Here is a 56,742-nt window from a genome sequence, read left to right on the forward strand (position 1 = left end):
AGAAAAATCATCAACAAAAGATATGTAGTAATTTTTCCCGCCTCTACTTGTGGTATTTTTTAAATTAGTTAAATCAGAATGAATCAGTTCAAGCAATTATGTACTTCTAGATGTGATAGGTTTAAAATATTTCTTGATAAATTTTGTTTCTACACAAACAGGATATTTACTAATTTCATGTGGTTCATGTGCATTAATTAATTTTAATTCATTTAGTTTCTTAACTGATGCAATATTCACATGACCTAGTCTAAAGACTCAACTATGTAAGCAGAATTATAAGTACGTGCATTCATCATATTTGCAACAAGAACAGTATTCAATACAAAAAGACCATCAACCAGATACCTCTTACCAACAAAGTCTCCATTTTTGGTGAGGACAAACTTGTCAGCTTCTAGTACAACTTTAAGCCCAGCCCAATTCAATAGACTTCTAAACACCAGGTTCCTATAAGGAAGGTACATACAATACATTACTTAAAGTTTTTTCATATGTTAATTTTAAAAGAACTTTCCCTTTTCCAAGTACTCTTGTCGTGGCAGAGTTACCCATGAATGCACACTCTTCGTCAGTAGTGTCTTCATAGTCATGGAAGAGTTTTTGGTTTGAGCAGAAGTGTTTTGAAGCTCCAGTGTTAAGTATCCAGTCAATTGGTTTTCCACCAGATTAGTTTCCTCAACAACAGCTATTATGTCATCTTGTTCAGCAAGATTATCTTTGGGGTGGGTCACTAATTTGGCCTTCCTTTCCTTTGATTGCATTGGTAGGATTTGCGCCCATAATTCCCGCAGACATAGCAAATTAATTTCTTCTTTTTAATCTTCCCACCAGTAATTTTGTGATGTCCTTTCTTTTTAGAGGAATTATTCTTTCTAGACTACTTCTTGGGATTTTTGAACCTGTCTTTGTTAACAGTAGAAAATTCAACCAAATTAGTATTAACCAAATTCAGATTTTCAGAAGTTAGCTTATCTTTTAACTTGTTGGCTTCTTTCGTGCACATGTGACTGATCAACTTTTGGAGTGTCATATCCTTCTTTTTGTGTTTCAGATGGTTTCTATAATCGCTCAATGATGGGGAAAATTTCTCAAGTAGTACATTTTCTTAGAGAACCTCACACATCTTCATGCCCTCAGACAAAACGTTGGCCACCAAATTTTCATATTCATGAATATGCTCCACTACAAGTTTTTTGTCCGTCATTTGAAATTGTAGCCATTTACTGACGACATACTTCTTGTAGCCTGCATCATCTCTTCCACATCGGGACTCCAACATATTCCAAATTACCTTTGTTGACTTTTTGACCATGAACAGATCAAACATCGAATCTGTTATATGGTTCAGCAAATGGTCATAGACTGTTTTGTTGTCTTTCTCGTATTTATCAAGATCGATTGGATGACTACTTCGGTTGGTAAAAAACATCAATGGGTTCTTTGGAGGATTCTGGATCAGAGACATTAATCACCTTCTTAGTATCAACCGATGCTTCTGTGGTGAGGAGATAATCAACCTCTAGCTGCTCAAAGAAGATCAATAATTTTTTAAACCAACGGCAATAGTTCGCTCCATCGAGTGGTTCAAGCTTGGACAAATCGGGAAGGACCTTAACATTATTGATCAACAACTGGGAATAATTGCTTTCAAATTATAGAAAAAATACAGCAAAGAATTGTTGCGTCGTGGAGGAACCACTACCCTAAAAGCAATTAGGCGTGACCTCGGTGCTAATTGCTATGTCGGTTGCTTCCCAAGGTTAACACAGTCTCCAATCTCGGGCGTGCTCGTCAAAAAGTATACTATAATTGGAAAAAATGCTTAGAATAGATGAGAATAATATTGGTGAAAGGAACGCATACAGATCCGAAAATAGAACTCATTTAATATTAAAACATTTTACCCAAACCATAACTTGCCCACCCGATCGGATGACGATGGTGGTGGTGCGCACGTACGGTGAAAGGGTTATACTTCTACCACCAATACACTTTGGACTCACATCTAGCATACCTTAGTTTTTATACACTTTAGACATCGTTAAACTTTCTAATATGGATAAAGCTCTCCCACCCCTTAGCTTTTGTTATGGGCCTAGACCCAAAAGTTATTTCTAACACTATATACAAATTTTGTGATCCAAATAGTGTAAACTTGAAAATTTTAAATTAAAAATATATTTAATAGATAAAAAGGTTAATAAATATAGTATTTCAAGTTTTAAACTCAATCCGTTTTTCGTTAAATTAGAAATAAGTATTATAAATGACATGGTATTAAAAATATGCCTCACGTTTTTCGTTAATTTAGAGATTACATTTTTTTAAAACAATAAATTCGAGTGTTTTTAAATATCTATTCCCTATATTTATTTATTTCCGTAGATTTACTTTAAATTATCAAAGCAATTATCCTACATATTATATAATGGAAGGCCTAAGCTCGATAAGGGCAGAAATTCTCGACCTCATTGATGAACAGTTTTGAGGAGCAAATAGTCTTCATTTAAAAAAGACAATTTTCTCACTGCTCTTGCAAGAAGGCAATGCCATCTAGCAGAAATCAAAGACATTTTGTTTGGTAGGTGTTTGGTGAAATTTTAACTTTATTTTTTAAAAGAAAAAAACTAAAGGAATCGGTTGAATCTCACATTGATAGATTTTAAAAAGGGAGTCTCTTTTTTGTACTCCAATTTGGGCTATGGATTTTGGCTCCAAGGGGTATCCATGTTTTGGAATGAGTGAAGAAATAGACTTATGGTTTCGATGGACGGAACAAGTTCCACGAGTTCCACGACTTAGCCTATAACAAACTTTTGTCTTGTAGGTTTGGTTCTAGACGATTTGCTATTATTATGAAGATGTTGCCGTTTCCAATCGTAGGTGTATTTGAGAGAGACATAGTTTATGAGAAAAGCACAAGTTAATTTGGATGAACCAACCATCTAAATATTTTACTAAAATTAATTGCAAATATAAGATATTTTCATTTGGTGGCTCGATTTGTTCAAGTTTCAAGTACAGTTTATTTAAATGGTAAATCATGTTTTTTTTTTTCAAAAATAAAAAGTCAGATTTACCCTTTAAAAAATTTATACTGAGGGTTAAAGAGTAAATATTTGTATTTTTTAATCTCGATTTTTAAAAAAAAACAAAAAAAAAGAACAAAGAACAAAGCATTTTTATTAAATTCCTATATTATTAAAGCAGAGTAAATAAATCTGCTATTTCATTTATTAACCAAAAGAGGCCTATAAATAGGTAGAATTACAACAGTGACTAACCATTTAACTACCTGTATAACAAACTTATAACAAAATATAAACTAATTTCTAATACTCCCCCACAAGATGGTGTGGTTATATCAAAAATATCCATCTTGGATAGTAAGGAGAAAAACAAAGTGTTGGGCAAAGCCTTGGTGAAGATATCAGCAAGCTGCAAGTGAGACCGGATGGGAAGAAGTTTGACATTGCCACGAACAATGTAATCTCAGACAAAATGGCAATCAATTTCAATGTGCTTCGTCCGTTCATGAAAAACCGGATTTTCAGCAATATGGACAGCAACCTCATTATCACAATAGGTTAAAGAGGGATGAATAAGAGGTACCAAAAGCTCATGAAGAAGTTGTTCAACCCATAGCAATTCACTTGTAGTAGCAGCCAAAGCTCGGTATTCAGCTTCGGCAGAAGAACGGGATATCGTAGACTGCTTCTTAGCCTTCCAACTAATTATGGAATCATCCAAGAAGATGCAAAAACCGGTTATAGACTTCCTTGAATTGGGACAAGATCCCCAATCAGCATCAGAATACACCTTTAATTGAAATGTGTGGACAGATTGTAGCAGAATACCTTGGCCCAGAGAAGCTTTCAAATACTTAAGTAAGGACATGGCAGCATCAAGATGAGGTTGTCTAGGTTGAGCAACAAACTGACTGAGCTTATGGACAGCAAAAGCTATGTCAGGCCGAGAAATAGTCAAGTATAGCAGTCTTCCAACGAGTCTCTGATACAATGTTGCATCAGGAAGGAGGGTACCAACATCAAATTGGAGCTTTAAAGCCGGATCAAGAGGTAGAGGAGTCGGTTTGCAAGCCAACAAACCATGATCTTCTAGGAGCTGCAATGTATAATTTCGTTGTGATAAAAGAATACCCTGAGACGATCTTGCAATTTCAAGACCCAAGAAATACCAAAGAGACCCTAAGTCTTTGAGCTTGATGGTTTCATGCAGATGATCTTTGATCTCATGTAGTACAGGTAAGGAAGCACAGGTAATGACTATGTCATCAACACAAACAAGCAAAGCAACAAAGGATTGAGCAGAACCTCGAGTGAATAAGGAGTAATCGGACTTGGACTAAGAAAATCCTAAGTGAAGGAGTGTCTTTGAGAACTTGTCAAACCATTGGCGTGATGCTTGCTTAAGGCCATATATGGATTTATGCAAGCGACAAACAAGATGCTCCCCCTGTTTATGAACAACATTGTGCTTGTAACCCAAGGGTAGATCCATGTATACCTCTTCAACTAGATCACCATGTAAAAAAGCATTATTAACATCTAGTTGAAGTAGAGACCAACTTTTTGAGACCGCAAGAGTAAGAAGTACTTTGACAGTAACAAGCTTGGCAACAGGAGAAAATGTCTCAATGTAGTTGAGGTCTTCTTGCTGCGTGTATCCTTTGGCTACAAACCGTGCCTTGTAGTGGTCAATGGTCCCATCTGCACGATACTTGATTTTGTATATCCATTTGCATCCAATAGAGTGTTGGCCTTGAGGTAAGGGCATAACAGACCAAGTACAGTTGGTTTCCATTGCTAGAAGTTCATCGTGCATAGCTTGGCGCCAATGTTCATGAGGGACAGCCTGGTGATAAAACTGAGGCTCATATGCGGCTGAGATATTGAGGGCAAACATCTTGTAGATAGGATTCAGTATGTTATAAGATAAAACGGCTTGCAAAGGATACTTAGTAACTGTCTGCTGAGAATGATTGTGTAAAAGGAGGTTGCAATGATAGTCCCTGAGATATGAGGGTGGTTTAGTCGTCCTTGTAGAGCGGCAACAGTGAGAAGAATTGTCAAGTAAAGACAGATGGGGCTGATCAGTGACTGCAGCATCATCATCAGCAGGTGCAAAATGAGCAGTAGGTTGAGAAACGTCTGTGAAGTAGGCTGGTCAGAAAGCTCAGGAGTAGCAGAAGTGAATGATGAAGAGGCTTCACTGCTGGATAAATCACTTGAAAAATGGAAGTGATAATGGTAAAACTAGATCAGGAAAAGGATCAATTACCTCTGCTTAAGAATTGATTTAATGAAAAGGGAATATGTCTTCATGAAACACAACATCCCTTGAAATAAAGAATTGCTTCTTCTCAATGTCATATAAGCGATAGCTCTTGATGCCAGTAAGATATCCCAAAAAAATAGAGGCAATGGCCCGAGGTTGAAACTTGGTCCTGTGAGAAGGTAAAGTAGAGGCAAAACAAAGACAACCAAAAGTTCGTAGTGAATTATAGTCAGCATGTTCAGCAGTCAAACGATAGTAAGGTGTTTTCCAGGACAAGATATGAGATGGAATGTGGTTGATCAAATAAGATGCGGTCAATATGCACTCTCCCCAAAACAAGATAGGTAACCTAGCTTGAAATAATAGAGATCGTGCGACATTTAACAAATGTTGATGTTTTCTTTCTACTACCGAATTTTGTTGAGGCCGTTCAACACAAGAAAACTGATGGAGAACACCTTTGGCAGCAAAAAAATCAGTAAAGGCCAGTTCTGGTGTATTATCTGATCGAAAAGCTTTTATGGAAAAACCATATTGATTTTCAATCAACTGAAAGAAGCGAGGGACAATAGTAATAGCTTCACTTTTGTTTCGCATAAAAAAAACCCAAGTGTACCGAGAATAATCATCAACTAGTATTAAAAAGTAACGATATCCAGCATGAGTAGGTTCTTTGTAAAGGCCCCAAATGTCACAATGTATAAGATCAAAAGCATGAGCAGCAAGTCTATTATGGGTTTGAAAAAACAGTCGTTTTTGTTTTGCTAGAGGACAAATCATGCATTTAGTACAAGTACTATCCATGTCTACATGTAAAATGTCTTTTAGGAAACTAAGATGTTTATAGATGGATGTCCAAGCCGATTATGCCAAGTAGAAGCAGAGAAAGTAGTAGTGGAAGAACAAACAACTTTTATGGTACGTGAAAATGAATGTAAGGACTTATCAACTGATGCTTGCAACAAGTATAATCCATTCCATTTGTTAGCCTTGCCAATAGTCTTCAAAGAGTACTTGTCCGGAATGAAGCAGAAATCACTAAAAAAAGTGACCATGACGGGTGATAGGAAGTTAAAGAGCTTATGAAAATTAAGTTGAAACAGAAATCTGATATATATATAGCACATTCTGTAGCATGATATCTATACTGATTTGAATATCCCCAACAAATTCAACCAGAAGTTGAGACTGATTAGGCAAAGTAACAGTTGTCGGTTTCATTTGTCTTAGAGTAGTGAATAGGACCTTATTGACAGATATGAGCTGATGCACCAGAATCAAGTATCCACTGATCAGAAGATATATCAGAAAGGGAACAAATACCTGCAACGTGAGCTGTAGGAGTGATAGAATCTGTCTTATTGGACGTTGCTGCTATGGTGGCTGTTTTGGACTTATTGAGATGGGATTGGAGCATTGCCAATAAGCCTTGGCATTATTTAGATGTTAAAGAGGATAAAGAATCAGAATGATCTGCTCTTATTGATTCGGGAGGTTTGTAAAGCTTGTGCCCTGGTGGATATCCATGGAGTTTGTAACAACGATCAACAGTATGCCCTTGAATATTACAGTGGGTGTAGATTGGTCTATCCTTCTTCTTGTTTTGATTGGTGTTGTGAGAATAGCTTGGAGCAGTCTGGTGGGAAGCAGAAGAACCATTTTTCACAAGGAGGGCAGTAGCATTAGATGAAGATATCACATTGCCAAAGGACGAAGAATAAGCTTTCTGGTCAATCTCCTGTGCAACTAGAGAGAAGGCCCAATTGATTGATGGTTCTGGTTCCATTAGTAACAACTGAGATCTGATAGGAGCAGATGAATCGTTTAAACCCATGAGGAAAGCCATAACATACTCTGTTTAGAAGTAAGTCTGTAGGTTCTTGACACCACCACAAGTGCATTTTCCACAAGAACAAGATGGGCGATAGGAGATGGTCATTCACAACGTTTCCAGCTTGGCATAGTATGTGGTAACAGAATCTTGATTTTGGGATAAGTTGGAAATTTACCGGCGTAGTTGGAAGACTCTTGGTCGATTTTTACGCTGGTATCGTTCTTGCAGATCAGCCCAAATTTCTTTAGCAGAATCAGAGAAGTTAATGCTAGCAGAAATCTCTTTGGAGAGAGAGTTAAGAATCCACGCGGTGACAATGCCATTACATATGATCCAATAACTGAGTAACTCACCGAAGGTCGAGGGATTTCACCATTGATGAAGCCGAGTTTATTTCTTGACAGTGAGCCTGATCTTCATCGCCTGACTCCACGATTCGTAATTCGATTCCGTATGAAGATTAGAAACGAGCACAAGATTGGTGCTGTCTAAGGGATGAAGAAATAAGGGTTCTGATATTGTTCAAGAATGGAAGATGGGGAAGCTCGAACATTCTCCATGGAGTTGGAGTTTCCGAATGAGGTTAGGTCGTCGGATCTGGTCATGATCGTCGTTTCGGATGAAAAAGGAGAACGAAAAATCACGAGAAAAATCTCGCTCGACACTGTGGACGGAGGCGAGCGAGATCAGTGTTAGCGTCTGGAAGGTCGGGGAGCGAGATCGGCCCGAGAATAAAAAAAGACACGAGAAAAAGAGTGGCTGGAGGGAAAACGAAAAATCAAAGAGTTTTAATTTTGCTCTGATACCATATTAAAGCATAGTAAATAAATCTGCTATTTCATTTATTAACCAAAAGAGACCTATAAATAGGCATAATTACAACAGTCATTAACCATTTAACTACCTGTATAACAAACTTATAACAAAATATAAACTAATTTCTAATATATATTTTAGAAGTTAAAAAAAATCTAATAACAACACATATTTTGTAAGTGTGAAGTTTAAAATAAGTTTTTTTTTTAATAGTTGAATTAATTTAATTACACGGTAATTCTAATTTAACAAGCATATATTTTCGGTGAAACCTTCCCTTTCAGCCCGTGTGTTTTCTTAATTTCAAGATCAAGTATATTTCCACACACACAAAAAAAAAAAAAAAAAGGATCTTTCAATATATTGTGTTTATTCTTTACATTATTCCTTACTCACTTATATATTGAGTTTATTCTTTACATTTGTTAAATTTTTTTTCTTTCCATTACAGGGCGTGTTAGCTATTTTTTAATATATTGTGTTAGGGCTTAGACTCACTAATAGTTAATTATTTTAAATACAATGTATTAGTATTTTATTGACTTCTTTCGAAAAATAATCTCATGTTCTTAAAAATATTATGCTTTTCAATAGTTCATAAATGTTCTTGATTTTTTTTTTTTTTTTTTTTTGTTGAATGAGTAAAAAATGGTAGAATTTAAAAATATTCCATTTTTAATTGCTAGTGAAATCTTGGTTGTTATGATTTGAATTTTAGATTTTTTGAATTAGAGATATTTTGGTCAATTGTTAATTCATAATAAATAATTCTAAAAATTGTTTATCATTATCTTATCTTTTTTTTTTTAAAAAAAATGCTTTTTTCAAAATTAAACTTTTTTTTTTTTTGTTAGCCTTAGAACTTTGGTGTTAGCTAGACCTTGGTTTAATCAACTTTCGGTCCAATTTATTGCGACCTTAACTTACTTTTGTATGTAAGCCCAAATTCACCTATAACAATAGCAAATGGTTTTTTTTCCCCGCTTTTCTTAAGGAACTAAATGAACAACATTAAGCATAACTCAATCCTTGTCCAATCTTGAATTAAAAGGAGAACTTTTTTGTTTTTTTTGTTTTTTTTTTTAGGGACAAAAGGAGAACTAATTATACAACAATTATATCTTTTTCAAATTTATTTTGGGTAATTGGGTTGAACGTTAGCCCAAAACAAAGGTCCAAAAATATCATACTCAAAGCCCATTATACGGCCCAGCCCGGCCCATTACAATCGGACGGCGGACCATTGCCGTGAGCGAATTGGTCTAAGCCTCGCGTTATGAACACGCGGCGTTTTCGGACATTCCAGTGTCGTGGAGTGACTCGTCCGCCATCTCGCTTTCCTTATTTGATTTTTCTTCAACTTCCCCCAAATTTCTTAAATCCCTAGATCTCTCCATCTACGAAATCCCAATACTTTTTCCAATTCGAAATCCTTTCATTGCAATGGATTCCTCTCTGGTTGCTGGAACCCTTTCAATGGTCGCCAACAATGGCATCGGCTTCGCTAAATTCCTCAATCGCCTCGATTTCGTTTCCAATTACTGTATCTCTGCTACCGATTCAGTCACTGACCAGATCTCACCGTCCTCCGCCGCCGGAGCTCTTCAATTATCTGCCGCACTTTTCCCCATCGCAACTATTGCTCCACCGCCTGTCAAATCGGTTTCCTACCGATCGGCATCTCGGACGTTTCTCCGTAGAAAGCGGCGCACGAAGCGTAGATTGTATAGCGGTGATTCCGAGGGCCGCGAGGATGATGGATTCGCTGGCGGCGATTTTGATGGACCGTATGGTGGAGATGGCAGCAGTGGCGGTGGTAGAGGTTGGAATTTCGATAGATTTGGGGGAAATGATTGGGACGAATCATCGTCTTCTTCTTCCTCTTCAAATCCGGCGTATTATTTCGTTTACGAGGTGGTTTGTTGGATTGCGCTGTCAAATTGTGTTCATTTTGCGTTCAAGAAGGTTGTTAGATTTGCAACTGAAGCAATGGGGAATTCCGAAAGGGGGAAAATGTCCATGAGATTGATCTCCGTTTGTTGATTGGTACAAATTCTCTTCTCATCGATCATCCTATAGAATGTAAATCTGGCTATAAATCTCTTGAATTCAATTGAAAATTGCTATGTATATATTTTGTAAATAATTCACATTGTTTAATATTTGTAATTTGGTTCGAAATTACATAATGAAATCTGTCCCTTATCAATCTGATAATCTCATCTTATTCCTTATTTCCATTTGGGCATTTTGTTGAGATCTCTGTGGGCGGAAATCTTTTGCTTGTTTTTCTACCCATTGGGTTTGACTGCCTCAGAAAGTGTCTGGTTTCATCGTTTGTCACATTATGATTATTATTTATTGTTGTCAACTGACCATTTGCTTTTAATGCATGTATTAAACCTCTTGTAATTGGGTTGTTAGAATGGTTTAATCTGCTGGTTGGTTATTATAATCCGGTGGTTGTAATAGTCTGAATTGGAGTGTATACCAAGTCTATGTGGACTATATTAGTCTTGGTTACAAAATAGAAAATACTAGAGACAATAAATGTTTTCAAATGGTTTAACCGTAATTAAGTGTGTGTTGTAATCGTTGGAAATTTCAACTAGTATAATGAGAGGTCCAAATATTAATTGGGGATAAGAGCCTATTTCATTCAAAGTAGGTTGGGAAACACCCCTTCATTTGTCGTTCGCAGTGTGTTAAAAAAACCCTCTCGGATCAAGGGGTGCCCCTAGGCCGAAGGCGCAAGCAAGTATTAATGTGCTTTATGAAATCTCAAGGTTCAAAGCCCTGTCCTTGGGAATTTTTTATTATTTTTAAAAATAGTAATTAAAGATTTTCTTTCTTTATTAATTAAAAAATTTAAGTTTATTAAGTCTAAATGCAAAATTTCTTGTATTTGGGGTTGTCTTCTTCTTCTTCCATTTCAATTGTGCTTTCTCTCTTTTAATGTTATATTTTTATACATAGTGTGCCTCATAAAAAAAAAGTCCACACCTTTTTGTGTTGCCTTGCGCTAGGCTCTAGAGGGTCAATGCACCTTAATGCGCCTTGGATATTTAAAAACATGGGTAGTTCGTGATATATTATTTTATTTCATGAACATAGGCTTCTTCATTGAAAAATTGGTTAAAAACACTTTTGTTCTCTTAACTTTTATAAAAATAACAATTTGTCTTTGTACTTTACCGTTTGTAATTATTTAGTCCCAATGTGAAAAATATGATTAAGATGGTAGATTGATGTCCTCATTAGGGATCAAATTTCTTTATAAACTTTAAAGACTAAGACATTATTCAACAAAAATAGATACATTGTCTAACGGTTTAGTTCCTACAATGATGAATATCAATACAAACCAAATTGTTCTAAATTTAAAAATATAATGACTAAGTTGTTACAAACTAAAATCCACAGATTAAATTGTTACTTTTACGAAAATTTTTCACTATAATTTGCTGTTATGTCTGCAGTGTTTGTGTTGTTAAAATCTTTATTATAATGATTAAGCCTAACTTGTATTTGAGGTGATTTGCCAAAATTTCTACCCATTAGGCAACTTGAAGACCTTTTTGAGTAGCTAATTTGCTGTTTATGTCTGCTGTGTTTGTGAATGACCACTACTTTATCGGCTTTTATAGTTCTTTCGACTTTTGTTAGATTTTGTTTTAGGTTCATTTTGCTTTTAACTATTTCAGTACTTATCTACCTAATGTATAGAAATTCATATGTGATTATATTTATATCAGAGACAGTTGTGTAGTCTTTTCAGTCATTATCAACACTTTACTATACAGATCAATTATGGGTTTTGAAGCTTGTTGTCAATGACATACTTATTTGAAATCTTTTATGGTCTAAAATTTTAAAATTTTAAGTTTCAGGAATTCAAATATTGAGTTGTTTATGTCATTGTGGGAATTATCCTCATTATTCTCTTTTTATGTTTATTATAGTATCTCTTCATGAGTAAATTACAAGAGTTGTTTCTTGGATTTATGTAGTCTGGACTTTTTAGGTTTTATATCAAATGGATCCCGAATTTGAAGCCGTTTCTAACATGTTATTGAACTTTCTATTTTCATGTCTTTGAGATTCAAAAAATATTTAATATCTAAAAACTTTTTGTTGTGTGTCCTACCTAAGTCCTTGATGTATTTGATATTTATAAAAATGTACAAATTTATTGGACATGTTCAATGATATATTAGATAAAAAAAAGTTCATAACACTACTTTCACCTACAAGTACTTCATTTGTTTTGTTTTATATTTTCTACCAATACTTTCAAAAACTAAATTTAGAAAACCTAAAAATAATAAGTTAAAAAAACATGTTTTTGAAATTTTACCCATAATTTAAACCATTCTTCAAAAAAATTACGAAAAAAACCGAATATAAAATTTAAACGTAAAAACTAAATAGTTATTTTTAACTATCTTTATATTGGATGTTTATTTGATATTCTATCATTACAAAACTGAAATCTACCAAACTAAACCTATGAACATGTTAGTAACTAAAAAAAAGTCATCGAATCTCTCTCTTCCTAATCATACTTAAAAAATTGAAATCGGCATACTTTTTTCTATATATATATAGTATTTTTAAATAATTTTTTATATATATAGTTAATGGATGTTCATTGAAATTACTCAAGTTAAGTTTTATCCATTGGCTATGGAAAATCATGGTGGGGATTCACTTAGAATTTATTGCAATTTTTCTAAAGATCACATTGGCCCAACACATTGGATAAGGTCAAATGATTTCATTAGATTTTCCCTTTGCCTTGTTGTTCGAGGAATAGTATCTACCACTTGTTTTCAATGGATTTTTATAATATTTCAATTTTGAAACCCATCTTTGAAATTTGAGTTATTTGTGGGATTTGTTTGAGAAAACTAAGGTTGTTTGGATTACATTGGCTTTATGTTCATGGAGGTTGAGTAGAATTTTAGGGATAAATCATTTCTTAATTGACAATTTGCAAGAAACGTTTTCAAGTTTGAAGGAAAATCGATTTCTTGAATAGACTATTATTTTACCTTTTGAGTATAATAGTTTTAACTTTTAATTTCATCAAATTTACATCTAAATTTAGTTAAATGTTAAGATATTGTGATGTTTGTCTTCTATTCTTTTTTTTTTTTTAACCAATTTTAATTTTTAAAAAATAATGTAAAAAATCTCATTTATTTCAGTAATATCAAGTCTCTTAATAACTTTAATTTTAGTTTTGGTTTTTACATATCCTATTAATAAATTTTGATTCATAAGTTTTTTACAATATGAGCAATTATTCTATACCAATTTTTCAGAACACTTTTTCAAATCTAACGTAAAAATTGCAATTCTTTTTAAAAGTGGGAATCCAACCTCAAGGTTTGAGGTTAATAGTAAAATTTTATGTTAGTTAATTTATACTTGTGTTAATAAAATTACAATATTTATCAAAATTTAGAATACAAGTTTAGCGTAATTTTTTTTTTTTTTTTGAATAAAAAAACACCTCATATTAGCATATATTTGATTGATATTAGGATTTGATTGGTGGGTTGTGAAAACATTAGTAAATCGCTTGCTTGAAACCAAAACATGATATTTGCTTAATTTAAATTCAAGCAAACATAATGGGTCCTCAAAAAAAAAAATATTATTTAGAGTAAGGACTAATTTGGAAAAAAATAAAAAATAATAATCAAGTCATTTTGAAAGGACAAATGCAATGATGAATATGTCAAAGCCATTTTGGTTTTGAAGTCACCGTAAGAACAAGGGAGAATTTGAGTTGAATTTTTTTTTCTTCTTTTTTTCACTTTTCTAATTTCAACCGTCATTTTGATTTCAGGCCCCACTTTGGATTTTAGTTGGACCATTTTCACGTTTGGTTCATGAATCTTCCACTTTTTAGCAGCGTATTTAAATTCCGGGTTAAAATATCATTTTGATTCTTGTAGTATAAATACTTACTTTATTTTAAACCTTAACACTTCGAAGGTTCAATTTTAGTTAATATAGATTTAATAAATCTTAAAAGTTAGTTTATTGTTGATATTTTTTTTTACGAATTAGTTTCCATTAACATTTTCTTTATAAATTATGAAAATATATTCACATAGTTTCTTTTCTTATATAAAAATTATTATTATCATTTAACCAATTTTGATAATAATATGCTTTGAAGTATTGATTTTAAGACTTAATTTATTGAGGTCATTAGTCATACATACACTAAATTGGACAATTGAAAGTACACCAACTAAAATGTAATGAAACTCAAAGTATATAGGACCAAAACGGTACTTTAACCTTTTATTAGGCTTAAATACTACTTTGATTTTTATACTTTTGGTTTTGATTCATTTTAATCCCTTTACTTTCAAAATATTCATTTTGGTCTAGAGTATGGAAACGAAAATGAAAACGATAAAGATGTAGACTCGAGCTATGGATCAATGTCCCCAGAAGCAAGGAGTACACCCACGTAAATGTCAACTAGACAAAAAAGTATTTCAGGGTTTTTAAGTACATTCTGTATTTAAGACTTTTGACAACAATCCAGAGCTCCGACCAGTCTTGATTGAAAAGCTTTACACTTTTAACTTTGGTTTATTTTGGTCTCTATACTTTAAAATGTTCATTTTGGTCTACTTTCAACTTTGGTTCATTTTAGTCATTTAAAAATAAAATAAAAATGAAAATAAAGGGACCAAAATATATATATATATATATTTTAATGATATAAGAGCCAAAATGAATCAAATTAAGAAAGGTAAGGACGAAAATAAATATTTTTAAAGTACAATGGTCAAGTGTAAAAACAAAAATGAATATTTTGAAAATATAAAGGCCAAAATGAAAAAAAAAAAAAAAAAAGTAGGGATTGAATCAAAATTTGAACTTTATTATTATGTTTATTACAAGTGTAGTACCTTAACCTTTAAATATTTATGTAAATGAAACCTACACTATTCATTAGTGCAAATAATTATATTTTATTGTTACTATAATTGTGGCGACACAAGACTAAGAGTAACATGTCAGAAAAGAGAGTCAAAATACAAAGCTATTGGAGTGAAATAAAATAATAATAAAACTACAGAGCGGTGAATATTAAAAATAAAGATATAAGCAGTCCGATCTGATACACGAACCGACATGTCGTTCCAAAGTATAACAAAAACATAGCATATGGCAACCCCTTATTGAATCTCCATTATATCTACAAGCTACACACTTCAAAGTTCAAACAAAAACATTAAAATATTACACACCTACATAGCAATAAACGACACGTCGGAACAAACAGTCAAATCTGACTCACACTCACACCAGCTGACTGAATTTCTGCTCATTCATCGACATGTCGTCCATCATCCAAAAGCCTACATCAACTGGCTCCAACTCGCCATTTCCACTGAGTTGACACGGTTGTTGCTCCTCGCAATCCAGACCCAAGAAGGATCTCAAGCTCGCCAATTCCTGGCCGTAGTAAAATTCGTCGCTGTCACACGGAGGCGGACCGGTGGTGTTGAAGCCACCCCGAGTCGACTCGGGGACAACACACCGCTTTTTGACCGGAGATTGAAGCTGAGCCGCCGGTAACGGCCGCGAAGACGGCGGCGCCGGAGCAAAGTTGAGCTTGGCCTTTTCTCCTCGGATCCGTTTGGCTGCTTCATCGTAGGCTCTGGCGGCTTCCTCGGCGGTGTTGAAAGTTCCGAGCCAAACTCGGACTCCTTTTTGTGGGTCCCGAATCTCCGCCGCCCATTTTCCCCACGGCCGTTGCCGGATTCCTCTGTATAAATTCTTCCGAGTTTTTGGAGTCTTCTCCACCGCCACCCCCACCGCCTCCGCCGCCGTAGCTCGGTCTCTTTTCTTAGGTTCCTCAGTCTTCACTATAAATCAGTAGCCAATCACAGTTCAACATATTAAATACTCAAGCTTTTAGACATCAAACATAATAGAAATTTCCATTTCTTTCTCGATTTCTTTATTCTCTCCAAAGTTTAACCCATTTATTTATTTTTATTTTTTAATCTCTTAAAATTAGGCCAATAAATACTCTTTTCAGTTTTCAGTTTCAAATTTTTTACTTTATTATTTTTTCTAATATTTTAAAATTTTTGAAAACTAAAAAACTGGAGGTTCTAAGAACTTATTCTATTTTTAAAATTAGGTGAAGAGTTAACTCTTTTAATTAAAAAAAAATGCTAAGAAATAAGTCTTTCACCTAAAAAATGAAAAAAAAAATCATAAAAATTGAGAAAAAAAAAAAATACGCTCAATTTTTAATTAAAAAAAGAAAAGAAAGAAAGAGGAGTGGATTAAAATATCAACAAATTGTTGTTCATCCTTATTCCATCCTTATATATATATATATTAATAATTAAAAAAAAATTAAAAAATGGAAATGGAAAGAGATACCAGGGGAATAATTGAGAGCAAGGAGATCGGAGAAAGGATCGATGTGGGACCAGAGAGATTCATTGGTAAGTTTCCGAGTTCGCTTTTTTTCTATAAAATCAGAGATGATGGCACCACCGCACATCTTTTTCCTCTCTTGATAATTCTTACAAGATTGAGAGGTTTCGGCTCTTGTTTCAGGATTTGTATTTATAGACCAAACCAAACCAAACCAAAATGGGCCTTCCATTTGGGCCCTGACTTGCTCTCTGCCCATTGGGCTTTTACCATTTCCCCTAGCATTCACACGAATCACATCAACTTTTCTGACTTTTCCTTTTAATAAAGTATTCAAATTTTATCCTCCCATCATCATTTAGTTCAAAATTTAGAAAGTTGCAAAGTTTCGAGAACGATGAAGTAATGTAAGGAGTTAATGAAGTATCACAATGATGTTTTTTTAAGTTGTTTTACCCGTAAATTCATTTCATCAAATAAGGAGTGAAGTTCATAACTCTAATTCGGTTATTGAAATTTTAAAATTTTTAATTTCTCCTACCAAGATTTTTAAAGAATTATAAATATAGTAAAATCTGTTAATGAAGCTCTATTGTTACTATAAGCAATATGGTCTATCGCTAATAGAATTCGAAAGTAAAATCTAAATTTTGTTATATTTGCAATTCTTTTACATTGTGTTATATCTGCAAATATTTTTGATTTGATTGCTATATTTGTAACTCCTCCATATGTTATTAACTTTCAATTTTATGTATGGTATATGACACATTCAACATCTTTATATATATATAATTTACGAATCTACCAAATTCAACATTCAAGTTCAAGGACCAACTAAGCATAATCTTAAAAGTTCAGAGATTGCATTTGAAATTTAACCATTTCAAACTTTCAAAACGTTTATTTTTTTATTTCTAGACTTATAATAAAAAAAATTTATAGTACAATTAAAGGTTAGAAGATTCAAATCATAAACCTTGTGGGCAATAAATCGCAACTCGTTTTAGGAAAAAAAACATTTTAATATTTGATATATTGTTTTTCCCTAATGGATATGGCTTGAAATCATATTGTACTTAATAAGATAAGAGAGAAGACATGATAATTTATTTATTTATTATTATTTTAAAGGTGTGGACCTTGGCCGGAATTGGGGGATGTGAGAGAAAGGATGAGTCAGCAAATTTGTCAAAACTGAAAAAATGGAACAAATTGGGAGAAGCTTTTACATGGAAGCTTGTGAGGTAAGTAAGAGACAATAATGGAATTCGTAGCCGTCCAATGCAAAAAACCGTGCCATCATTGCCAATTTTGCAATTCTTTTCACTTCTAATGATAAATTTAATTCTAAATAAACTTTTTCCATTTCTTGAAATATTCTTAAAGATACAATAATTTCAAATTAATCCCTTAAGTTTATAAACTTTAGTACCAAAAATGTTGATCCATTAATTTTTATATTTGCAACAATAACTGTCATTATTTATGGTATGTAACAATTAAAAATTTGTAATGGTTTAATTTTCTATCATGAAAAATTTCCACGTGAAGGGTTAGTAAAGCATTTCTTTAACAAACATTATCACATGAAACATGTTTTGTGCTGCATACAACAAAGGTGACAACGTTAAACTATAGGCAGCTAAATCAAAGCACTCCAATATCTCCAAGGAACCAAATATGGTTGGGATTATGCTTTACTTTTATTATTTTAATTCTTTTTTTAGTACAAGCTTTACCTTCTTCATAAGCTCGTTCGACGATATTTAAAACAAAAATTAAGTGAGCTTAGTTCAACTGTGATTAACATAATATTCTTCTCTAGAGTTCGGAAGTTCGATTCTTCATTCACGTAATCATTATACTAAAAAAACCTAACTTCTTGTACCTAAACATATCGTCTAAAACTAGAGATATTTTCAATTTTCATCTCTAAATATTAGATTATATACACATGAAAACTTCCAAATAGTATCTTCTGACTCCAACTCTTTGATTAAAGCATCAAAGTATGCACGACAAACACTATGCTGGCATGCAGTTTTTTCTTCTTTCGTTGGTCACCTCTTCTCGACCTCAATTACAAATCTTATCATTGAAGAATATGAGAATCAAGTGCGTATATATCTTTCTCCATATTTGCATACCAAGAACAAATCATAAAGTGTATCAATTTACATATCCTCGAGTATCTTTCTTTTGGAAAAAAAAAAAAAAAAAAAAAACCTCATATACAACTAATAATTGTATCAATCAAACTCTTTCACATTCATAAAATGTATAAATTCCAACATATTCTTAGACAAAATTTTCTTTAAAAGTCATTCATGCATTAGCTCTATTCATCCATCTTGTAAAACTAATACTTGAAGAAGTCTACACACGTTTGAACATTAATGAATAGATTATTCTCAAAAGTAATTGTAACGGAACGTCTAAATTTATTAACGAGTGAACAAATATTTAATTGACTCGAATTATAAGTTTTATACGGTATTGATCAAACGAAATATGGAGAATTGTGTAAATTATAAATTATCAAAATACAGAATTAAAATTAATAAAAATATCACTTGAATGTTTTAATTTGAAAAACCAATCATTTAAGCAAAATTGTATTTAATTAAATACATATTTCCTGTATTTTTAAATTTGAAAATTGTACTTAGAAACGGGTAATGTAATGCATTTAATCATTTTTCTTCAAAATAAAAAATGGTTATTATTACTGTTTAGTGAAAGAAAAATGAAAGAGGCGTAATGAATAAATTCTTTACGTTATGACGGTGGCCGTACAGTCTGGCAGTTTTGAAACGCGTGAAAAGGCTGCTTCTTTGTTAAAGAGGTGGGGACAAAAGTGTACACGTGGCATAATGTAAATGCTTTACTGAGATAAACGTACGTCGGCAGAATTATTTTAATATTTTTTTAACCGTGCGTGGAAGGAAGCAGAGGGTAATTTCTTTATTCATTTTCCAAATTTTTAACGAATAAAAATATCCTCTTTCAACTTTATTTTATTTTATTATTATTATTTTAAATTAAAGCATACCATGTTTAGTTTTGAACTAAAAATGGTGTCTAATTTTGTCTCTAACTTTTCAATGGGAAAGAGTTCATGAACTTAAAAACAGGGTTAACAAAGCTCTAAAGTTTTGGGTTCTATAAAATATTTTGTAAAACATTTACAAATTTATTAGATATAAAATTAGAATGGAGATTTTCAAAAATAGGAAAATAAGAAAAATTATTTATATAAAATAGAAAAATTTTAATCTTCTTTGATAGAAATTGATATAAATCTATAAGTGTCTATCAGTAATAGTTTGACTTTTTTTTATTTACGAAAATTTTCCAAATTTTAGAATGTATGTAAAGTTCAATGATGTCTAATAAAATTTATTAATTTTAAGGGCTACTTGATGGACTGTAATGGAATGAGTTTGAATTGTAATATAATCCAAAACTCATGTTTGATTGGACGTCTTAGGGCTGATTTGTAATATTAAACTTATTCTGTTCCAACAGTTTTTAACCCTACCTTCATTTCTACCGTTTTCACGTTTCACAACCCCATTTTCGATCCCCTCTCATTCGCACATTCGAATATTTCTCCTATTTTCAGTAATCCTATTATATTCCAGCTTTTCAAACATCCCCTAATTTATTGGACACAAATTTTTTGAATATATTTGATGACATTACACATACGAGACTCAAGATTAAGAATGTAAGAAATATTTCATACAATTCTAAAAATCTAAACTTGTAATTGAACTAAAAGGAAAAAGTTAAAGTTTAAGAAATCATGTTTTCATATCATATAGTACATGTCAGTACATGTCACCCTTTAAAAAAATGAAAAGAAAAAACCATCAGTTTATAAACAAAAATTAAGGTAAATACTAACCAGTTTGGTTAATTTCAAATAAAGTCTCCTAGTTTAAATAAATCTTAAAAATAAATTCTTTTTCTTTTCTTGAAAAGAGATATTCATGAAAGCTCCTTTCAAGATGGTAAAAGAAATAACAAGTTACCAAGAATCAAGGAGGGTCATTCAAACCGCAAAAACTAAATTGTTAATAAAAATCAAACTAAAATTCAGTGAAATCGAAAAATGCGGTTCAAACCGGTTTGAAGAAATTTTGAAACGTTTGATTCAGTTTCAATTTCGAAAACCAAATTTGAAATCGAACCGAACCGAATCACTTTTTAATTAAAAATATATATATAACATAGATTTTTCAAAAATTCCAAAACCGAATTTGAAACTAATAAATCGGTTCGGTTTGACCACCAAACCGAACCGAACCAAACCAAACCATTTATTATTTAACTAAAATTGATTTTAAAAAATTCAAAAAGTATACATGGACCAAAATGGCTTTTTTTTTTTTTTTTTTTTTTTCCTTTTTTGATAATTTATAAGGTAGAAAAATCGAGTTTTTGACCTTGAAGTTGATAGTATAAATTTTATACCAATTGAATTATATTGGTGGTGATAAAAAAAACAAAAACAAAAAGAACATAGTACATAAAATATAAAATGGGCGACTTTTAATTTTGAATTAAACAAATGTAGTATGTAAGTAAGCTGATATGAAAAGGTTAAAAGAAGATAACAAAAGTGGCAGTGACAACTTGATGAATTCATGACATAATCATCCTTGAAATTGTGAAACTAAGAAAATAAATGATGAGTTGCATAACAAATAGAAGCCTTATTCATACTCTTATTATTATTATTATTATTATTATTATTATTATTATTACTTTGGAGTATACAGAAAAAGACTAAAATGTCGCTCAAAATTACCCATTCGACTTTGTTTTCTTAAATGAAGTCAGAAAGAATGTGTGTTTGATTTTGATCCATTCCCTTTTATTATTTTTATTATTACTTTTTCTTATGATTACAATTTTGGTGCTAAAGTTTAATGTTTGTGTATAATATATTTTTTAATATTTTAGAATGTCATAGATCTAGAGAAATCTAACATTTTATAAAATCAAAGGAACATGAAATGTTAATAAGTAAAATTTCAATCTTGGGTTTGAAAGATTTGTGCATTAAAAAAAATGTTGAATAGATCAAATGTTGTGTTAAATACAAAATTGAAAGCTCAAGATTTAATTAGATACAAAACTGAAAAATTAAAAGCTTATTAGACATTTTTTAAAATTAAGAAAATAGATTAGAAATCTTAAGAATTTTTTTTCACAAGCTTTTTAATGCTTCATTGAGCTAAATCAAATCTAAAATTTTAAACTTCATTCAATAACCAATTTATTGTATTTTTTATTTTATCTTTTTAAATATTATACTTGTTGAACTGAACCCTTGAATTCTTAGCCAAGTTCTACAACCAGAAAAAAGTTTTAAAAACGTACTTTCAATTTGTGAAAATTAAGTTTATTTCTTCTCTATTTCTTACAATGATTTGCATTCTTATGAAGTATAATGGTTGAATTCTTAACTAAATTCCAAAAACAAAAACTACTTTTTAAAAACTACTTTTTTTTTTTTAGTTTTCAAATTTTGGCTTGATTTTTTAAGCCATTGATATAAAGTAAATAACAAACGAATAAATTTGGAGGTTGAAGTAGTAGTGTCTATGGACTATTTAAAAAAAAACAAACAAACAAACAATTACTAACGGAGTCTAGATTTTTTTCTTAAAGTTTTCAAACATACGTAGGTTTTCAAAAAAATATTCCATGAAACCAAGATCTAAACCAAACAAATCATTGATTTTTTGTTTTGTTCATTAAACACTGGTTAGATTGTTTGTTGAAAGCTTTTGAAATACTATTGGCCTTGCTCCAAAGAATTTATTAATTGGCATGTTAAATATAATATTGGAAAAACTCCTGTTTTGTAAGTACTTCAAAATCTTTTAATGAGCATAAAAATGAGGCCCAGAATCTTTTCCAGCCAAAATTTTTCAGTTCCTGCTTCCCAAAACCACAAGAAAAAGGCAACCAGAAAGTGAAGATATAAAACAAAATGATGAGATGCAGGAATCAACTATACTTTTTTCAAATTTAATTTGAACTTTTCAACAATTCAGATTAATTTGAACTTTTCAAATTAACAATTAAGGAATGAACTATACTTTTTTCAAATTTAATTTGGACTTTTCAACAATTCAGATTTTGTCACAACATCACTAACTTGGAATCTCCAAAATCAAACCAAGATCAAAATTCCCATTATTCATAGATCAATCAAATAAAACAAATGGTTGGGTATTTGATATTAACCAAGTTATTATTTATATTTTTATGACATATTAAATAAGGGTATTTCTTAATCTTTTAATAGGATATGAGATGTGACATTAAGATTTTTCATTGGGAGATTATTTAATGGCATGGTTGTTTGGGAGATTAAAATGAATTGAGTTTTAGGCTTTGTGCTTTTTTCAAGTTTAATTAGGAGAGATTCTTGAATTTTACAATTCATGTGATGAGTTGCATGCTAAGAACATTCAAATAGGATTGTTCATCCTATCTTATAGAATGTTTGAATCTTAAGTCAAAGAACTTGTTCTTCGTTTCAGGAGCTTTGATCTTAAGGCAATATGTGTCTAACTAAATCCTTTGGGGTTTTTCGTCGTTGAGAATTGGAGTTCTCATACCAAAAGGGTTTCAAATTCAATTTCGTTAGAGTTTTCGTATCAGATCAAATTTCATCACATGAGATGGTAAACAATGAGAGAACATCCAAGTAGTAGTTCAATCATTCCCCATAGTTTATTTTTAATCTTTGGACCTATTGCTAGTGAAAGAAAGAAAATCTAGATACAACATTAAGGATTCTAGTCAACATACCAAATATTCACCTTCAAAGCATTTAGATGCTAGATTTATATGATGCCTAGACTTGATCTAAATGCATTGGCCAATAGAACTATCATATTTGAATATTTAGAATGTTGATGTGGAAGGATTCCAAAATCTCCTAGATTTGTCATGCATTAAGGAGAGTTAAAAATCTAGATTAATCTAGATGTATCATGCCTAGACTTCATGCATAAAGGAGTCGATAAATATCCACATTTTAAAGCATCCATCAATCAGTGATTGCTCCGATTAAACTCGCCTGGATTTGTCGAGAAATCTCCAACACCACTTCGAGATGTATTTTGACCATCAATGGATGGTGGTGGTTGCAGTGGATCTCCCTGGTTTTGACCCCAGTTATGTCTCTGAATCGGTTGGCTCCGTTCAACTTGCATAGTTTCTCGGCGTCTATCATACCGTGGACGAGGCCTGTTTCTACCAGATTGTTGCCTATCGTTGTACCTATACTGCGGTCTCGGGATGACCTTTCCATCAATAAAGAGATCACCTGAAATTAACATGAATGATTTGTACACGCAAAATGAGCATTTGACTTGAGAATGAACTGGTTTCAATTTATATCAATTTGATAGAGTTTAGAAGTGTGATCACCTCCGTAATCTTTGTTTGGAACATCAAGATATGAATCTGGTAAAACCCATAGAACACCTGGCAATTCTGTTTCATCCCGAATGAAAAGCTCTAGTCAGATACCAATTCTATTCTTTACAAGAGCTAAATCGAAATTATCACAAATAACACAAATGTCAAATCTTCACAGTTGTAACAAAAAAACGATTAAACTAAAATCAAGTTGATTCTAAAGCAAAATGATAAACCCCAAATGCCCCAAGTAACAAAAGTATACATACACAAGTAACACAAATGTCAAATCTTTACAATTGTAACAAAAAAACGATCAAACTAAAATCAAGTTGATTCTAAAAGCAAAATGATAGACCCCAAAATGCCCCAAGTAACAAAAGTATACATACATAAATAACATGAATATCAAATCTTCACAGTTGTAACAAAAAAACAATCAAACTAAAATCAAGTTGATTCTAAAGCAAAATGATAGACGCCAAATGCCCAAGTAACAAAAGTATACGTACGGAGGAAACGTGCAAAGGAGGGGATGGATAATAGGAATGTTAAGAGTAATTTAGAAATTGAAATGGGAAATAGGCACTAGGAATATTGTTAGTTATGGAGGGCTCATGGGTAAGGGAGTGAGTATATGTAAGGCCATTGAAGCCATGAGGGGGGTATCGGAAATCATTTGGCCGTGAACATCTCTTTTGAGATTGGGGGAGCTCTCGAATTTTCCCCCTGTTGCTGATAAATAAAAGTTGATTAAGGCTAAGGCCTATCATTTTGGTATCAGAGCAGTGACTTGGGCATGGTGGGAAAGATGGAGAACAGAGTCGTTGCTATGGAGGAAAAGCAGACGGAAATGGAGGAAAGAATGAAGCTACAATTTAACAAAGTCAAAGAGGGGATGGCTAGCATGACTACGCAAATGGCACCGATCCTATATTGATTGGAGGCCATGAGAAATAGCGACAAGGAGACACCATCACCGGAGAGGACGGTGACGGATAAAGGGAAGAGGTTGGTAGAAGAATCGTCCACCCGATAGGATAATCAAGAATGAACCAAAAACACAGTGGAGGGGATGCACGCACCTGGGAGAGTAAGGAGGTATTGCTGTTCAACATGAGACTGAGGAAATTAGAGGTACCGATCTTCAAGGGGGAAGATGAAGAAAATTTGGGTGGATGGTTGCACCACATGGAGCGATATTTTGTGGTTAATCCATAGAGTTGGCAACAGGGCCAAGGCGAGGCGGGGGAGGGTCCCCCGACCACGGCCCCGTGTGGGAAATTCCCCCCATCCTTTCTCCCGTCCCCACGGGGAATCCCCTATTAGAACCCTACGGGGATTCCCCATTTTTTTCTTTTAATTTTTTAAGTTTGGGCTTGATTTTTGGGCTTAAATTTAGAATTTATATATTCAATATTGGGCTCACAACACTATAAGTCTATAGTATACATTATTAACATACATATAAATAAGTTATTTTATATATTATAAATATATATTTATAAAATATTAAAAATATAACTATATAAAATCGGGGTCGGGTATACCCGCCTCGTCCCCGGACGGGGCCCCGAAAAAATTCCCCCCCCCCCCCCCCCCCCCCCGCGGGGAATTTTGCCAACCCTATTAATCCATTATCGAAAAGGACAAGTTAGACGCTGTCGTGTCGTGTTTGGAAGATGAAGCACTAGACTGGTATTAATGGGAGGACGACTGGTCCCCGGTGGGAAGTTGGGCACATTTCTGAGAACTATTTCTAACCCGTTTCCGTCCAGCAAGTGAGGTTGATCAGTACGCGAGGGTGATGAGGCTACAATAGGAGACGACGGTGAGGGAATATTGGAGGAAGTTTGAACGATACTCAGCGGGCTTGAAGTACTTAGGCGATAAAGCCCTAGAAAGCAAGCTTGTCTGTGGGCTCAAAGAGAAGATCAAGAGTGAGATGTGCAAATTAAAGCCGGAGGGCCTCGAGGCCAAAATGCAAATGGCCCAACTCATTGAAAGGGCCAACTACTTCAACAGAGGCTAGGTAAGGGTGCCAAGTCTACACAAATCTAGGGAACAAAGAGTGGGTCCAGCACTAGCGGGGCGAGTTCCAGCAGGTCGGGTAGCCCAACTAATCGATCGTTTACTTTTAGCCCTAATCGAAATACAACGAGCTCATCAACCACTATTACTCCTCAGAAGGATGTAGGAACGAAGGACGACAATGCCTAACCATATCACCGGTTGACGGACGTGGAAATGAAGTAAAAGAAGGACAAAGGGTTATGCTTCAGATGTGATGAGAAATTCAACTTTGGGCATCGTTGCAAGAAGAAAAAATTGCAGTTTATGTTCATTCAAGAAGGAGAAGATTTAGCCGACGAATGGGAGGAACTGGATATCGTTAGTTATGAAGCAACGAACGAACACCAGGATGATGGAAAGGAAATCGCGAACCTATCTCTTAATTCGATGGTCGGGTTGAGTTCTCCTAAAACAATTAAAGTTTGTGGCAGTATCCGTGGTCGTGAGGTAGTTGTTCTAATAGATGGGGGCACCAAAATGCAAATAGCCCAACTCATTGAGGAGGAAATCCAGAGTGAGATGTGCAAATTAAAGCCCGAGGGCCTCAAGGCCAAAATGCAAATGGTCCAACTCATTGGAGAGGACCAACTACTTCAATGAGTTGCCCAACTAATCGATCGTTTACCTTTAGCCCTAATCGAAATACAACGAGCTCATCAACCACGATTACTCCTCGAAAGGATGTGGGAGCAAAAGACGACAACAGCCAATCAATATCACCGATTGATGGAGGAAATGAAGCAAAAGAAGGACAAGGGGTTATGCCCCAAATGTGATGAGAAGTTCAACTTTAGGCATCGTTGCAAGAAGAAAGAATTGCAATTGGTTCGTTCAAGAAGGAGAAGATTTAGCCGATGTAGGGGAGGAACCGAATATCGTTAGTTATGAAGCGGAAAACGAGCACCGGGATGATGGAAAGGAAATCGCGAACCTATCTCTTAATTCGATGGTCGGGCTAAGCTCCCCGAAAACATTTAAAGTCCGTGGCAATATCCATGGTCGTGAGGTAATTGTTCTGATAGATGGGAGAGCCACGCATAATTTTATCACAACGGAGTTAGCATCAAAATTACAGCTGCTGATTTCCCCATCAAAAGGCTACGATGTGGTACTTGGTTCAGGGGGTTTAGTTCTTGAACCGAAGTCTGTAAAGGTATGCTCCTCACTATTTCCGACCTATCTATAATTCAAGACTTCCTTCTACTGCCCAGGGCAGTGCTGATGTGATTTTGGGAGTGTTGTGGTTGGAGACTTTCGGGTAGATTCATTTTGATTACCGTTTATCCACGATGAAATTTGAGTGTGGGGAACGGGTGGTTCAGCTATATGGAAATCGCAGCTTGGTAAAATCCCAAATATCCCTTAAGTTGATGGTGAAAACGGTGAATGAAGGGGATCAAGAATTGTTGATTGAGCTGAATGCAGCGGATGCACCCAATGTTACAATAGCCGGTGAGAGTGGCAGTATTTGGAAGGGGTTCCCTAAAGTCCCATAAGGAATTCGACAAGTGTTAACAAAATTTGAGTCAGTATTCTTGACACCGATGGACTTACCACCAACACGAGTACATGACCGCTCCATCAAGTTAGAGCCAGGGACCGGACCAGTAAATGTGACACCATATAGATATCCTCGAGTCCAAAAGGACGAGATTGAAAGATTGGTGAAGGAAATGTTAATGGCAGGTATAATCCAACCTAGTAAGAGTGTGTTCTCAAGTCCGGTTCTGTTAGTTAAAAAGAAGGATGGTAGCCGGCGATTTTGTGTTGATCATCGGGCCTTGAACAACATCATTATCCCAGATAAGTATCCTATATCTATAGTCGATGAACTGCTTGATGAATTGTTTGGCGCAACCATGTTCTCTAAAATTGATTTGAAATCAGGGTACCATCAAATTCGGGTGCAACTAGAGGATGTAGAGAAAACAACCTTCTGGACGCATGAGGGCCATTACGAATTTTTGGTGATGCCTTTCGGGTTGCGAAATGCCCCCTCAACCTTTCAAGCAATCATGAATGATTTATTGAAGCCACACCTCCGTCGATTTGTCTTAGTCTTCTTTGATGACATCCTCATTTATAGCCGAACTATGGAGGAGCATGTAGATCATCTGGCAACCATATTGGAGATTCTGGTTCATAACCAACTCGTAGCAAACTATAAGAAGTGCCAATTTGGAGTGACAGGCACCGAGTATCTAGGTCATATTGTGTCAGCCATTGGGGTTTCAACTAATCCAACCAAGTTAGAAGCAATGAAGGCACGACCCACACCTCGAAGTGTTAAACATTACTATCGAAAATTTGTGGCAAACTATGGTACAATTTCCCTACCTCTCACTCAATTATTAAGAAAAGGGAACTTCATATGGAATGATGAAGTGGAGGTTGCCTTCCAACAACTTAAGTCTGAAATGATGTTTGTATCAGTTTTGAGGGTGCCTAATTTTAATGAACCGTTCATCGTGGAAACAAATGCTTCAGGAGTAGGTGTTAGTGTTGTATTGATGCAAAGCAAGAGATCCCTAGCATATTTCAGCCAAGCCTTACCTCCAACTCATCGCTTCAAGGCAGTCTACGAGCGCGAATTAATGGCCATTGTTTTTGCGATTCAAAAATGGCGGCCATATTTGTTGGGACGACACTTCATCGTGGATCAGAAAAGTTTGAAATTCCTATTGGAACGTGTCATTGCCAGAGAGTATCAATGATGGATCACCAAGTTACTTGGGTACGACTTCAGTATCGAATAAAAAAGGGGAACGGAAAATTCGGTGGCCGATGCGCTTTCACGCCTACGGTGTACGAACTGGGACTTCAGTATCAAAATATTGCTAATCTTCTCCATTCACTACCCCTCTATTTATAACCACTTCCCTAACAAACTACTTAATAAATCACTACTATACCCTTCTACATTCCCTAATAATCCCTAAAACACGATCCTATCACTATTAAACTAAAACTCGAGTCAATTCTACAGCAAACTACAAAATAGGAAGGAAAAATTCTTAGGCCGGTATTTGGGACTTGGAAATTAAGTATAACCATTACCTCCATTTACTAGTTTCTTTGTTTGGCATACTTTTGGTAAATAATTAAAGCATTGTCTTAAAAAACTTGTTCTTTTTAGAATCTGGCTGAAAATTCAAATTTAAATGTTAACCAAAAGGGCAGTTAAACAAACATAATTTTCAAAAACCAAATCATTATCACTTTTGGGAACTTTCATCAAACACATTGGGCAGTTGAGCTCAAAGCTACATTTTCAATCTTCAATTCCAATATCAACAATGCGAATAAACCAGATTCCCAAGGCTACTTAATATAATCATAGCACGAATAAGCACAGAAACTATTACCTTTCACTTTGTAAGAGAGCTCTTCCGAAATCAAGGCACCAAATCCAGTATACGTAGTTGTACTGACTGAATATATTTTCTTCTTCGCCTCTTCCTCACTGAAAATCAGAAGACAACAAAAGCCCTAAAATAACTAAAGAAGATAATCCGTGTATACTAATTTGTTTCCAATCCGATACCTTCCAACAACAGCGGCAAGAATTTTGACATAAGAGTTCACCATCTCCTCCTCCGATGGTTTCGGGTCCGTTGGAAACTCCATCACGATCAGCCAGTGCTCGTAATCGCAGCCATCGAGGAGTATCGTCTCTTTGGGAGGTCGATTGCTCCAATTAGGAGAAGGGTCGTTGAGTGGAGAGTATCCAGATCCCGAGGACTTGAATCGAATAGGAAGATTGAATGAATTAGGGATTATTTGATCCAGTCTGTTGAGCAGAGGAAAAGAAAATCGCAGGCGAGAAGAAATAGAAGATGGAAGGAAGAAGGAAGAAGAAGATGGAGATGAAGAAGAGAGGCTTCGGCTGAGAACAGTGAATAATGTGCGCCGAGTGGCTGAGGACGCCATTGTTGAGAGCTTGAAGGTAGCGAAATGATGCGGTAGGTTTGGTGATTTGGGATTTTAGGGAGGTTTTGGAAAATAAAGCACGTTACGCGAACGTCGTCGTTCAGTCCATCTTGGGGGTAGGGCCGTAGGGGTGTTAACCGGTTTGGTTTGGTCGGTTTTGGACCAACCAAGAACCAGACCAATCAGTGGTCTTTTTGTTTTCTCAAGTATACTTTGTCCAAACAGACATTATAAGTATTTTTTTTTCCTTTCAAATTTTTATTTTTGTTTCCACTTTGGTTATGAATGGGTTTTTTTTTAATTTTAAATTAAAATTGGGTCTATTTCTTTTATATATATAGATTGAATTTTGATATTTTTATTTTTTCTAAATATTTTTTTTAAAAAATAAGCAATATGTAAGCACCGTAATAATTGGTATATTTTCTAAATAACAAATATAAATGTAGTATAATAATTAAAACACTAAAAGATACCTTATGTTAGATGCAGTATATTTTCCAAATCAATGTTTTTTTCTCGAAGTACGAACCAATATGTCCGATTTTATATTAAAAATCAAATCAAACCATTGGATCGCTTTTGAATTGGTTTATTATTATTATTATTATTATTATTATTATTTGGCCCTCCTCGACTTTTAAATGTTGCATTAGCACCATTAACATTTCAAAAAAAATGTGAAAAATGATCTTATCATTAGTTAAGAGGTATTAGATGAAAATTTTAAAATTTCAATGTTTCAATGCATTTTTTTTCCAAAAACAAGATATATATTATATACTACATTATAAATTATATAATATTACACGATAATAATTATATAATTTTTTTAAACATAAACTATATTCATAAATTAATTAAAAATATTTTATTATCAAGTAATTAGTAATTATAACTAGTTTTATGACTTATAAATATAGATCAAACACATTTTAAATAATTGTTTAAATTATAATTTAATTTCTAAATCTACTATCAAACACATAAAAAAGCATGAGATACAACTCTATTTTCATTGAATTACTTGTTTTCAAATTCTTGTCTGTATATTTCAAGACTCATCTATTCTAATTCATTTAATTTCAAGTTTTTAAATTAAATCGTTGTACTTCTCATAAATCATAAAATTGACTCTTATTGTTAGTTTGAAATTAATTTTTTAAAATTAAAATGGATAAATAATAGCAACCATTTCTATTTTGTGGCATAGTACTCATATTATCAACCTTAAAGTCGGAGGTTAAATTCCCTCACTTCACCTAATATTAAAAGAAGAAAAAAAGAAGGTAAAATGCACTTTTGGTCCATGAGGTTTAGTGATGATGTCTATTTGGTACATAAAATTTCAAAAAGACACTTTAGTCTCTAACGTTTGAAAAATAGTTATGATAGGTCATTGTGTTAAATTTGACCATTAGTTGATGAAGGAAAATGACTTGGCAAATTGAGTGAATTTTTTTGCTATTTTCTTAATTAAATCAAACTCATGTGGCTTTATTTATTTATTCATATATATATATAACTTATTTATTTATCTCTTTGCCTTCACTCCTCCCTCATCTTCTCCCAAAAAGGAAACAATATATATAGATATATAAATGAATGTTTTTTTAGATCTGCTCCTTCCCAGAAATCTGAGAACGTTTTCTATATACAAAAAATGATGAGAGGAAGACTCTGAGTTGTTGAAGACAAAAATTACATGGCAAAATAGGGACTAAATAACCTCGAAGGCGAAGGAAAAAACATCGAAAATAAAATAAATCCACATAAGCTTAATCTAATATAAATTTATTAGAAAAATCGTCACTTCGTTGTCACGTCATTTTTCGTCAATGAAATTTATAGCAATCATTTAGAACTATTTTCCAAATCTCAAAGTTAGAGTGTCACTTTTGAAATTTTAAGAATCAAATAGACATCAACACCAAACCTTAAAAGATAAAAAAATACATTTTTTTCCCAAAAAAAAAAAAAAAATCCCAAAACCAAAACCAATAAACAACCCCAACAATTTCTATTAAAAAAGACATGTTTTAAAAATGGATTGAAACAAGGTTATGAGAGACTAATTTATATTTAGAAAATGTGTAATTCTTCTAATGAAATCAATTTTTTCAAATGCAAACAAGGATAATTACTAGTAATTTGAATGTTGTTAATTGGCATCCTAATTTAGGCACTAGGCCACATAACTAATAATTCTGTTAATTAATTTTCTATTAGCTTTCATTGTCTAGTCAATAAACATGTTTTATATATACCATGGTTCAATTATTACAATTATTTTTTTTTTCTTATTTTTAAAATGGTAATGGTTACTTTTATTTACTAAACTATCCTCAAGGGAACAATCAAAATCTTGAAGGTGATGTGACTCTTGAGTTATCCATAAAACATTCATTTATCCTTTGACCTCTAATTTAATATCAAGACACTATAATTTTAAGAGTTATATCTTATTTGCGAGCCTAGTCACCTCATCATTCTTAAATTTAACATAATCCTAATAGCAAGGACTACAGTAAGCGTTTTTTTTTTTTAAAAGTTTATGGGCTAAAAATAGACGTTTTGGAAAATTTAGAGACCAAAATAGGACAATATACAAAATTTAAGAACCAAAATATGATTATTTATTAATATCTTTACACGTGAGAAGTTTTCGAAACTAGCCCTAATTAAAATATACAATATATTAAAAGAACCGCCGCTACCCCCCAATAATTGTATTATTTCTAGAAAATTTATATTCATATATTCTTAGTTTTGTATAATTCTGTTTGAGTGAGATTCTAGTAATTGAATAAGCAAATTTATACACACTAAATATTGGATACCAAATCATTAAAAAAGTAAAGGAGTTGTTATAACACTTTGCTCAATTGGACAAAATAATAATAATTTCTCCCTTACATCTTTTAAAATTTTCAATTACCTTTTATTCTTTATTTTTGAAACCGGACAATCACTTTTATAGATTGTTTGAGGAGCTAGAATGTAGTTAAGATTATTGAATATCTAAATATGATGAATTTTGCTATGTGGAATCTAATTAGATTAAAGTTGCTTTATTTTTAATTAATGTATTTGAATTGTACGATTGAATTTGTTGTATTCTACCTTTAACTCCTGATTTAATTTTGGGGATCGTGTATTTGATTCAATTGTATTTAAAATAGTGAGCACAAAAAAGTGCTTTTTTTATATATAATTGGAAAGTAAATGTGAATTTTTTTTTTTTGGGTATATAATTGGGAACTTTTTCATGAGATTTGAGAATATATATTTAAAAGTTCAGAATTGATTTGCCTCTAAACATGTTGTAAGGATTTAACTATATAAAAAAAACCATCTTAAAATTAGTTTAAAATAATAAAAGAAAAACTATTTTTTTAAAAAAAAAATTATGTGTAATTATTTTAAATAGTAAAACTGCTGAAAATATTTTGAAATATAGTAAAATGTCGTTATCTATTAGTGATATTTTGCAATATTTATAAATAAGTTGATTTTTTTTTATAGTTGAGAATAACCCTTAAAATTATACTATTTTAAAAGTATTATTTAGGTTAAGTATGATGTTGGTTTCGTACTTTTTTTTTTTTTAAAAAAAAAAAATTATAGGCTTTTAATTTATTTTAGTTTCTATATTTTCAAAACATTCATATTTCATATATTTATAAATTTTGTTTATTGTTAATTCTTATAGATTCGAAATGTCTATTTTAATCGATATACTTTTTAAAAATTAACCATTTTGATCTTCTCAAATATATTTTCATTTCATTTACTTAAATATCACTAAATTTCTTAAAATGTAACTATTAATTCCTACTAACATTATATCATAATTATAGTAACTAATAAATCAATCCAACTTTATTTTTAAAAATCAAACATTTAACGCCAAATTTCTACCCATTTGCAGGTTTGGGGAATTTCAACAATTTTTTGAAGTGGGAGAGTTCAGTATTTTTCATTTAATATTCGAAGTCCAATTTCTATAACTATATATAAGTTCGAGAGAATCCATTTTTCGGAAAATATAATTGCAACTATCACCGTATTTGAATAGAGATTTTTGCATCGGAACCTTTTTTCATTAAAAATTAAATAAATTATAACACATTGATGATTAAATTACTCCAATTTTATACCTTTGTAGAGAGAGAGAAGGAGAGAGAGAGAGAGATTTCATAACCAGTAATTCAGCATGCATACTTGCTACTAACAAACAACAACCAAACTATAACTACATCTTCATATACATATATATATGTGTTGCATTTAAGTACCCATATTTCTATTTATTTCTATTGCAGACTTGCATTTAAAGTACCCATACTTCTATTTATTTCTATTGCAGACTTGCAGTTAAGTACCCATACTTCTACTTATTTCTATTGCAGAGTTGCAGTTCAGTACCCATATTTATATATATTTGTATATTACGAGCATCAGTTGTAGTGAAAAACCAAAGCTATTTTCGTTTTGCATATGCTCGCCAAGATGTTATCACGATCCCGCCGCGGGTTCTGGCCAACTGATCGGAAGTCACGGCCACCGCCGGTTTTTCTTTCTTCTTCCATGGTGGTTGCTCCGCCTTACGCGGGGGCTGCGGCTGAGCCGGCCTCTCCGTTGGCGCCACCCTTCTGGCCGCCGCCGAGCTTCGACCGAAGAATTCGTCAATTAGTTTAAAACCTTCTCTCCCAATCATCGCCAGGTCAGCACGAGTTTCCTTAATTTCTCTTTCCTTCCGACCCATAATTTCGTACAAAAGAAAAAAAAAATTAACTGTTTTTATTTCTGAACTTTGTTGGTTTGTGAAGTTTCATTTGGTTTTTGGTCCATTATATAGAGCTTGGAAGAAGCTTAATTCTGCCTAATTGGTGGGTCCCACTGAAGGATTTATTTATTTATTTAAATGGGGAATCCAACCTTAGGTTCGTGCATGATGTACAATTTTAATATCAGTTGAATTATGCTCATTTTGATCCGAAGAGATTTAAGTTTATTATAAAGTAAAATAGTGATAATGTCTAACTCTACTTTTGAAAGTTCTATCAATTAAAATTATAAACAAATAATTATATTACTGAAGTCTTGAACTTTCATAAATGTATCGGTTTAAAATCTCATTCAGATTTAGATTTTATTTAGAAAATATCATGTGAAACATAAAACTTTTCAATTAAACAAACTCCTAAAATTGTAATAAATAAATCAATTTAGACACTTCGGTAATATTATGTTGAAAATCATCCATGCACAAATTCTTACATCTTTATAGGCTTCTCAAACAGATTAACAAAATGGATGACTAAATTTTTTTATGGAGGGACAATTCTCAAAAGAAATCCTAATTGTAAGTCTAATTTGATTCGTTTATGAAAGTTTAGAAATTTAAGATTTCGTTTGGTAATCATTTCATTTTTTTGTTTTTGTTTTTGAAAATTAAGCATGTTTTCTCCCAATTTCTCACAATGATTTGTATCCATCTAAATTACAAGTACAATGGTTGAATTCTTAGTCAAATTCAAAAAAAAAAAAAAAAATTTAAAAACTATTTTTTTTAATTTTCAAATATTGGCTTGCATTTTAAGTCATGGGTAAAAAGTAAATAAAAAATAAAGAAATTTAGAGATAAAAATAGTGTCTATAGACTTGATTTTCAAAAACAAAAAATAAAAAAACCAAATGATTACACAATAGAACTTAAATAATTGATAAAATTATAAATTTCACATTAAATTTTTTTCAGTTAAAACGTAAATAAGGGTAAAAATACAATTATAGCTTACGAAATTAATATAATAAGTACTTCATGGTTTTAATGGATACCATCTCAAAGTTTATTAGTATAAATAAATACTTTATTTCCTTTTTTAAGTCCAAAATAATATGGTGAGCCGAAAGGGATTGGGAATATTTTGGGGTAACTCCTAACTTTGTTGAATGATTAATTAATTCTTTTTAGAAGAATGACCAATTTATTATAAGATAGCCTTTTGTTTTATACTCTTTTTAATACGTTAGGGTTCTAAATTAAATCTAGAACACTTAACCCATTAAATTATGTTTTAAATAATGTCTAACTAATTGAGTACTTTTTTTCTTAAACTACTCATTTAACAAGTAGTTTAAATAATTGAGTCTTAAGTATTTTTAGATAAAATTATATTTTTAGTCCCTAGGTTTTGGGACTAGTTTTCTATTTGGTCTTCAAGTTTCAAGATGTTACATATTTAGTCCTTAAATTTTTTTTGTTTGATTTCTATTTAGTTCATAGATTTCAAAATATGTTATAATTTTACCGTTAAGATTTGAGTTTTGTTTCAATTTAGTCTTTAAGTTTTAAGATTTACACTTCTGGAACTCCAATTTTCAACTAATACCCACTTTTAATCTTTAGTGTTAATATCTATTAATTAATTTAAAATAACTCTACGAATTATAATCAATTAAGTTTCACAATATTTTCATCCTTAATAAAATTTAAAATTTAAAATTTCAGTTCATAGTTATTTTAAATTAATTAATAAACATCAACACCAAAGACTTGAGTGAATATTTAGTAAAAGAAAAGACCAAGGTTAAAAGTGTAAAACTTGAAACCTAAGACCAAATTAAAACAAAACTGGAATCTTAAGGGAAAAATTGTAATATTTTGAAACACATAAACTAAATTCAAATCACACTCAAAACTTAAGAACTAAAAGTGTAATATTTTTTTAATTTAAAGACCAAAAAATTATTTTTCCCCTACTCTTTATTTATTCAGATTAAAGAAAGCACTTTTAATAATCTAGAATTCCCAAACACACTCTAAATTATTAACTTTGTAAGGTATTTATTAAAAATATTATTACATGTAAAAAGAATATATCTTTTTTTTTTCCTAAGAAAATTGAATTGAACTCCTAGATAGTAAAAAAAAAAAAAAAAAAGTTGGTCTTTTTCAACGGTCAAATTGGGTTCATGGGTGGGCAAAGGTTCGGGTTTTTTTTTCCCTTTTTATTTCTCTTATTATTTTGTAAAGGATTTCTTGGGGTTTAAGACGTCATAAAGGTGACGACGAGTAATTTTGCACTTAGACCCTCTATCTTCATGCTATTTGTAATAATTCTTCCACCACACTTGAAATAATTAGTTGAATTATCAATTTAGTCCTTATTATTCTAACTTAGTTCAAATTCAATCCCTACATTATAAAACTTCCAATTTTGTAAACATGTGATTTCGGGTTTAATTTTTTAAAAGATTGATTTTCTCGTGGTTGAGTATAGTTTGGACTAGTCAAAATTGAAGATGTGTTAGAAGTTCCAATCATCCACTCCCACTTGATATTGTACTAAAGAAAAAAAATTTAACAATAAGTTACTATGTATGAAGATTCGATATACATAACATTTGACATAAAAAAAAAGATGAAGTATATATGTGAAATAATGTCGATTTAGATATTAAATTAGTATTTTAATCAACTATTAATATAATCAAAATAAACTTCCTCTTTAAAAGTCGAAGGCACCGTTGTTTGAAAAAAGTAATAATATGAATTTTCAGATGGTTAGTTGTTTAAGATAAAAGAACAGCTAAGGTAAGGGCTGGGAGGAATGGTATCGCAAAAGAGTATAAATATAAATATTTATGTACGGTAATGGCATGATTGTAATTTTAAAAGAAAAAGTAGCTTTATTCGTATTTATCCAAAGGATGTTAGGCAACGCAACAGTCCCAAAGATACGCGTACCAAGCCAAAGTCGAGGGAGTGATTTTTTTATTAGTAAAAAAAAATCTAATTAAATTATATTTACTTCCGAAGGTTAGAACAATTTGAAGATGTTTTCCTTTTCCTCTATAGGAAATTACGCTTAAAATTAATGATTTCAAGTATATTATTATTGTTGATGGCAAAATTTTGTTTAAAAAAATTTACTTAACTTTTACGTATTACTGATGGTGAATTTGAATTACGAAAAAGAGGTGACTGGCAAAATTTTAAGATATTATTACACACTAATGTGTTGTTTGTCACAAGTACTTTGACGATACTTAAGTCAGTTTAGAATGTAGGTAACGAACTTTTTTTGGGAAGAAGATGAATTTATTTTGTGTGAAGTCATAATGACGTGATATGAACAGTCTAGGAAATCAAATTATTGGTTATATTTTATTTAATAATTTTGATGTAATTTTAGTATTTTCTAATTTTATCATTTTTGTGACATATTAATTAGGGGTATTTTTTTGTCATTTTAGTCTATGTCATTTTTTTAGGTTGTTTAAAGTGATTATAATTAATTTAATTTTGGCCTTTGTGCTTCTTTCAACTTTAGTTAGGAAAGCTTGTTGAATATTATAATTCATACTTTGAGTTGCATGCTAAAAATGTTCAAGTGAGATTGATCATCCTATTTTGAGAAGGGTTAAGGTGACGGTCAAGATCGTTGGTAGTTCTAAAAAAAGAGTTATTTTTAAAAATAAAATACTAAAGAGTTAAAATTGAAATTGGAACAAAAAGACGTGCGACATGCAAAAAATAATAATGGCGTTAAGCTTGTGTATCTGGTGTCTTAAAATTCTTGACTTCCTACTTTATTTATAGCTTCCAAGTTAAGGTTTCTTCCTGATTTTTTCTAGGAATAAAATATGTTGGCTTTTTGGCCATTCGTCTCAATTTTTTTAATTAATTAATATTTTGATGATAACAAACCTATTTTTATTTGTTAATAATTTCACTGTTTTAAAATATTCATTGTGTAGAATTTAAATCACTCAAATTGGAGTTTAAATGAAGAAGAAATGACAAAAACAAGCTTAACGGAAAAAATCTCGAGTTGATGATGATGTAGTAGATTTTTTTCTGAACCAATTAAAATGTGCCAATTGAAGCATAGGAGGAATAACACATTGTGAACTTTTTTAATTTTTGATTGGTTTAAAAAAAATGAATTTAATATTATTTTATGTTTATGTCTAACGATAGTTGGACACATGGTGGGCTTTTACTTGTGGTTGGATTTTACAAGAAAATCATTTAATAAATATATATAATATTATGTTTATGTCTAACGGTTAGTTGACACTACTACAAAAATGGGTTTTAATGTCGTTTAAAACTGACATTATAAGGGTATAATGTCGGTTGAAAAAGGTCTTTAATGTCTGTTGTCTTTAATGTCAGTTTAAAACCGACATTATAGATTACCAAGATTTCAATGCAATTATCTTCAATATTAATTTTCAACTGTTATTGAATACTATATTCAATGTTGATTTTCAACCAACATTAAACATCATCTTTAATGTCAAATTTTCACCTACTTTTTATCGATAACTGTCCGTTATTAAATGTCTATGATGGTATTTTATTAAAAAATAATAATAATAATACATATACACTTTTTTTTCCTTATGATGTGCAAATCAATAATATTTTTCTTTTATCGATACATGCATAAAATAAAATCTTGATTGCTATTATATATACAACTCAACTTTAAAGAAATACAAAAATTAACTAATTCACAACAAAGAAAGTGACAAATTGTTTAACTAAGCTATCAACAAGTTATATTGATCAATATATACATAAAGCTCTAAAGTCTAAAGATCTAGAGAGTTGATTGTCTACTTTGGAGGATCATATAGATACATCCAGCAAAAAAAAAAAAAAAAAAAAAGGATCAAAACTAAAATAATCGCACAACTAAACTAAAATAATCACACAATTGAATCTCTCATACCAACAAAACCATGCTATTCTGGAGTTTTTCTCGCGAAAAAAGACATGCATTTTCTTACCATATTGAAAACTACGGTTAAAAAGTAAACATCACTACAAAAATTCAATAGATTATTTAACATGATGTTTTCACTAACTGAGATATTCTAAAATTTCTTCTTCATTTCTTTAGGAAAATTTATAAATTTATAAACACAAACAACATAACGAAAACCATAAACAAATTTTATGAAACCAAACAATTAAGCTCGTCAAATTTAAGAGAAAAGACACTAGTCCAAAATTGGACTAGAGTAGCCATGAACAATTTAACAATTTAACAACCTAAGCATGGACATAAGAATTTGATATCAAAACCAAAGACAAAAACTATAAATATGAAGCCATGAACTTATCAACAACAAAACTATTTATAAGCTACGTGTTCCAATAACAAAATTCAAATAACGTATTTAAAAATTAATATATAGAATGAGATCTTACACCAAACATTATGAAAGAATTTAGAATAAAGAAATTTAGAAACATAAACTAAACTTATAAAAAGAAATAAACTGAACGACGTAATAAAACTTATGAAGTAAAAAAATAATTACCACTGCAAGGAACCTAAAGGATTAAGCACAAACAATAAAAAATATGCATACACAGATCTAAAAATTCATCCATTGCAAGGCGAATTCCAGAAAAATACAAAGAAAAGATCGCTAAACTTACATCAACAATCTTAGCTACCGAAGACTCTCTAAACAATTTCACCCATGAAAATTGAGTAGAATGCGATCAAAATAATCTGCTGTTCATGAAAATTGTCTCAACAATTAAAACATTTTCTAATTCTATCCTTCATTATTTTCAAAACGATAAAGTTAACTCCAACTCCACGAAGCCAGTCTAAATACAGACACCGATCCTCTTAAAATTCGATTAGTTCCATAGACACAGAAAATGGTTCAGCATCTTTGCATTATAAAGAAAAGTCAAAACCACTTCAATTAACTACATTCAGTCAACACAAAATTCAAATGAACACTGCAAGAAAAATGAGTTCTCTCGACGTTTAAATAGAGCGTCGGAAGTTAGATCGTCGGGAGAGACCGTCTCTCCTGAGGATGTAAAGGCCCGTTGGGAGTTCCCCACATCGTAAAGGATTGTCGGACGGCGTCGAGAGAGGGGTCTGGTTTAAACTAGACCCATTCTTCCTCATCTCCCCCATTTTTTCCCCTCATTTTCCCAAAACCCTAACCCATTCTGGCGCCGCCCCTACTTCTTTCCCATCTTCCCCCTTTCTTCCGCCTCTCCCTCTCCAATTTTCTCCTCACTGCCTCTCCTTCTCCCATTTTCCTCATTCTTCTCCACTATTCTCCCTCTTCTATGAAGCACAGATACTTCATGTGAGACAAAGATTTAGTATTAGACACGTATCGGATACCGATACTTCCCAGATACGTATTTGACACGCGATTTGACGTATCTATATTTTTAGATACTTCCCAGATACGTATCTGACACACGATTTGACGTATCTATATTTTCAGATATTTTTCAGATACGTATCTGACACGCGATTTGACGTATCTATTTCTATGCGTACTTTTTTTTTAAAAGAAAAAAATGCATCTTCAACATATCAGTATCCTCATTTTTTAGAAATATATATATTAAAAATATACATAAAAAATGACGTATTATTAGACGTATCCATATCTTAGTTTTGTAGAAATTGACGAATCGCCGTATCTGATCGTATCCGTATCGTATAGCCATGCAAATCAAAGGACCGCCCTTATAGGAAATGGTAGGTTTGTTGAGTCGGCGATCTGACCACTCTCACCCATGCAAATCAAAGGACCGCCCTTATAGGAAGGAGTTCATAACTCACCCAGGATATGTAGGCCTACATCATTCCCATTGATAGGATATCGTTTGATTTGCCTACATGTCAAGAGCCAATTCTTAACTAAAGTTAGTAAGCCTACATCATTCCCATTGAGTAGGATATCGTTTATATACAATACTAGGAAAACTACATATCTCATAGGGTGCGGATAGACTTCAGCATGGCAATAGGCGAGAAAGTCTCCTCATAGTCAACTCCTTCTACCTGAGTATAACCCTTTACCACAAGTCTAGCCTTGAAGGTTTGCATCTTCCTATTAGCACCCCGTTTTCTCTTGTAGATTCATTTACAACTTGAGATCCGTGACTTCAACCCCATCAGATTGATCTACAAGATCCTGAACTGAGTTGAAGTACATAGACTTCATCTTGAGATCCATGACTTTGACCCATTCATCTCTGTCAACATTCTCCATGTAAGACAACGGATCCTCAACCTCACCATCAGCTATCGTAGCTAGGATTTCCGTTAAACTCATATAGCGAATAGGTAGGTCCGCAACCCTCCCACTACGTCGAGGTTCCCTCAACTCTTGAGGTGGATTTGACCTACTAGATGAACTTCCATCAACTCTTGTTGATATAGCAGACTCTTCAACAACTCTTGTTGAAGACTCGGTAGTTTCTTTGGAAAGCTCACCCAATACGATTTTGCTTCTAGGATTGTGCTCCCTTATATGATCCTCCTCAAGAAAAGTAGCGTTTGTCGATACAAACACTTTGTTTTCCTTAGGATCATAAAAGTAACCCCCTTGTGCCCCTTTGGGGTAGCCTACAAATAGGCACAACCTTGAATGTGGTTCCAGTTTCTTTGGATTAGACTCAAACACATGTGCTGGGCAACCCCAGGTGTAGAAGTGATGTAAACTAGTTTTACGCCCGTTCCACATAGAGATGTCCATGGGGCAGGGGGTCGGGGATGCAGTTTTCCATCCTCGTCCCCGCTCCCCATTTCATTCCCCATCCTCGTGAAATTCCCCACGGGGATTGAGGTGGGGATTCCCCATGGGGTCGCGGGGATCGAGTTCCCCGCGGGGAATTTTTTTCCGTTACCTTTTTTCTTTTCTTTTGTAAAAAGGCAATTAATTTAAATCACTAATGTGAGCAAATTTTAATTAAATAATTAATTTTATCACTAATTTTTTTATTATGGTTAGTTTTATATGACAATTTGAATTGAAAGATAAATTACTCAAATTTTGGCCTAAAAAAGCTAATTAATTTTTTTATTAGAAAGAAATAAATATAAATCAAATTATTCATATATATAATCTAAACTTAAACATTATATTTAAACATATTCATTATCTTTTCCAATAAATAATCAAATTTGAAATTTAAATATAATATTTATATAATAATAATAATAATAACATAGCATTAGATAACTATACTAAATAAATATGTAGAAATTAATCGGGGCGGGGATGGTGAATGGGACGAGTTTGGGGCCGGGGACGGGGACGGGGAATTAAATATGTAGAAATTAATCGGGGCGGGGATGGTGAATGGGACGAGTTTGGGGCCGGGGACGGGGACGGGGAATTAAATATGTAGAAATTAATCGGGGCGGGGATGGTGAATGGGACGAGTTTGGGGCCGGGGACGGGGACGGGGAATTAAATATGTAGAAATTAATCGGGGCGGGGATGGTGAATGGGACGAGTTTGGGGCCGGGGCCGGGGACGGGGAATGCATTCCCCGTCCCCGTCCCCGTTTAGCTCACGGGGATTTTTTCCCCCACTCCCTACCCCACGGGGCTCCATCCCCGTAGGGGAAATTGGACATCTCTAATTCCATAACTCCAGAGGTGTTCTGAAAACACTCTTAAAGGGAACATAGTTCATGATGTATGTTGCAATCTCTATTGTAAAACCCCAAAATGAGTCCGATAATGAAGTGTAACTAATCATCGATCGAACCATATCCAATAAGGTTTTGTTTTTCCTCTCTAATACACCATTCTGTTGAGTTGTACCAGATGCTGAGAGTTGGGAAACGATTCCATATTCTATCATATAGTTCTAGAACTTAGAATCCAAAAACTGTCCATCTCGATCAGATTGGAGTGTTTTAATCCTTTTACTTTATGCATTTTCAATTTCAGCCTTGAACTCTTTGAATTTTTCAAAGGATTCAGACTTATGTTGCATTAAATAAACATACTCATACCTTGAATAATCATTAGTAAAAGTGATGAAGTACTTGTAGCTCTCCTGGCTCGCATATTCATTGGACCACAAAGGTCTACATGCACTAACTCTAGAGGCTCTTTGGCCCTATAACTTTTTCTAATAAAAGGTCTTTTAGTCATTTTGCTTTCAAGGCATGACCCGCACACAGGTAAAGAACTTTCTTCTAACTCACTTGGAAGTCCATTCTTCACCAACCTCTCAATTCTATTGAGAGTAATATGCCCTAAACTAGAGATTAATGTGCCCTAAACTAAGGTGCCAAAGTTGGACATTTTCTTTTGGAGAAACTTTAAGTCGTTGTTTTGAGTTACGACAATTTTAAACATCTCTTTGTTATGGAGGGAATTTGTTACTAACAACCTTAGCACATATAAATTGTTTTCTAGTTGAGTTGAACATATATCAATACCATCTTTCGAAATAAGCACTTTATTTACTGAAAAATTCAAGGTGTATTTACATTCAAGCAATGACTTTACAGAAATTAAGTTTCTCTTTAACTTGGGAACTACATATACATCATTCAGAATGATAAACCTATTCTGTAAAGTCAATCAAAGGCCTCCCACTGCCACAGCTAAGACAACGTGCTCGATTCTAACTCGCATCGTCATTTCACCAGACTCAAGCTGCCACCAGGAACTTTCTGAAATGAATAACAAATATGGTTAGTGGAACCAGAGTCTATAATCCAGGAAGAATCATCATTCTCCACTAAACAAGTTTCCAAAACCAGTAAATCATATTTACCTTGTTTGGCCTTCTTCTTCTCAGCCAAATAACGAGGGCAGTTCCGCTTCCAATACCCATCATGGTTGCAGTGGAAACATTTTTCCTTGTCAATCAGCGTCGGTTACCTATTCCGCGGAGCGGCAGGTTGTGGGTTAGTAGGAGTCTTCCCTTTCCTCTTACTACCCTTCTTCTTCTTCCACTTTTTGGTGCCAAAAGTAAAAGCTGCAGACTTAGTTTCTGAGGTCGAACCTTTATGGAACTTTCTAGATGATGAAGCAAAATTTGCCTCACCAACCTTCTTCTCCTTGCTTTTCAGCAGAAATTGGAATGTCTGTAACTCGTTGAGTAGAGTTATAAGGTTGTAATCAACCCTGTTCAGAATAGCGTTGCTTACGAAGTGAAGGAAGCTTTTTGGTAACGACTCCAGAATTATGCTAACTTATATGGCCTTATCAGTGCTAGACTCGTTCATCTCCGCCACATTAAAGTGGACCATCATGTTTAGAACATGTTCACGAACAAAGGTTCTCTCTATTTTGGAGTTGAAGATGAACTTTAGAGCGTCATGCCTAAGCTGCGCAGACAGTTGTCCAAACATTTCCCTTAGAAACTCCATGATCTCACGTGGAGTGAACATGGGCTCATGCTTCTTGGCCAAAACATCGTTAAGGCTGGCCAAGATATACGTTCGGGCCTTCTCATTCACCCATGTCCATTTCCCATACACCTCTCGAACATTTTGAGCAACTTTTGGAGGTGGAATAGGAGGACACTCCTCTATAAAGACGAACTTAAGGTCATCGATGATAAGTAATGTGTTTATCGTGTTTTTCCAACTATCGTAGTTCTCGCCAGTCAGTTTATCGAAAAATAAAGAATAAACTTGCTAAAAAAAGAACAAACTTAATGAGTCTACTTGCATTACCACTTTTAACACCAATTTAGTTTTAGCAGAATAGTTCTATTGTACCCTAAGTGATGATGCCTCAGTGAGGTAGGACAAAAGTCATATAAATAAAGTTGCTGAAAAAAGAACAAACTTAATGAGTCTACTTGCATTACCACTTTTAACACCAATTTAGTTTTAGCATAATAGTTCTATTGTACCCTAAGTGACATCTATTTTTCAATGATGCTCAGTGAGACAGGACAAAATTCACTGTTAGGATGATCAAGTGTCCTTTCACTGAGATGAGACAATCTCAACCATTAGACAGAAACAACTCCTTGCAACTAAATCTAACAATCACCATTGTTCGGTCCAAAATTTGTTAACATCTTTAACAATTCCGTGTAAGTGTAACCCCTCATTTTAGAACCTAGAGTCCCGCCCTAATGCATCTATCGTAGGAAAAAAATAGATTAGGACAAGAGACTAAAGCAGCCCTATCCATGTCTAGAGATCAGATAAAGAGTTGTGTAAATACAACCATCCTTTAGGGGGACACTCCCAGGGTGCCTCGAGGCGATGCACGAAAACGTTATCCAACCTAATGAGAGAGACCGTGGGATATGTTGTCACACATTCCGCTCCCACCTACTATGAACATTCTCTCCATTCACCTTAGTATTGATCTTCCCAAACACCATCCTATAAGGGGACACTCCCAGAATCCCTCACGGCTGAGGATAGATCTCACGATGTGAACTTTTAGAGAGAAACGTGTAGAGGTAAAGTGAAGTATCATATACCCTAGTTACCTCTCACTGAATGTTCTACCTAGGGATTCATTAACTTAGTAAATTCGACTACTAATTTTAACTAAGTGGGTGTTTAATTTGCTAAAAAACTACACTTGCTTTTGATAATTAAACAAATTTGATTCGAGTCTTATTAAACACTTTAACAGACTATCATTAAATTTGCATGCATGCAACAAATCTATCTAATTCACCTTTCCAGGTAGGGGTGTTCCGTTTTCGTTAGCTAAAATACCCTAGCCTGGCTAGAACTCGCCTTAGACAAAATGTCCCTTATAGATATATTTGGTACATATTTAATCTTTTATTAGTCAATTTAATCATATTAAACCGAATTAAAAGTTTAAACTTAGGTTTCTAATCTCATTAGAACCGTGATCTTAGGTCTATCTCAATCAAATTTGAAAACTCTTTTAAAACATAATTAAAGCCTAAGTTTGCTTGCATGTCTTTCTTATTGTTTTTAATTTTAATTTCATTAATTATAATCCTTATAAAAAATGAAACAATCAAAATCAACCACATTGCTAAGCTAGACATCCACAAGGCATTTATAACGCTTATTAATAAACTTATGTGTCATGCTTCATGCAATGTCCATTCATTACTATATATAACTTTTATATACAATGTAATGAACTAAGAATGCATGCTAACATACACCCTTATATATAATACTTATAATATAAAGATGATGAATGAATATGCTTAAATGCATGCATATATTATAATTCTTATATTATATGATGCATGAGCATGCTTTAATGTAATTTAATCATGAATACTACTATATTATAACACTTATAATATAAAGATGATGTATGGATAAAGGCATAACCTATGGTGGGTTTTAAAACTATATGACATGCATTATGGCATGTAATTAAACATACATCACATGTACATTCATGAAAAATTAATGGACCGGGATAATTAGCCTCAAAATTGAAAAATAAAGCTAACTATTATAAAAAGCATCGAGTCAACCGGTTCAAACAGGCGAATTGGGTCTTGAACCGCCAGGACGAAGCCTCGTCACTTGATCATGTAGCAGCTCCTTGTGATCATCGAGTAACGCTTATCAAGTGTAAACGATCGTGTAGCATGGATCGAGTGCCTTTGAACTATGCGATGAGCATGAAGGCCACGCGATCGAGCGGTGCATATCGAGCAACGGATCGAGTATCATATACCGAGTGATCGAGTAGCCAGTGACTATGCGATGAGTATGCTCTGTCTCTTATACACATCTAGATGTGTATAAGAGACAGGGTGCATATCGAGCAACGGATCGAGTATCATATACCGAGTGATCGAGTAGCCAGTGACTATGCGATGAGTATGCTGGTCTACACAATCGTTTAATGCGTACGACATAAAACCATAAAACCGTCTAACCACCCACTAAGGGTGGTTATTGGAGAAAAAGAAATTTAATTATCTTATAATTAATAAATTATAAATAAATATAATAACTAACTTATCATATTATATTTATAACCTATAGTTTAATATTTCATCATATGCAACATATAAATCATAGTTCTTTTTCTATTTTATGACATTTAATATAAATCATATTCATATTAAATTCCTCCAATCAAATAATGTATCAAATACATCAAATCAATTATATCATATATAATTGAATCAATTTAATTATATCATATATAATCAAATTCCCTCTTGTTAATTTGAACATTTCAAACTATCCCAAAAACTAATTATCAACTTGAATCTATTGAGCTACCAAGGAGACCTTATGGACCTGTAGCTTGAAGCTTCAACGGTACGTGAATAATTGACTAAACTCTTTAATCACGATATTCACCATTCGTTAATTGCCAGACACTCCATTAAAGACCGATAGCTGAACTTTTCGCACTACAGTTATATTTCTGTGTCCATTGGATATAACCAATCAATAGTACGATGATCCTTCACAAATCGCTCGTAAGTATAGTTGGGCCAAATTACTGTTTTACCCATATAGTTACATCAAACTCCTTAGGTACCACTGATTCCTCTAATGAACAATAGATCATAGTCCTACTATGACTAAACCCTTCTCAGGCCAAGAGAAGGTGTGACGCCACATTGTTCAAGTCCCAGAATCAGCCTTAAGAGAACAATTTATCTACTTATCCCTACATTGGGGAAAAAGTGAATTCCATCTTGTGCAGCTGAGTTCCTAGCTCCCTAATCAGGCGAATCTCCAAAATGGTAGGCTTGTTGAGTCGACGATCTGGCCCTCTCACCCATGCAAATCAAAGGACCACCCTCATAGGTAGGAGTTTATAACTCACTTAGGATTAAGGTCATGTTACTATGGTCATCCTTGTGAAATGAAAGTTTCAATTATGAACGGGGTTATATAACGAGACTAAACATTTCGTGGTTCAGTCTTATACAAACTTCTTTGTATAGAATATCCTCGCTCATGTCGCGGTCCTTGAGCGTTGTGCTCAGACGATCTTTGTGTGTTTAAAGTGTTTGCTTGCTCTTTTGCTTTATTTGTTATGATGAATAGTTGGTGGCACACCTTTTTTGTAATTAGGTTTCCATGAAACTATGTTTAAAGAGCATGATCATGATTTTTAGCCCGTTTTAAAAAAATTTCTTATCTCTCATGCATCTTTAAGTCTCTTGTCTAACGAAATTAGGTATTGCATGCTTAGAGTTTTATTATTGGGCTTATATTTTTGTTATCACCTTGAAAGGCCTAGGTGATACATGTTAAGTGATTGAAATGCTCAACCTAGTAATGTATGCCTAAGTTTTTTCCAAACTTTTGTTTTTATTGTAAAAGCCAAGTGTAGAGTAAATAAAAAGCAAGTTTAAATGGCGAAGCATGTTGTAAAGTAAAAGCAAGTTTGTATATTATTTTTTAAGGAGATTCCTCCTCTTTCATGGGGTTATAATTAATTTGGGACAACTATGACACCCGTAGTTTTCCTCTGAACTAAAGTAATCCGATGAATGAGTAAGCTTTGACACCTTGTTAGGAGACATTGCTCATAGTTTGATGTCCTTCACGTAACCCGTGTGGGCAAGCCAAAACGAAGGTGAAATGTCTGGATCAGGTTTCTCTTTTGTGTAAAGTAAAAAATAAATAAATGATTTTCTTTTTCTTTTAAATGCTGAGAAAAATATATAAAACAAAAGTTTGGTTTCCTTAAGTGTGTCATTGCATTGTTGAGTCTAGGAAGCTTGGTTCTTGAACCTTCGAGCCAGTGTAGGGGGAAAACGAATTGAGGGTTCTATACAACCACCCCGAGTTTTGCGAGGTTAATTAGTCAGTCTTTTGACTCACTCATGCATGAATAGTTTAGAATCATTTTTAAATGTGATTTATTGATTGATTGTAATCGAAAGTCATTTTTTATTACAAATTTTATGCTTATGGATTGTTGAGACTAGAGTAACGACCTTTGTGATTGAGCAAGCATAACTTTTTGTGTGAATGTGTGATTCTACCTTGCTCGAGGAAGATCAAGAATTAAGTTGGAAGTGTTTGATAGCACAAAAAATGTGTTATTTTCCTCTTCTTAATTCTAGGTCGTTACTATGTTTAATGTGTTTATTTAGTGATTTTACAGGTATTGAGCATCTTGGAGGTAGAATTAGTCGTTATGAGCTGTTCGGGGTTAATTTGGAGCAATTAGGAGCTAATTTGAGCAACTAAGCTTCAAAATGACATGAAAGGACAAAAATGCCCCTGGACAGAACATTGCACAACACTACAAGGCAGTAGTTGATCGATGTTGAAGAAACAGAGCAGCGTTGCGATGTTATATGTAGGGTTGCGATGCTCCGGATTGGTGACGGACATGCGCACGCGAAGAAGGGCAGCGTCCCACTGCGTCATATACTATATTAGGGTAGCCAATTTTTCCCCTCTCTTCTCTCTTCCACTTTGTTCTTTAAGTGTTTTTTTAGTAGTTAATCGAGTAGATGTCGAATCGGAGTTTCTCATCCTCCATGGAAAGGTAAGATTTTTGTTTCTTAGCTTAGAGATTTGGAGGAACTCAATGTTATTTTTTAGAGTTTGCAATATTCCTATACTATATTTGTTATATTTTCGAGAGTTTTCTATATACCTACATTGTAATTCTTATATTTTCTAGAGTTTGCAATATACCTACATTATATTTCTTATTGAATAACATTAGTTTATAAGTAGTTGAACTTTTAAAAATAATCAATTGCAAATTATATGCAAATACTTTGAATACCCATTAGTTTTGTGAATTTTAGTTAGAAGCATATGTCTCTTCTTTAAAAAAAAAAAATGTTGATTTCTATTTCATGCCCTACTAATAGATGGTGAACATGATTGATTTATAATTTTTAAATATTATGTATGTTTTTATTTTTTCCATTTTAATAGTAATGAAGTCTAGGTTGTTAGGATTTTAATTTTATCTCCTAATTTGAATTACTAGTACATAAGATTTGATAGGGTTATTTTGGTCCATTAAAAATTTAAAATTAATATTGCTATTTCCTTTTTGTTTTCCACTTGTTTAACATTACATTTCTTTACATGTCGGCCACATTTATTTTTTCTGAGAATATTTAATTTTTCCGATGAGGCAAAATTCTAATTTGTTGTTTACACTTTGAAGTAAAAATTCACAGCATATATCATTTGTTGTTTCTTCCTCCTCTGTTAGTTTTAACTTCTTACAATCTTTCTGTAATTATTCAGGTTCCATGAGAAGGATCTTGGAGAGATTTTGATTCTTGAAGAACCTTGCTCTATCTATTATTTTACTTTTTAAGATTTTTTTTAGGTTCGAATTAAAATCACCCACAACAATTATATATCCTTCTAATCATATAAGTTCTCAAAACATTTTTCATAACAAGATGAAAATTATTTCAACCGATCAATCCAACCCAATTCGTACGGTTTGGTGGGTTGAGTTATCAACTCATTTAGATTGGGTTGTGTTGGGTTCAAATAAATGAAAATTTTATGGTTTGGGTTGGTTCATGAATTCAATTAATATAACCCAAACCAACCCGAATTTATTATTAACTTTAAAATATATATTTTTTATTACTTATAACACAATTATTTATACATATATTGATTTTAATTTTATTTAATTCCAATATTTTTTGAATAATTTACTCTTCAACAACTCTTAAAAGTAGTTTCTTTGCACTTTAGAAAGAAAATTTTTCACTATATAAATTGAAATTAAATTGTTAATCTTAATTCAATATATGAAAACAAATAAATTAGATTTTTACATATTTACGTTTTGCTTCTTTTTAGAACAAAATTTTATATAAATTACCCAATTAATCCGAACCAACCCAACCCAAATATTTCATGGTTGGGTTGGGTTCATTTTTTAATAAGAGTTATTTGGGTTGAAGAAATTTACAACCCGAACAATTAGGTTGAGTCTAAAAAGTCTTTCAACCCAACATGTGAACACCCCTAGTAAATAGAGAATATATTTGGGGTATTATTTTCTTGCTTATCAAAATTATTTCTTCTCTTTTTTATTTTCTTAAGAGCATCAAAAGAAAGAATCTTCTAATGTGTGATATATGGAACTATGAAGGAGTTGAAATTCACACCCAAAATGGTTGATCAAGATTCAAGAAAACCTTCTCAAGGCACATTATATTAAATTCCAAACCATTCAAATGAAGACCATAAAAATCAAAAGCTGATAGAAAGAGAATTTTCAAGTCTAAAAGCTTTATATTCTCACTAAACTTCAAAGGTCAAGAGTTGAGGAAAATTATATTCTTCTAGTGGACAAGAAAAGTTCCATTGTTGTTGGTTCACAAGCAACACTAAACCCACTTAAGTTGATGATATTTACAAGGATTTGAATGTAACCAAAAATGACTTTGTTTTATATTTATATAAAAATACATTAAAATTGAGAGGATCGAACCTTTAAGCCTATAGTAAATTCACCTCGACGAAGAATATATTATGCATATCTTTTTCTTTTGTTTTTCTTGATGATGATCATCATTATTATTATTTAATATATATATTTGAACTATTTGAGACTTTTTATAATATTTAAATTTGATATATACTTCATTGGTTTATGATTTATATTTGTTCTTATAGGTTTGAACTTCAAATGAATTTAAGACTATGTTATAATATTTAAATTTATAAACTTTTAGAAAGGATAGTTGAACATTCTTGAACATTAGATTACACTTTCGTAAGTGTATAATAAGTATTTAAACATTCAATGGTGTGTCTAATAGATTTTCTGAATTTTATATTTAATGAAACTATTGACTTTCAATTTTGTATTTAATAAATTCATAAACTTTTTAAATATAATTCAAAAATTGAAACCTAAATTTATAATATTGAAATTTAGACACTAAATTTATAATTTAACCATAATATTAACACAAAGTTGATTATTTAATTGATTTCTTTGTTGGTAGCGGGAGAGAGAGATTTCATAAGTAGTAGATCTGATACCATTACTAATATTGATACAAAGCAAAGCAAAAACCAAACTAAAACTATATATATATATATATATATATATATATTGCAGTTAAGTACCTATATTTATATATATTTATATATTATGACCACCACGAAACTGGTTCTAGTTCTAAAGGAACAAATGCTATAATCATTTTGCTTACGCACGCCAAGTTGTTATCACGATTCCGCCTCTGGTTTTAGCCATCTGATCGGAGGTGACGGCCGCCACCAATTTTTCATTCCTTTTCCTCGGAGGTTGCTCCGCCTTACGTGGTGGCTGCGGAAGAGCCGGCCTTGCCTTCGCCGCCACCCTTCTCGCCGCCGGCGCTCGGCCAAAGTATTCGTCAATTAGTTCAAATCCTTCTCTCCCAATTTTTGCCAGGTCAGCACGAGGAGCCCTAATTTCTCTTTCTCTGAGAAAACCCATAATTTCCGAAGAAAATTATATATATAAAAAAAGGATTCTTTTTTTTTTTTTTTTAATTGCTTTGTTGGTTTGTGAAGCTTTGGTTTTGGTTTGGTTCATTATATAGACCTCCATAGAACTAAAGAAGCTTAAGTTCTAGGTAACTTGTGGGCCCCGCAGATGGAACAATATATATTAGAATGAGAATTTTTTTTTTCTTTTGGAATAATAGAATGATATTTTGTTAGAAAGTGAAATAATGGGTTTTAATAAATAATTGTATTAAGATTAGAATGATATTTTGTTCGCTTTCTCAAAAAAAGAATGATATTTTATGTTAGAAAGTAGGATAAAGGGCTTTAATTTGAAATAATATATATGGTGAAGGGGATTTTATGAATATTTGGAGGTAATTTTGTAGGATGATTAGTTTTATTTCAGATAAAAATAAGTTTTGAGTCTAATTTCTTATTTGTTCTTTGAATTTCAAAATATTACAATTTTAGTCTAAATTTGAGTTTGATACCAATTTAGTCCTTAGGCCAGTTTCCAAAATTTTATACTTTCACTCTTGAAATTTAAGTTTTGTTTCAATTTGATCCCTAGATTTCAAACTTTATATTTTTAATTTTGATTTTTTACTAAATACTCACTTTTTTTCTCTAACAATAATGTATATTAGTTAATTTAAAATGAGTATTATCAATTAAATTTAACTATTTTTATCACTATGAAAATCAAATTTAGAATTTCACTTCATATTTAATTTAAATTAATTAATAAATATTAATGACTAAAAGGGAGTATTTAGTAAAAAAAAATTGAGATTAAAAGTGTAAATTTTGAAACCTAATGAACAAATTGAAACAAAATTCAAATCTCAAATGTGAAATTATAACATTTTGAAATTATGGTTTTGGAGTGGAATGCATAAAGATAGGTGATGCTCGTGATGCACCTAAGTATTACCTATATATTAATCACAGAACTAAATATATATAATGAAAAATATTCTTTAATTGCTTTTAGGAAAAAGTGAAGATTGAACAATAATAAGATTAGAGTTATATTTTGGAAGACAGTAAAATAATAAACTTGAATTTAAAGCAACAAATATGGTGAAAGGGATTGGGAATATTTGGTGGTAACCTTTTTTAACGTGGCTTTTTGTTTAATCTTTAATAAACATGTTTTGAGTTGTGATTGATTTAAAGCAATAAGATTAGAACATTAAAATTAGATTATTTCCCACTTTTTTTTGCCGTCGAGAAGATACTTAGTTTGTTAGAAAGTAAAATAATGGATTTTAAAGCATGAGGATGGAAAAGATTTGGAATATTTGGGGGTAATTCTTTTGATCGATTAATTTATTTTAATAAATTATGGTTTTGGAGCGCTTGCAATATGCTTGGGATCAATTAAACATATTTTTAAATAAAGTTCATTTAATAATCACATTTAAGAATGAAAATAAGAGAAAATGACTCAACTTATTTACAAATATAGTAAAATATCACTATTTATTAGTGATAACTCATAATAAATATTTGCTGAATAAGAAATTTTGGGTCAATTACAAATTGTCACGTCATTTCTCAAAGTAATGACGAAATTACAAATCATCAAATTTTGGACCAATTAGACGTTGACATGCGTTCCAAATTGAAGTTGAAGACATGAATTGACGAGTTTCGATGATGCCACATATTTTCTTCATGAATGTTGGATTGAATTGAATTAATTTGGTCCAATTTAATATTTTTATTTGGGCTAAAATCCAATTGAGCCTAAAATATGTTTAATTTGACCTAAATGTCAAAAAAGTCAAATCCAATTAGTTGGGCCCAAAAGGCCAGGTTTATGGACCAATCAAGCCCAATGCCACGAAATGTGATAACTCTATAAATAGAGGAGATCGAGCCTAGAGAAAATTCTCTACAATTAGAAAACTCCTGACTCCCATTGCTTGAAGATACAAGTCCCCTAAAAATTCAAACTTTCTTTACACGCTCTGCATCATAAGTCAATCACGCGAGTCGGTTCCATTAGTCAGGTTCCATTAGTCAAGTGTATGCATTCAACTGAGAGAGAATTAAATGATCAAGTATTAGGAATCGAACCACATCGCATCAAATCAATATCAACCAAGTTCAACTCCACGAAACAAGTTTCTTCGAAAACCTCGTGCGAACAAAATCTTTCAGTGTTATTGATAAAAAAAAAAGTCAATCGTACGGTTTATTTTTGAAAAACAGTGACATTTTGCTATAATTAAAAATATTTTCAACCGTTTAAAACAATTATTTAAGAAAAAAGTAATAAGTTATTTTTGAGTTGGGCTTAAATTTAAAAAATATTTTTTAAAAAAACAGAAAAAGTCATCAATAACATAAAATTTTTAGGAAAAGTTTTTTATTTAAAAAGACCCCATCTTTTAATAATCCAACAGACATGAAGAAAATACGTAGTATTATCGAAATTCGTATTTTTTAGAAAATAGGTCTCTTTGGAAAATACTTATATTTAAAAAGGCCCCCAGTTATCATAATATCCTGCCTTTAAAAACGTTCAAACAATTTTTACCATCAAGTTTTAAGTTGAAAATTGTTAAAAAAATTTAAATGGAAAGGAAAACGTTTCATCTTTTTTCTCATTCGGGTCAATTTCTTTTTCTTTTTCTTTTTGTTTCCTTTTTTCCTTTTCTTTTCAACACAGCATCCCAATATCCGACCAAATTTTTATTTTAAAAGAAGCTTCAAAGTGGCTTTTGCTTCATTCTTGAATTAAATGAACTGACAAATTGCAAAAATTATTCCTAAAGTATAGTTGTAGTTGTAATTATATCCTTAAATTTTTAATTACAAAAGTTAGGTCTCAAATTTCTACAAATATTAAAATTAGACCTTCAAACTTACATTAATGGTCGAAATAGATCTCAAATGATAAAAATAGAATTTTGAAACTTCTATAATGGTTATAATCTCTACAATTATGTACGTTCGATAGTACAATTTTAACACTTTTATAAGTTTGGGACTCGATTTTTACATTTAAAAGTTTGAGAGTATAATTCTAGCTGTCACTATACTTTATGAGTTTGTTCTAAATAAAATTATTGTTGTTTAGTGATTTATATACATAATGTATTAAAAATATATTTTTTTATCCCTAAATTTTGGGACTCGTTTTTAATATGATTCCCAGATTTTAAAGTGTTACACTTTTAATCATTAAGTTTTGATTTTTGTTAATTGATACACATTCTTCTGTTTCTAGATTTCAAATTTTATATTATTAATCTTGATTTTTCACTAATACTCACTAATTTGGGTGTTAATGTTTGTTTTAATTTAAAATAATTTTAAATTGAATTTTTAAAATTATTTTTAATAGTGATGCAAAAAATAGTTAAACTTTATTAATTATAATTGTATTAATCTAATTAATAGATACCAAAACTAAAACTCATTTCAGGTAAGACTTTAGAATATGTTTAGGAGTGATTTTGAAAGAATTAAAAATCACTCCAAAACATGATAATAATAATTCAAAACGAATTTCTTAATCAGTATTTGTTGGAAAAAGCGGGGCCTTCAGAATCACGAACGGTAAACCGTCAAGGTACGGTGGTTAAGCGGATAGCAAAACCTGCAAAACAAAAACTCGTTATAGGTTGAGTCGCGGATCGCTCTCTTTAAGATGTTTCACGGCTCTACCCAAGTGTGCAAG

General features: G+C 32.3%; 3 protein-coding genes across 3 annotated transcripts; 1 reads left to right on the plus strand and 2 right to left on the minus strand.

Annotated features, from left to right (window-relative positions):
- Positions 1-9,252: 9,252 nt before the first annotated feature.
- Positions 9,253-10,168, plus strand: LOC120067363. Its single transcript, XM_039018938.1, has one exon. The coding sequence runs from the start codon at positions 9,395-9,397 to the stop codon at positions 9,992-9,994; it is 600 nt and encodes a 199-aa protein (XP_038874866.1). The 5' UTR covers positions 9,253-9,394; the 3' UTR covers positions 9,995-10,168.
- A 4,848-nt stretch (positions 10,169-15,016) lies between these two features.
- Positions 15,017-16,655, minus strand: LOC120068386 (ethylene-responsive transcription factor RAP2-3-like). The gene is made up of 2 exons (XM_039020137.1): positions 16,385-16,655; positions 15,017-15,855 (listed from the first exon to the last, which is right to left on the minus strand). Exons 1-2 carry the CDS (start codon positions 16,638-16,640, stop codon positions 15,287-15,289), a joined length of 825 nt encoding a protein of 274 aa, XP_038876065.1. The 5' UTR covers positions 16,641-16,655; the 3' UTR covers positions 15,017-15,286.
- Positions 16,656-23,118: 6,463 nt separating this feature from the next.
- Positions 23,119-29,896, minus strand: LOC120092594 (multiple organellar RNA editing factor 3, mitochondrial). Its single transcript, XM_039050730.1, has 4 exons — positions 29,451-29,896; positions 29,272-29,369; positions 23,843-23,908; positions 23,119-23,738 (listed from the first exon to the last, which is right to left on the minus strand). The coding sequence occupies exons 1-4, from the start codon at positions 29,834-29,836 to the stop codon at positions 23,464-23,466; spliced, it is 825 nt and encodes a 274-aa protein (XP_038906658.1). The 5' UTR covers positions 29,837-29,896; the 3' UTR covers positions 23,119-23,463.
- Between the last annotated feature and the right edge of the window lie 26,846 nt (positions 29,897-56,742).

This window comes from Benincasa hispida, chromosome 12 (assembly GCF_009727055.1).
Source record: "Benincasa hispida cultivar B227 chromosome 12, ASM972705v1, whole genome shotgun sequence".
NCBI classification, from domain to species: Eukaryota; Viridiplantae; Streptophyta; class Magnoliopsida; order Cucurbitales; family Cucurbitaceae; genus Benincasa; species Benincasa hispida.

Excerpts from the sequence above, each read along its gene's own strand:
- LOC120067363 (XM_039018938.1), top strand. The coding sequence starts at position 9,395 with ATGGATTCCTCTCTGGTTGCTGGAACCCTTTCAATGGTCGCCAACAAT.
- LOC120092594 (XM_039050730.1), bottom strand. The coding sequence starts at position 29,836 with ATGGCGTCCTCAGCCACTCGGCGCACATTATTCACTGTTCTCAGCCGA. Across the intron at positions 29,370-29,450 it reads CTTGCCGCTGTTGTTGGAAG|TGAGGAAGAGGCGAAGAAGA; the intron begins GTATCGGATTGG and ends TCTGATTTTCAG. Across the intron at positions 23,909-29,271 it reads GCTCTCTTACAAAGTGAAAG|AATTGCCAGGTGTTCTATGG; the intron begins GTAATAGTTTCT and ends GGGATGAAACAG.
- LOC120068386 (XM_039020137.1), bottom strand. The coding sequence starts at position 16,640 with ATGGGCAGAGAGCAAGTCAGGGCCCAAATGGAAGGCCCATTTTGGTTT. Across the intron at positions 15,856-16,384 it reads TGCTCTCAATTATTCCCCTG|TGAAGACTGAGGAACCTAAG; the intron begins GTATCTCTTTCC and ends ACTGATTTATAG.